The sequence below is a fragment of the Diabrotica virgifera genome, chromosome 10 (genome assembly GCF_917563875.1).
Source record: "Diabrotica virgifera virgifera chromosome 10, PGI_DIABVI_V3a".
NCBI classification, from domain to species: Eukaryota; Metazoa; Arthropoda; class Insecta; order Coleoptera; family Chrysomelidae; genus Diabrotica; species Diabrotica virgifera.
The window spans coordinates 83,440,352-83,512,440 of NC_065452.1; the positions used below are offsets into that span (position 1 = coordinate 83,440,352).

The 72,089-nt window shown below is 35.4% G+C and overlaps 1 protein-coding gene across 1 annotated transcript; it reads left to right on the forward strand.

The window, feature by feature from the left end:
* Positions 1-10,700: 10,700 nt before the first annotated feature.
* Positions 10,701-49,163, forward strand: LOC126893096 (uncharacterized). The gene is made up of 2 exons (XM_050663041.1): positions 10,701-11,506; positions 49,012-49,163. Exons 1-2 carry the CDS (start codon positions 10,765-10,767, stop codon positions 49,161-49,163), a joined length of 894 nt encoding a protein of 297 aa, XP_050518998.1. The 5' UTR covers positions 10,701-10,764.
* Positions 49,164-72,089: the final 22,926 nt, after the last annotated feature.

The following is a 72,089-nucleotide window of genomic DNA, read 5'->3' on the forward strand; positions in this document are numbered from 1 at the left end:
ACAGCAGCACAAATTTTAAGTATGTCCAAAAATTAAACTAAACAATTTGCCAAGCGTATGTGGCATGATAAAAAAATGCATGATGAATGATATGAATTACCTGCTGACATTTTTATCAAACCGTAAAATTACAAAAATTTTAATAGTAATGGAAAGGGATTAGCTTCCTATAGAATATAAAGGAAAATCGCTTGAAGAACTAGATTTTCACCACGATTCAGAAATACGGAAGAAAATAAAAAAAGCAATCTTCAAAATACGAATATTAATTTTCCCAAGTATTTCAGGTATGCAAGAAGTTAAAAAAAGTAAAGCGTTGGTTGCAAAAGATAACGTTCTAGCTCAAACAAGTAAAGAATTTAAAACGAACAGCGACTATAAGTACTATCCAAATAAAAAACTACTCAAAGCATCAAAAAACCAAGCGAGGGAAGATTCCGAATGCGATTCATATATGTGCCTCCACAAAGAAGAAATATTAAAAAACAAACCTTTTAAGAGAACACTTTTCAAATTATATTCAAGATGGCGTATATCCATCTAGATAAAAAGGTGAATTCCAATATTATAAAATCAAAAATTCAACATCTTATAAAAGTGAAATAAAATATGTATGGCATCTGTAAGTTGTTTATATGTTGCTTAAGTGAAAATATAGAAATATTTTTTTTCACAATAAAACACTGAAAAACGTTTGTTTTCTATACTTCCACAAAATTTATTACAACTATGTTATTACTACAGCTGTTTCGGCAAAGTGCCTTTCTCAAGTGATATATTTTACAATGTGTTTGCCTTTTTAAGTCTTTAGCTGAAGAGGTTGAGAAGTGGGGAGCTGTTTGTCTCGAGTTGGTCATTCAGAATTATATCTGTATTTTTCAATTTATTAATTTCCATTGATTCTAAAAGTGATAGTTTAAGGCCTCTTTTTTGAATATGTAGAATTTGAAACTCTTCATTGAAAGAATGATTATGATCTAGAAGGTGAAGTGCGTATGTAGAAGTGTCTGTTTTTCTATTGTTGAAAGCCCTTTTGTGTTCTGCTATCCGTTTGTCAAAAGTTCTGCCAGTTTGACCGATGTAAGTTTTCGGACAGTCACCACAAGTTAGTTTGTACACAACAAAATATTTTTTTTACTTTTTGTTGATATTTTTATAATTTTTTTTTATTCTTAGATATAATAAACATCTAACCAACGCCTCAATTAAAGGGTTTGACGACTTAGATATTAGGTACCCATTTCGCAAACATCCGCTAATCATTTAAACAAAACATAATGAAATTATTTTTGTAGAAGGAAAAAATGAAATAGGTACCTAAAAACCTAGTTTTAGTTTTTCTCAAAATTTTTTTAAATTAGGATCAAAAGAAATTTCAGAAAACCATTTTAGCCCTTAAAACCACCCCACCTTCACCACCTTATGTATTATTTTCGTACACTTTGCTGTAAGAATACGTTTTGTTGTAACATTTTTACGGCTATTTATACTAGTTCACTGGTTTTTAATTAAATTTTTTAAATAAACCGTTGACACTTTTTTCTGTAAGATAGATAAATAATAAATTATGTATAATATCGTTAAGAGCCTTTATAATTTTACTGTATAAATGCAATAATTCACACAAAATAATTTGGCTTAGCTTAATTTATTGCAAAATACTTTGGAATATCTACTAATAAAAACATTTTGCACATATAATCCAAACAAACCATGTTCATATCTTAAGCTTATTTAAAATATCAAAAATATCCATCCTTTATTTTTATTGTAAACAACAATAGAACATGTAAACAAATTCCCACTATTTCTTTACCTACATTCGTATTAAATACCTACCTCTCGCTGTGCACCAAAATTCGACCCACTCAATCCTTTATTCATTTTCCAATATTTGGCAACGCCGTCTGAGGCGACAACGTACCGGCGTTCATTCTTAGTCATATATAGTTACGAGGCGACAGCGCATTGGATTTGACCGTAAATTTATATATAAAAAAAACATTTAAAATCGTTTCCCCTCTTTAGAGATTCTTAATTAGAAAGTTCCCCTCATGATATATATGCATATATTTTTTGAAAAAAAGAATTACAAAAGGGTGAGGCGAGGTCGTCATAGTTTTCACCGCGAGGCGACAACGTACCTTTTATCAATATATATATATATATATATATATATATATATATATATATATATATATATATATATATATATATATATATATATATAAATAAATAAGCAAAATCATTGGCTAATACTCGTAAAGTGAATGTGAATTTAGTTGGAAATATATAAAATGATGAAGGGTCATCATTCCATACATTTCTGTGCAACTATATACACCGGTGTTTCGGCCTATTTGGGCTTCGTCAGTATAGTGTAGCAAGTTAAAAAAGTTGTTTGTTAACTTGTAAAAGGATTACTACAGGAGCAAGGTTACCAATTTTGGTCAGGTTGTTAGAAGACCCGCAGTCGCAAGGCTACAACTAACATTGCCAAGGAGGTAAAGCTACCTGAGGAAATGAAAAGCCATAACATTATTAAATAAAATGATGTTGGATAATCGAGTACAAATATAAAAATAAATAAGCAAAATCATTGGCTAATACTCGTAAAGTGAATGTGAATTTAGTTGGAAATATATAAAATGATGAAGGGTCATCATTCCATACATTTCTGTGTAACTATATACACCGGTGTTTCGGCCTATTTGGGCTTCGTCAGTATAGTGTAGCAAGTTAAAAAAGTTGTTTGTTAACTTGTAAAAGGATTACTACAGGAGCAAGGTTACCAATTTTGGTCAGGTTGTTAGAAGACCCGCAGTCGCAAGGCTACAACTAACATTGCCAAGGAGGTAAAGCTACCTGAGGAAATGAAAAGCCATAACATTATTAAATAAAATGATGTTGGATAATCGAGTACAAATATAAAAATAAATAAGCAAAATCATTGGCTAATACTCGTAAAGTGAATGTGAATTTAGTTGGAAATATATAAAATGATGAAGGGTCATCATTCCATACATTTCTGTGCAACTATATACACCGGTGTTTCGGCCTATTTGGGCTTCGTCAGTATAGTGTAGCAAGTTAAAAAAGTTGTTTGTTAACTTGTAAAAGGATTACTACAGGAGCAAGGTTACCAATTTTGGTCAGGTTGTTAGAAGACCCGCAGTCGCAAGGCTACAACTAACATTGCCAAGGAGGTAAAGCTACCTGAGGAAATGAAAAGCCATAACATTATTAAATAAAATGATGTTGGATAATCGAGTACAAATATAAAAATAAATAAGCAAAATCATTGGCTAATACTCGTAAAGTGAATGTGAATTTAGTTGGAAATATATAAAATGATGAAGGGTCATCATTCCATACATTTCTGTGCAACTATATACACCGGTGTTTCGGCCTATTTGGGCTTCGTCAGTATAGTGTAGCAAGTTAAAAAAAGTTGTTTGTTAACTTGTAAAAGGATTACTACAGGAGCAAGGTTACCAATTTTGGTCAGGTTGTTAGAAGACCCGCAGTCGCAAGGCTACAACTAACATTGCCAAGGAGGTAAAGCTACCTGAGGAAATGAAAAGCCATAACATTATTAAATAAAATGATGTTGGATAATCGAGTACAAATATAAAAATAAATAAGCAAAATCATTGGCTAATACTCGTAAAGTGAATGTGAATTTAGTTGGAAATATATAAAATGATGAAGGGTCATCATTCCATACATTTCTGTGCAACTATATACACCGGTGTTTCGGCCTATTTGGGCTTCGTCAGTATAGTGTAGCAAGTTAAAAAAGTTGTTTGTTAACTTGTAAAAGGATTACTACAGGAGCAAGGTTACCAATTTTGGTCAGGTTGTTAGAAGACCCGCAGTCGCAAGGCTACAACTAACATTGCCAAGGAGGTAAAGCTACCTGAGGAAATGAAAAGCCATAACATTATTAAATAAAATGATGTTGGATAATCGAGTACAAATATAAAAATAAATAAGCAAAATCATTGGCTAATACTCGTAAAGTGAATGTGAATTTAGTTGGAAATATATAAAATGATGAAGGGTCATCATTCCATACATTTCTGTGCAACTATATACACCGGTGTTTCGGCCTATTTGGGCTTCGTCAGTATAGTGTAGCAAATTAAAAAAGTTGTTTGTTAACTTGTAAAAGGATTACTACAGGAGCAAGGTTACCAATTTTGGTCAGGTTGTTAGAAGACCCGCAGTCGCAAGGCTACAACTAACATTGCCAAGGAGGTAAAGCTACCTGAGGAAATGAAAAGCCATAACATTATTAAATAAAATGATGTTGGATAATCGAGTACAAATATAAAAATAAATAAGCAAAATCATTGGCTAATACTCGTAAAGTGAATGTGAATTTAGTTGGAAATATATAAAATGATGAAGGGTCATCATTCCATACATTTCTGTGCAACTATATACACCGGTGTTTCGGCCTATTTGGGCTTCGTCAGTATAGTGTAGCAAGTTAAAAAAGTTGTTTGTTAACTTGTAAAAGGATTACTACAGGAGCAAGGTTACCAATTTTGGTCAGGTTGTTAGAAGACCCGCAGTCGCAAGGCTACAACTAACATTGCCAAGGAGGTAAAGCTACCTGAGGAAATGAAAAGCCATAACATTATTAAATAAAATGATGTTGGATAATCGAGTACAAATATAAAAATAAATAAGCAAAATCATTGGCTAATACTCGTAAAGTGAATGTGAATTTAGTTGGAAATATATAAAATGATGAAGGGTCATCATTCCATACATTTCTGTGCAACTATATACACAGAAATGTATGGAATGATGACCCTTCATCATTTTATATATTTCCAACTAAATTCACATTCACTTTACGAGTATTAGCCAATGATTTTGCTTATTTATTTTTATATTTGTACTCGATTATCCAACATCATTTTATTTAATAATGTTATGGCTTTTCATTTCCTCAGGTAGCTTTACCTCCTTGGCAATGTTAGTTGTAGCCTTGCGACTGCGGGTCTTCTAACAACCTGACCAAAATTGGTAACCTTGCTCCTGTAGTAATCCTTTTACAAGTTAACAAACAACTTTTTTAACTTGCTACACTATACTGACGAAGCCCAAATAGGCCGAAACACCGGTGTATATAGTTGCACAGAAATGTATGGAATGATGACCCTTCATCATTTTATATATTTCCAACTAAATTCACATTCACTTTACGAGTATTAGCCAATGATTTTGCTTATTTATTTTTATATTTGTACTCGATTATCCAACATCATTTTATTTAATAATGTTATGGCTTTTCATTTCCTCAGGTAGCTTTACCTCCTTGGCAATGTTAGTTGTAGCCTTGCGACTGCGGGTCTTCTAACAACCTGACCAAAATTGGTAACCTTGCTCCTGTAGTAATCCTTTTACAAGTTAACAAACAACTTTTTTAACTTGCTACACTATACTGACGAAGCCCAAATAGGCCGAAACACCGGTGTATATAGTTGCACAGAAATGTATGGAATGATGACCCTTCATCATTTTATATATTTCCAACTAAATTCACATTCACTTTACGAGTATTAGCCAATGATTTTGCTTATTTATTTTTATATTTGTACTCGATTATCCAACATCATTTTATTTAATAATGTTATGGCTTTTCATTTCCTCAGGTAGCTTTACCTCCTTGGCAATGTTAGTTGTAGCCTTGCGACTGCGGGTCTTCTAACAACCTGACCAAAATTGGTAACCTTGCTCCTGTAGTAATCCTTTTACAAGTTAACAAACAACTTTTTTTAACTTGCTACACTATACTGACGAAGCCCAAATAGGCCGAAACACCGGTGTATATAGTTGCACAGAAATGTATGGAATGATGACCCTTCATCATTTTATATATTTCCAACTAAATTCACATTCACTTTACGAGTATTAGCCAATGATTTTGCTTATTTATTTTTATATTTGTACTCGATTATCCAACATCATTTTATTTAATAATGTTATGGCTTTTCATTTCCTCAGGTAGCTTTACCTCCTTGGCAATGTTAGTTGTAGCCTTGCGACTGCGGGTCTTCTAACAACCTGACCAAAATTGGTAACCTTGCTCCTGTAGTAATCCTTTTACAAGTTAACAAACAACTTTTTTAACTTGCTACACTATACTGACGAAGCCCAAATAGGCCGAAACACCGGTGTATATAGTTGCACAGAAATGTATGGAATGATGACCCTTCATCATTTTATATATTTCCAACTAAATTCACATTCACTTTACGAGTATTAGCCAATGATTTTGCTTATTTATTTTTATATTTGTACTCGATTATCCAACATCATTTTATTTAATAATGTTATGGCTTTTCATTTCCTCAGGTAGCTTTACCTCCTTGGCAATGTTAGTTGTAGCCTTGCGACTGCGGGTCTTCTAACAACCTGACCAAAATTGGTAACCTTGCTCCTGTAGTAATCCTTTTACAAGTTAACAAACAACTTTTTTAACTTGCTACACTATACTGACGAAGCCCAAATAGGCCGAAACACCGGTGTATATAGTTGCACAGAAATGTATGGAATGATGACCCTTCATCATTTTATATATTTCCAACTAAATTCACATTCACTTTACGAGTATTAGCCAATGATTTTGCTTATTTATTTTTATATTTGTACTCGATTATCCAACATCATTATATATATATATATATATATATATATATATATATATATATATATATATATATATATATACATCCTACTATCAATTTGGCATCGATACATTATGCATTTACCATCGATTTGGCATCGTCTTGCAAAGTGGCATCTGTATATCGATGCCACTTTACACTACCTTAATAACTTTATTCCTGTACTTGCTACCAGAAGTCTAATCAGCTCGGTAGTTAGAGATTTGATTCCTTGATGTTACTTTAATATATCAGCTTTCCTTGTTTACCTCTTACTAAGTTATATAAGTTTATTCCATAAAATATTTGAGCCAAAATGATCGTACAGTGAAAATATTATATACATTTAGTTCAGTGTTTTACCGTTTTGTCGCTGCCGTTATATACATGAAAACGTATATCCCACTTTCATTATCAATCATTTTGGCATCAGAAATTTGGCATCACTGTTGAATACAAAATTATTCACAACGAAAAATAGACAATTTGAGAATGTATATATTATTTTCATAAAGAAATCAGTCTGGCATCATGTTTTATTGTTTTCACCCAATTTTGAAAAAATGTGAAAACTTTGTATTATCCACGTCCGTCTGTCCGTCTGTCTGTAACCACAACTCCTCCGTCAATATACCAGCTAGAATGACAAATGAGGTATCAAATGAAAGCTGATAATCCAAGGATGGTACTAAAGGTGAGATATTTGACCTTGGCGGTCTGTCCGTCCGTCTTTACGACCGCGAATATAACTCCTCCATCATTATACCAGGTAGAATGACAAATGAGGTGTCAAATGAAAGCATATAATCCAAGGATGGTACTAACGGTGAGATATTTGACCTAGGCTGTCTTTCCGTCGGTCCCTCCGACCGCAAATATAACTCCTCCGTCATTATACCAGGTAGAATGACAAATGAGGTGTCAAAAGAAAGCTTATAATACAAGGATGGTACTAAAGGTGAGATATTTGACTTAGGCGGTCTGTGACTCGGTCCCTCCGACCGCGAATATAACTTATCCGTCATTATACCAGGTAGAATGACAAATGAGGTGTCAAATGAAAGCTGATAATCCTAGGATGGTACTAAAGGTGAGATATTTGACCTAGGCTGTCTTTCCGTCGGTCCCTCCGACCGCGAATATAACTCCTCCGTCATTATACCAGGTAGAATAACAAATGAGGTGTCAAAAGAAAGCTTATAATACAAGGATGGTACTAAAGGTGAGATATTTAACTTAGGCGATCTGTGCGCCGGTCCCTCCGACCGCCAATATAACTCCTCCATCATTATACCAGGTAGAATGACAAATGAGGTGTCAAATGAAAGCTTATATTCCAAGGATGGTAATAAAGGTGAGATATTTGACCTAGGCTGTCTTTCCGACGGTCCGTACGACCGGGAATATAACTCCTCCGTCATTATACCATGTAGAATGAGAAATGAGGTGTCAAATGAAGGCAGATATTCCAAGGATGGTACTAAAGGTGAGATATTTGACCTACATGGTCTGTCCGTCGGTCCGTCCGACCGCGAGTATAACTCCTCAATCATTATACCAGGTAGAATGATAAATGAGGTGTCAAATGAAAGCTTATAATCCAAGGATGGTACTAAAGGTGAGATATTTGGCCTAGGCAATCTTTCTGTCGGTCCGTACGACCGCGAATATAACTTCTCCGTCATTATACCAGGTAGAATGACAAATGAGGTGTCAAATGAAAGCTTATATTCCAAGGATGGTACTAAAGGTGAGATATTTGACCCAGGCTGTCTTTCCGTCGGTCCGTACGACCGCGCATATAACCCCTCCGTCGTTATACCAGGTTGAATGACAAATGAGGTGTCAAATGAAAGCTGATAATCCAATGATAGTACTACAGGTGAGCGATTTGACCTAGGCTGTCTTTCCGCCGGTCCGTACGACCGCGACTATAACTTCTGCGTCTTTATACCAAGTAGAATGACAAATGAGCTGTCAAATGAAAGCTGATAATCCAATGATGGTACTACAGGTGAGCGATTTGACCTAAGCTGTCTTTCCGCCGGTCCGTACGACCGCGACTATAACTTCTGCGTCTTTATACCAAGTAGAATGATAAATAAGGTGTCAAATGAAAGCTTATAATCCAAGGATGGTACTAAAAGTGAGATATTTGGCCTAGACAATCTTTCTGTCGGTCCGTACGACCGCGAATATAACTTCTCCGTCATTATACCAGGTAGAACGACAAATAAGGTGTCAAATGTAAGCTGGTAATACAAGGATGGTACTAAAGGTGAGATATTTGACCTAGGCGGTCTGTCGGTGGGTCCGTCCGACCGCGAATGTAACTCCTCTGTCATTATACCAGCTATAATAATAAATGAGGTGTCAAATGAAAGCTTATAATCCAAGGATGGTACTAAAGGTGAGATATTTGAGCTGGGTACTCTTTCTGTCGGTCCGTACGACCGCCAATATAACTCCTCCGCCATTATACCGGGTAGAATGACAAATGAGGTGTCAAATAAAAGCTTGTGGGTGAAAACCTAGGACTTACGAAGTCCAATTTAAAAACAGGGCATATCAGAGATATGCCTTAGACATCATAGAAGACAATGACATTACCTACAAAAGTGGACAACATCAATCCCAAATAGACTACTTCATGATAAGGAAAGAAGACATACGTGAATGCAAGGACTGCAAGGTAATAGTTAGTGAGACAGTAAGCCAACAACATAAGCTGCTTGTTCTGGACATCGAAGTAAAAAGCGAAACTAAACAAAAATATCGGAGAGGACCACAAAAAATCAAGTGGTGGATGCTAAAAGATGAGAAGGAAGGTCTATTCAGGGAAAGAATAGTAGAAAAAATATGTTGGAACATGAAAGGAAGCCCTAACATAATTTGGAGAAAAATGGCCAATATTATTAGAGAGACGGCTATTGAAATACTTGGGAAAACGTCAGGAAAGAAGTTTGAAGATAAAGAGACTTGGTGGTGGTCAAATGAAGTACAAGGAAACATAAAAGAGAAGAGAAAATTATATAAAAAGTGGCAAGAAACCAGATCGGACATAGATCTTCAAAACTATATGGTCGCCAAAAAGGAAGCGAAAGTAGCAGTAGCAAAAGCTAAAGCAGAAGCGTATTCAAACCTATACGATCAACTTGATACCAGGGAAGGCGAAACGAAGATATATAAAATAGCCAAACAGAGAGCAAAGAAAGCAAAAGATTTTAATCAGATTAGATGTATCCGAGATGAAAATAATAAAATACTAGTTCACGAAAGGGATGTCAAAAAGAGATGGAGAAAGTACTTTGACAGCTTATTAAATGAAGAATTTGACAGACAGCCTGTAGAGTCAACGGAGACAGTAGCAGCAATGGTCACCAAAATAACCAACAAGGAAGTGGCTCAAGCGCTTCAAAAAATAAAGAAAGGAAAAGCGGTAGGACCAGATGATATTCCTGGGGAAGTATGGAGAGCATTGGGAGAGACAGGAACAAGGTGGCTAGCAGGTCTATTTAATAGAATTATGGAAGTTGGACAAATGCCAGACGAATGGAGAAGCAGTATACTGGTACCTGTTTACAAAAACAAGGGAGATATACAACAATGTACAAACTACAGGGCTATAAAACTGCTTAGCCACACCATGAAAATATGGGAAAGAGTAATTGATAGACGGATACGTGAAGAAACCGAAATATTCGAGAATCAATTTGGCTTTATGCAGGGTAGATCAACAACAGATGCAATTTTCATTATAAGGCAGTTGATGGAAAAATACAGGAGTAAAGAAACAAACGCTCATATGGTATTCATTGATCTTGAGAAAGCATATGATAGAGTTCCTCGAGAGATTCTGTGGTGGGCACTCAATAAGAAAGGAGTCCCTGGTGAATATGTAAAGATTGTGAGGGATATGTATGAGGGAGTAACGACTAGTGTTAGGACAGGTGTGGGAGAGACTGATAAATTTCATGTGAAAGTAGGATTGCATCAAGGTTCTGTGCTTAGTCCGTATTTATTCTCATTAGTTTTGGACCAGATAACAGCGAAAATACAGGGTAACATTCCATGGTGCTTAATGTATGCTGATGATGTCGTGTTAGTAGGAAATAGTGAAAGAGACTTAGAACAAAAACTGGAACAGTGGAGACAAGCTCTGGAGGAAAAAGGTTTAAAACTTAGTAGGACAAAAACAGAGTATTTGGAATGTTCATTTAAAGATGGAGCTACTACAAATAAAATGGTATCTTTGGATGGTGAAATGATTGTAAAAAGCAATAGTTTTAAGTACCTAGGATCGGTATTACAGAGTAATGGAGAAATAGATGGAGATGCATGCAGTAGAATTAGGGCTGGATGGATGAAGTGGAAAGAAGCGAGTGGTGTGTTGTGTGACAGAAAAATTCCAATGAAGCTGAAGGGAAAATTCTATAAAACAGCCATAAGACCAGCTATGATGTACGGAACTGAATGTTGGGCAGTGAAAAAGAAAGAGGAACAGCGAATGCATGTGGCGGAAATGAGAATGCTTAGATGGATGAGTGGAGTGACAAAGAAGGATAAAATTAGAAATGAGTATATTAGGGGAAGTCTAGGTGTGGCACCAATTGATGCCAAAATGAGAGAGCATAGGTTAAGATGGTTTGGTCATGTTCAACGTCGAGACGTTAACCACCCAATACGAAGAATAGCTGAAGTGCAGATTCCTGGAAGGAGTAGGAGAGGAAGACCAAAGAAGAGCTGGGGGGAGACGATAAGGCAGGACATGTTGGTAAAGGGGATTAACATTGATATGGCCCAAGATAGAATTGTGTGGAGAAATGCAATTAGGGAAGCCGACCCCGCATAGGGATAAGGCAAAGAGAATGATGATGATGATCATAGAAGACAATGACACAGAAAAATCAAACAAGCAATATGTCAAAAGGGCCTTAGTTATGTATCTTCGGTCCTGTTGGTCCAATCGTGATGTATAGCACCTCAAATGATAGGATTTGACAAACAGAATACAATGAGAGAAAAATCAAATACAACCTCATGTCAAAAGGGCCTTAGTCGCGTATCTTCGGTCCTATAAGACCAATCGTGACGTACGGCATCTCAAATAATAGGACTTGACAAATAAAATACAATGACACAGAAAAATCAAATACAGCAACAAGTCAAAAGGGCCCTAGTTATGTATATCTAGTCCTATTGGTCCAATTGTGACGTACAGCAGCTCAAATGGTAGGGTTTAATGAACAGAATACAATGACACAGAAAAATCAAATACAGCAATATGTCAAAAGGGCCTTATTTACGTATCTTCGCTCCTATTGGTCCAATCGTGGCGTACAGCACCTAAAATAACTGGATTTGACTAATATAATACAATGACGTATGAAAATCAATTACAGCATCATGTCAAAAGGGCCTTAGTCTTGTATCTACGGTTCTATTGGTTCAATCGTGACGTACAGCGTCTGAAATGATGGGATTTAACTGGCAGAATAAGATGGTGTAGACAAATGAAAATGACGGCATGTAATAACACTTTAAAATTGTAGAAATAAAATGGATTAACACACATGGTATGACATATTAGGTGAGAGTATTTAACAAATAGAATACGATTACATACGTCCAGTTTTTGACAAGCGACTTCTCTACATATGATAAACGCGAAAGGGCCCCAACGTTCACTGCTCGACATAGGCCTCCCGTTCACTGCATATACCCACTGCTTTCTGACGCTGTGACTTGAGAGGATAGGATTTAACGAATAGAACCACAAAGAAGACTAAACAAGGCAGCTCACGGGAAAAACACAACTGTCCGTTTTATACTCTACAGGGAAGCATCAAATATTCAACGTAAGAATATATTAGAGTATAACGGTATGATAAATCTTTTTCTTCTTTTTTTCATTTAGTGCATTCCGTACGTTTTTTAAACATAATCAGGAGAAGTTGTTGAATTTCTGAAGTCTATAAAAGAATTTCTTAACAAACCTTTTTTTAATTGTGTTATGGATTATTTTTAAGAATGTGTTTAAAAGGCAGTTCGCAGGCTTATTGTTCAATGGTCTTATCACTTTCAAGCGCCTGTCTTTTTTGTAGGACTATTAATTGTTACTTGTGATTTCAACCATTCTAGCGGGGCAATGCCTTTTCTATAACTGAAATGAATATTGTTATCCATTTAATTTTTTTCCTCAATTAATTGAATGCCTCCTACTGGTGTTTGGTCTAAGCTTACCGCTTTTCCCCATTTAAGCTAAACTGCTCGTCAAAAGTTAGGGATATAGAAAATTATGCTCATTTTCATAGCTAATTTTTTCGAGAACAGATTAACGGATTCCACTATTTTTTTTTTAATATTTTAGATTTTTCTTTAGTATTTACACAGTTGTGCAAAGGTTTACACAAACTTCTTTTTTGTACTTATACCGAGTGGTAGGTATAAGTACAGAAAAGAAGTTTGAGTAAACCTCTTGATAAGTATTAGTTACGTATCTTCACTCCCATTGGTCCCAACGTGTCGTACGGCGGCTCAAATCATTGGAATCAGCCAACAGAATACAATGACTAGGGAGCGGATTTATATGCGATCAATTTTGATGAAATATTCGCATATATATGCGGTAAAAAATTACGAAATATGCGCAAGATATGCACAAAAATTCAAAAAATGCGCATTTCGGGAAACCACAAATTTTCTGTCTTATTTAGTAATCTTATTTATTATTTTTCAAATAAAATCATTTTTTATATATGCAATTTATTCACAGTTTTTACAAAAACTGCTACCAATAGTTACCTATTTAAAATAAAACAACAATATCACTATAAATATATCTTCGATTATAATTCACTACAATGTGTTTTTCCAAATTCTTTACGAGGAAACATATTCTTTGATCAGACAAAATATTTTTATAACTTGAAAAACTCCTTTCAACATCGATAATTGGTGCGTATTTAAAATAACTTGTTAATTTCCGTTAGAAAATCGTAAAACTTTGGCTAAAGGTGTAAATTCTCTTAACAATAGAGGATTTAAAAAATCACCAGAATTATAGGTAGGTACCTACCCTAATAGCACAAGGACGTCCAATGGACGTCCTTCACGGACTTTAGGGACGTCCATTGGACGTCCGTTTTCGTCCGAGGAACGTCCTTTATACGTCCTATTTTGGTCCAAATGTCGCGCTACCGAACGTCCATTGGACGTCCATATAATGTCCGAGGGGACATATATTGGATCTTAGTCGGACGTCCTAGGGGACGTAAATTGGACCCTAATCGGACGTAAATTGGACCTTAATCGGACGTAAATTGAACCTTAATCGGACGTAAATTGGACCTTAATCGGACGTAAATTGAACCTTAATCGGACGTAAATTGGACTTTAATCGGACGTAAATTGGACCTTAATCGGACGTAAATGGGACCTTAATTGGACGTAAATTGGACCTTAATCGGAGTAAATTGGATCTTAATCGGACGTCTTAGGGGACGTGAATTGGACCTTAACAGGACGTCCAATTTTGGTCCAAATTCCACGTTGCCAAACGCCCAATGGAGGTCCACCTAACGTCCGAAGGGACGTTCGGTGGACGTCAATTGGGCCTTCATAGGACGTCCCAGTTTGGTCCAATGTATTGCTGCCGATCATCCATCTAACGTCCTGGGAGGACGTTCGGTGGACGTCTAGAGACGATATTTATACCTGTGGAGAATGTATTGTGGGAAATAAAAAATATATTTTTTAAGGAACTTATATTACATCTTATATTAATTTACAATTATTGGATATTAGATTATTTACATTAAATTATAATTACATTTCTCCAAGAAATTAACGCACCACCTTAAAAATGGGCCATTTTTGATGTCTCGAATTTCCTAAAGCCATTGTCCCATCTAAGTGATTTTTTTAATAATATTATAGCCTAGGCTATATGGGCTACCTCCATAAGCTTGTCATGCACGGGGAGCTATACTGTAATAATATTATATCACATCGCTGAGGGAACTCTACATTACATATACTTTTCGAATCAAAACTTTTATTCTCTTAATATTATTACTTAAAAAATATATACTACATTCGTCTCGCTAAACTCGAAAAATAACTTATAAACCATAAAAATCTCCAAAAATATAAATGACATAAATGAGAATTGGCACAATTATTATTATGGTTTTAAGTTGATTTTTCGGATTTAACTACAATATTATGCAAAAAATTATGTTATATCGCAGATTTAAAATGGGTTTATCTCGAAAACAGTTATATTAAGTTTAGCGAGATGATTGTAGTACACTTTTTTTAAGTAAAAATATTAAGAGAATAAAAGTAGACTGGTACGCAGTCTGATTTTTGCATAAGAGTTTAATGAAATGGTAACAAATCAATTGGAAGTTCTGTCCGACAAAATACATGGAACGTTTTCGGTAGTCTGATGTTCCAAGTTTTTAACCTGTTCCACAATTAAAACTTCCCCGGTTCCAGTATTCCCGTACATCAAAGTTTGTCCGACTAGACACCGTGAAGCTATTAACAAATTTTCAGCTTGCTGTTAATCAACTTTTTTTATTACGCGGGATCCAGGTCTATAAATGAATACAATAAATAAGTAGGTAGGTACATATTATACACTTATTTATACGAGTACAATTAATAGTAGAGCTGGTTTTTGGGATGTTACAAGCAGCATTTGCATTTCCACAGAGATACTTATGACAGAAATAATAAAATACCGAGACGGACTATTATTATAATAATTTACAATAAGACCCGACGGCCGACGCTATAGGGACAGGTAAAATTTATGACTGAACAATGCACCGAGCATCGATACAAGCAATATGTACCGGTCGAAGGTTATTTTTTATTGTGCCAAATGGACGTATATAGTACCTACCTTTAAAAATCGAATACACAAATTAAAAGATATTTAACAACCATAAAGATTTGTCAAACTCTATCAGACTTCATGAAAACAAGTATTACTACATTCTTTGATGGTTTTTGCTGTAAATTTTAAAGGATTGACATGAAATTTGGCATACGCATAGCTAACATGCCAAAGAAAAAAAGTGATATTGTGCCAATGTGTGCTATTGCACTGGGGTGAGTTTCACTCTTTCTCTGGGGTGAAAAACGTTCAAAATAAGTCCGGACTTCGATAAACTGATTAATATTAAGCAACCTTTATTCCATACTTACAAAGTATGTGTACTTACAAATTAGTATGTGAATTTGGGGGGTGAGTTTCACCCCGAGGAGGGGTGATATACAAAATATAGATAGATACACAAAAGATATACAAAAATGTTTCAAAACATCGAAAAAATGTGGTAAAATGCAAATATACATATCATATTATGATAAAATTGCGATTTTGGCGATTTGCCTTTTTGGATAGAATGATGATGATGTTGATTAGGATAAAACTGCGAAGAATTTTTTTATCGAAATATAGTAAAAAATATGAAAAATATACCAAAAAGCTTGAAAAAATATGTAAGTATGTAAGGAAAAACATAAATAATTAAATAAACTTTTGACAACACAACACAAAAGTTTGAAACACTCACTATTGGGATTGGTTGTCCTGGCTTGTGATTTTCTTCTTTGCAGATGACGCTCACGGATCGATGTCAATGTCCAACGGACGTCCGAGCACGGACGTCCAATGGACGTCCAAAGGACGTTCATATTTATTCAACACGTAAGTACGTCCAACGTCGGACGTCCGAAGGACGTTCATTTATAGTCCATCCGCATTAGGACTAAAACTGGACCTATTTTGGGCACACGTACGCTCAACTTCAAAAAGATGCTCTCAATATTCATCTGTAGTAAGGATACATTGATAAAAATTATATTTTTGCTTATTAGATTTAACCACCAAACTTCTATCATCTTGGTAACGGGAATAATAAAACATTATAAAGTCCACTTTACATCAACAATAATTGAACAAGAAATTGACGACAAGTTATTCAAGGTCAAATTTGGCTTATACAAAACACAATTCTACTTCCAATTTTGCCGTGAATAAACAGAAAATAAAGAAATTTGACAAAATAAAACATATCCAATTGTTCTATTTCATCAAATTCCTTCATTTTCTTTTACAAATCATACATTTTGTACTCGTCAAATTTGGCCTTGAATAACTTAGTCAATTTCTTGTTCAATTTATTGTTGATGTAGAGTGGACATAACGAATAATTTACCGATCAGATTTTCACACTTTACATAAAAACAAAAACATGTATTAGATATTAAACTACATATACAGTTTTGAATTAAATATGATTTATAATCTTTTCCATTTAAACTATTTTATTAACATAATTAAGTTAATATTTTATTAAATAATTTTGCTGTTTAATCCCCTTATTGGTAGAATATGTCCAATATGGACGATTGGAAAAGGTCCGTATTTCGTCCGAGTACGGACGTCCAAAGGACGTTCATATTTATTCCACCCGAAGGACGTCCAACACCGGACGTCCGAAGGACGTACATATTTAGTCCACCCGAAGGACGTACATATTTAGTCCACCTGAAGGACGTCCAACGCCGGACGTCCAACGCCGGACGTCCAAAGGACGTATATATTTAGTACACCCGAAGTACGTCCAGCGTCGGACGTCCAAAGGACGTCCGTTTATGGTCCATGGACGTTAGGACCAAAAATTGACCTATTTTGGACGTCCAAAGGACGTCGTGTGCTATTAGGGTATTAAATATAACAAAAGTATATAAAATTCGGATTTCCGGGTAAAACATCCTTCGTCATTTTAACATCCTACAATCATTTCATAACGGCGGCGTATTATCCTATAAGTACTTTGTGTAGAGATCGTTTATTTTCTAAGAAAAAATGAAAGGCGGTTAATGAGCTGTCTCTCTTGGTTCTCGAATTAATACAGACCACAGCTTGTGCGTGGAAATATTTTGTCGAATTAAAAAACTTAAATTTTGTTTTAGACTAATGAAATAAAACATTTTAGTAGTTCCAAAATGACACAAAATCTAGGCATCGGATAAAAAAGTTTATTTGAAGAAAGTGTATTTTTTTGTTCTTCTTAATGGCGGTACAGGCTCGTTTTTTTAATATTGTATTTAATTACAGAATAATTTTCAAATATTACCTAATATATTTTTCAAATTGGGCTCTGTACCGCCATTCTTTATTATATTACGGATACGTGTGCCAAATATCTTGAAAAAATATTCAAAATTACAGCCGCAATCTTGGAACGCGTTTTGGCTACCTGTTGATCGCTACTGTATCACCTTAAACAATTTTTTAAACAAATTCACAAAAATAATTTTTTCATTACGAACGATTTTTTAGATAAGTTGGGTTATTCTGAGCAAAAAAGGTATCTTGAGATTTTTCTCTAAAATTGATTTTTGTCGAGTTATATGGCCATTTTCGCATTTTTCAGGTTTTAAATCGCGTATAACTCGACAACAATCAATTTTAGAGAAAATTGACAAGAGACCTTTTTTGTTCAGAATGTCCAAAATTATCTAAAAAAAAATTGTTCAAAGTGAAAAAATTATTTTTGTGGATTTGTTTAAAAAATTGTTTAAACAATTTTTCGACCACGGCACCTTGTGAATATGTTATAAGGACCTCTTTTTGAGTAAGTTTGTGCAAAAAAATCGAATCGGAATAATTTCACTAACAGGGGCGACGATAAATCCGGGACTATAGCGCTAATTATTAATAATTAAAAATAACAGCTTTGTAATAAAATAATGACAAAAATCTCTTAAGGACCTTGAAGCAAGGGTTTGAAACTTGATCTGCTCACTTTTTAATTTCATAATAATAACTTTTAATCGAGTTATTAAGACTTAAAAATGGCCATTTTCGCATTTTTCAAATTTTTAATCGCATATAACTCGACAACAATCAATTTTAAACAAAAATGGCAAGACACCTTTTTTGCCCAGAATGACACAAGTTATCTAAAAAAAATTGTTCGAAATGAAAAAATTGTTTTTGTGAATTTGTTTCAAAAAAATTTTTTAAACAATTTTTCGACCAATGCACCGCCCGGCACCCTTTGGATATGTTATAAGGACCTCTTTTTGAGTAAGTTTGTGCAAAAAAATCGAATCGGAATAATTTCGCTAGCGGGGGCGACGATACTGCCCGGTCTACTTTTGATGCTGATGGTGATAGAATAGATACTTTTTATATAACAAAAATAAAACTTTTTTTAAACTCTTTAAAAAATTTGTGGCGGGTTTTCCCCGAAAAGTGCGTTATTTTTTGGACATTTTACGTTGAACTAGTCGATTTGGAATTTGACGAATAAGAACCAACTTTTGATTAGCTCCAACTTTGTTTTTATTGTGTGTCCAGACTTCATACATACATCATTTTTTTTACTGTTTTATAAGCTTTATATTTGCTAGGAATAGTTTTTCGATCAAATACTTACTTTTTGATTTATTTGCGAAAAACCATCTAAAAACAAAAGTTACAAGGAATTTAATTAGTTTATCCACTTACGGACTTATTTGGACCTATATTTTTTCACACTCGAGAAGGGGGTGGTACTCATCCCCAGAAAAAAAGCACACACTGGCACTCTGATGTTCATTTCGCGAAATATCGCAGGGTTCGTATTTAAAATTTTTAATTTACTCCTCACCCCTTTCCGTGGGGGTTCGTTTTTGGTATCATTCGATAGACTTTTAAAAAATATTGAACACGCATTTTTTAGTTTTTCGATCTGACGTTCATTTCGCGAAATATTCGCTTTTTTGTGAAACTTTGTGACTCGCCCATCATTTCTTCAGATTTGGGAACACTTAATAATCGGAGGGGGCCAAGTCAGGAGAGTAAGCCGCATGAGAAAGTAATTAGAACCCCAACTCGAATTTTTGCTACTGTCACAACGCTCTTGTGAGTCGATGTATTGTCTTAGGTCTTGAGAACACTTTTTTCTTCTGCTTATGGAGTCGTTTTTCATTCATCACATACCGGAACTCACCACATAAATTTTGAAGACCCTGACATCAAAACTGTATTAAATTATATGTGATCTAAGTAAGTTAATGAAAAGTCAGAATAGATAGAGTAGAACACTTATAAAAAAAATTGTAACAAGCAATTGGACATCGTAAGTTCTAATTTTTCACAAAAAGTGACCGGAAGTTGAACCGGCAGTCGATATTTGAACCCTTCGTGTAACTTTTTGTCAGCTGATATGACGGATGAATTTTGTTCACCTACAGATATGGACGAACAGACAGGCATGAAACCGGAAGTATGTATTTGTTCTGGTCTTCCTTAGTCGTGTTGACCAATAGTTTGTACTATTTCGACGAATTTAAAACAGTACTTTCGGTTGCAACTCTGGAACAGGCAGTCCGAGGTCAAACTTCTCACATGTAATATCATATTTTGGTTATAGGCTTTCATTTGACACCTTATTTGTCATCCTTTCTGTCCTACTAATAGACGAGTTGTGTTTATTGACGGACAGACATGGATAATTCTAGGTTTTCACATTTAATGATAAAAACAATAATTATACAATTCAGTTAACCTGACTATATCATTGTGATAATGACTTCTTATCTAAAAGTGACAACGGCAATAATTGCCGTTGAAATAATTATTATTCCATTCACTCACGATAAAATATCGCAAAACCTCCAGATTTTAAAGAACCGCTTGGATTGACATAAAATTTGGCACACACGTAGCTAAAATGCCAAAGAAAAAAGTGAGATTATGCCGATATGTTCTCTTGTCCTGGATGTGACTTTCACCCCTTCTTGGAGGTGAAAAAACATACGTGCAAAATAAGTCCGGAAGTGGATAAACTGACTAATTCTAATTCTAAGCAAATTTTGTTCTATAAAAGTTTTAGGTCAATACTTTTCGAGGTATGTGCGAGTGAATATGTTTATTTTTCATAGAAAAACACGTTTTGGACGGATTTTCGCAAATAACTCAAAAAGTAAGTATGTACATATTTTATCGAAGAAAATATTCCTAGCAATAATATAGCTTATGAAAAAGAGGTGTCAGTATAAGGTCTGTAGACCCAGTAGAAGCAGGGTTGCAGCTAATGAAAAATAGGTTCTTATTCGTCAAATACCAAATCGAATATTTCAACGTAAAATAACCAAAAAAATAAAGCACTTTTCGGGAAACACTCATCATAACTCTTTTAAAGTGTTTAAAAAAAAATTTTTTGGTGTTTTTAAAACAGTTTCTAGCGTGAAAAGTAAGCAAGTTACGCTGAAAATAAAATCGTTCCCTTTTTTTGGCAAAAGAAAGTCATGAAAATTAACTGTTACCGCTTCACACGTTACTTTAGATAAATGTATTGTTTATACAGGGTGTCTCCGAAAATAGTGCGTTCCTTTAAGGTGTGGATATAATACACAATTAAGAACAAAAAGGTGTTGTAACATTTTTTCCTAAAGTTAACCGTTTCAACAAAAATTACGTTGTTCTCCATAAGAGTAAATTTTTATTTTCATAAATTTATATGACCTGGCAACATGGCGTAGAAGAACCTGTGACTGTGAAATTTAATCTAATGGGACCCCTTGTTTATTTACTAATTGAGTATCAATTTGCATATCAAAATGTATTTTCGTTTTTTGGTCAAACGGCTGAATTTAGAATAAAATGTTATAAGACTTTTTTGCTCTACATTGTGCTTTCTATCTATACCTTTAAGGAACGCACTATTTTCGGGGAAACCCTGTATATGATCTGTAAGTTGCATTGGTTCAAAATGCTTATTTTTGAAAGGGGTTTTGTTGAAAGGCCTCGAACGAATCACTAGTCACGAGTATGTATATGCAAATTTTGAACAGCCATATCTTAACCAATTTTTGTCTTCCAGAAAATCAAAAAATTCCAAATATTTAAAAAAGCAACACCTACATTTTTTACTCTTTAAGATATTTGGTATCACTAATAATGTTTAAGTTATTTTGACAAAAGTCTTTTTTTCAAAATTAAAGATTTAAAAAAATTTACTTTAAAACCAAATTTTTCCACAAATAAGCACTTTGAACTGATGAAACTTACAAACACAAACAATACATAAAGTTACTTGTGAAGTGGTAACGATTAATTCCATTTGGGCTGTTAATTAGAGGGAGTTTTTAGAATATTTTTAACCAAAAAAAAAGGAACAACTGTATTTTGAGCGTAACCTGCTTACTCTTGCTGCTGGAAACTTAAAAAAAAAATAAAAATAAACGTTTTCTTAAACACTTTAAGAAAGTTGTAATAAGTTTTCCCAGAAAAGTGTTTCATTTTTTTTATTTCACGTTAAAATATTCGATTTGGAATTTGAGATATAAGAGCTTATTTTTCACTATAGTCTGTTTTTAAACAAGAGGAGTCATTCAAATTTCCCGCGCCGTACACCTTGTTTGTAATTGGTACAACCTCAGGCAATTTTACTCATATCAAATTTTGACACTATTGGCATTTCATAGGTCAGTTTATTTATTTTATCAGCAATTTTTGTATTTTCTGCGTTCTTCCTTTTATTTTTAGATTTTTAGTCAAGATTACCGTCAAAGGCCGATATGATCAACCAAAAAAGAAGATTTATCTGATGATATTTCTAGTGACTTTCTTGGGTGTTAATCTGCCATTTAGTTTACCTACTCCTCTTGGTTTTAAAACAAAGCTTAGCAATAACTCTGCTTCTACTGGGTCTACAGACCTGACACATATACCATTTTTTCACTTTTTTATAAGCTATATTTACTATTTGCTAATTTTTTTTCAATAAAGTACCTACTTTTTGAGTTATTTGCGAAAAACCGTATAAAAACGTTTTTTTTTTTTTTTTGTTGAAAAATGAACATATTCACTCGCAAATATCTCTAAAAGTATTGACTTAGTGAAAAACGCTATAAAATAGAAGTTGCTTAGAATTAGTCAGTTTATCCAATTCCGGACTTATTTGAACGTATTTGTTTTCATACCCTATAACCGACGAAACTCACCTCCAGATCAAAAGCACATATCGGCACAATATCACTTTTTTTCTTTAACATATTAGCTATAGGTACGTGTCCCAAATTTTATGTCAAACCAAGCGTTTCTTCAAAATTCTGACCAAAAACCCTAAGTAAATTAAACGAAAATATAAAATGAATTTTTCAAACAAATATTTTAAGTCGGTATGAGAAATTTTAATTTAACAGATGAAATCAAATAAACACAATTCAACTCGTAAAATATTTAGACCCTTGCTTGGTAATCCAGCTGAACAGGTAAAGAACCTACCTTTTATGTAGTTTATAATCTGAGAGGATGGAATATTTTACCAAAATATTCCATCCTCTAAGTTTACAATAGACCTTTTCTACCTGTCCTCAAAAGATCGGTATTTTTAACTCGTGGCAACGTCGAAAAGCGGCAAAATGATGGGAAATACACATTTTTATGTGGTGGAAGTCAAAATGGTTATGAAGTGTAAAAATTTTTGTATATAATTTAAATTTTTAAAATTAAAATTTTAGAAAACTGAGAACGATACAGGGCGTTAAAAAATGCGCTCAACAAACATACACGAATTAAAATTCGAAAATGATAGTATTTCTTGGTGATGCCAAATGACTGCAACATGAAAAGATGACATAATGATAGTTGACAGTCATTTGGCATCACTAAGAAATACTATCATTTTCGAATTTTAATTCGTGTATGTTTGTTGAGCGCATTTTTTAATGCCCTGTATCGTTCTCAGTTTTCTAAAATTTTGATTTTAAAAATTTAAATTATATACAAAAATTTTTACACTTCGCAGCCATTTGACTTCCACCACATAAAAATGTGTATTTGCGGTCTAATTGCCGTCAATCGAGGTTGCCACGAGTTAAAAATATCGAGCGTTTGAGGCCAGGTAGAAAAGGTATAATATAAAAGGTGGGTTCTTTACCTGTTCGGCTGGTAAGGGTCCAAATATTTTACGAGTTGAATTGTGTTTATTTTATTTCATCTGTTAAATTATAATTTTCTCATAACGACTTAAAATATTTGTTTGAAAAATTAATTTTGTGTCATTCCATTTCAAATTACTCAATTTTGGAGCAAAAAAAATTTGGACCTCCGATTTGTCTGAAAATTGGTATATAGCTTCTGCGGGACGTAAAAATAAGATATTTAAGGTCAAAAAATCTTCTTCTTCTTTTTTTCTCAAAATGTTATTTTATTCGATTTTACAGTGATTTGGTGTTTATTTATACAAATTTCCATTTTCTCTCGTAAAGTATCAATGGAAAACATAATATTTTAATAGAAGGGACTCAAAAATGTCATTATATGGCATTATAACAAGTTACTTTGATTCAAAACAAGCTTTTGATCAAATTTTATAGTGTAGAAAACGTTAAAATACCGTTTTTTTTACATTTTTCTCCATTCCCAAATGCATCATAATCGATTTGGCTAAAAATTTGCCCACAGATAGACAAAACATAGGACTTTAAGTGGTCATAAGGATTTGAATTATATTACAATACCCAAAAAGTTACATGCAATATTATAGTCAAAAATATAGGCGTCTACTGTAAGTAAAATTAACTCGAAAATATCGACCTCACGACAAAAATTGTTAAAAAGAAATTGTAATAATTGTAAATACGATTTATTTGGAACAATTTCAGTTCCTTCCATTTTTGTCGAAAAGTTAAAAATGGCGGAGATATTGAGCAAAACAGGTTCTCCTTTAAAATCAAGATGGCCGCTAACGTAACGGAGGAATTCATTCGCGATTTTAAATTTAGGCTACTATTGACTCCCCTAAAGATCAGAAAAATAAATTTTTGTGCAGCTTGGCATTCAAGGTCAAATGCTATCCCGACTGGACTAATATATACTTTTGAGTATGATATTACTGCATGTAACTTTTTTGGTATTGTAATATAATTCAAATCCTTCTAACCACTTAAAGTCCTATCTTTTAGCTATCTGCGGGCAAATTTTTAGCCAAATCGATGATGATGTATTTTGGGAATGGAGGAAAATGTAAAAAACGGTATTTTAACATTTTTTACACTATAAAATTTGATCAAAATCTTGTTTTGATTCAAAATAACTTATTATAATGCCATATAATGACATTTTTGAGTCATTTCTATTAAAATATTATGTTTTTCATTGATACTTTATGACAGAAAATGCAAATTTGTTTAAATAAACACCAAATCACTGTAAAATCGCATAAAATAACATTTTGAGAAAAAAAGAAGAAGAAGATTTTTTGACCTTAAATATCTTCTTTTTACGTCCCGCAGAAGCTATATACCAATTTTCAGACAAATCGGAGATCCAAATTTTTTTGCCTGAGTGATTTGACATGTAATGTACCTTTTACATTTTCATTTAATTTACTTACGGTTTTTGTTCAGAATTTTGAAGAAACGCTTGGTTTGACATAAAATTTGGGACACGCATAGCTAATATGTTAAAGAAAAAAAGTGATATTGTGCCGATATGTGCTTTTTATCTGGAGGTGAGTTTCGTCCGTTATCGGGGATGAAAACAAATACGTTCAAATAAGTCCGGAATTGAATAAACTGACTAATTCTAAGCAACTTCTATTTTATAAAGTTTTTCACTAAGTCAATACTTTTAGAGATATTTGCGAGTGAATATGTTCATTTTTCAACAAAAAAAAACACGTTTTTAGACGGTTTTTCGCAAATAACTCAAAAAGTAGGTACCTACTTTATTGAAAAAAAAATTAGCAAATAGCAAATATAGCTTATAGAAAAGTGAAAAAATGGTATATGTGTCAGGTCTGTAGACCCAGTAGAAGCAGAGTTATTGCTAAGCTTTGTTTTAAAACCAAGAGGAGTAGGTAAACTAACCCTAATAGCACACGACGTCCTCTGGACGTCCAAAATAGGTCCATTTTTGGTCCTAACGTCCATGGACTATAAATGGACGTCCTTTGGACGTCCGGCGTTGGACGTCCTTCGGTGGACTAAATATGTACGTCCTTCGGACGTCCGACGTTGGACGTCCTTCGGTGGACTAAATATGTACGTCCTTCGGACGTCCGATGTTGGACGTCCTTCGGGTGGAATAAATATGAACGTCCTTTGGACGTCCGTACTGGACGAAATACGGACGTTTGCTGATCGTCCATATTCGACATATTATACGAATTACGGGATAAAATAGCAAAATAATTCAATAAAATATTAACTTAATTATGTTAATAAAATAGTTTACATCGAAAAGATAATTATATTTAATTCAAAATTGCACAGTTTAATATTCTAAACATGTTTTTGTTTTTTTTTTGTAAAGTGTGAAAATCTTATTTGTAAATTATTTGTTACAATGTTTTATTATTCTAGTTACCAAGATGACATAAGTTTGCTAATTAATTCTAGTAAGCAAAAATATAATTTTTATCAATGTATCTGTACTAAAAATGAATCTTAAGAGCATCTTTTTGAAGTTGAATATACGTGGCCGTGCCCAAAATAGGTCCAGTCTTAGTCCTAATGTCTATGGACTATAAATGGATGTCCTGTGGACGTCCGACGTTGGACGTACTTCGGGTGAAATAAATATGAATACGGTGGACTAAATATATACGTCCTTCGGACTTCCGATGGTGGAATAAATACGAACGTCCTTTGGATGTCCGTACTGGACGAAATACGGACTTTTTGTGGACGTCTAAAAATCACCTCCACTACTTGGTTCCTCTGTTCACAAAACTATAACGATAGGCGATAGATTTTCGATTCACCCACCGATATCAGTTCGAAGTTAGAGAGTTGATCTCTCAGTCGTTGTCGTCGTTAGGGCTCCCGCGTAAAGTTTTATTCATTAACCACTGATTTTCATAATGTAAGAAATTATATTATATACGAATTAAAGTATAATATACTTATACATATACTATATATTACGTAAAACTATGAAGACGCTGTTTCACAACACATAACACAGAGTCCGACCGCCTCATCGGGCCATTTAGAGCATCAATGCATAAGCCCATCCAATGGATTATTATGTGCCCCTTTGACATAGGCGCACAACATTTTAATCTACCACCCTGAGGATTCCTGCTCCTGGAGTTTTTCTGAAGTGCCGAAACAGTCTATGTTCCTGATTCCTCGATCAGATGAGGAGTTTTCGGAGCCATCAACCCCAGAGAGCTACTGGAGCTCCACGTTGCAGCCAGTCACTTCTTGGTAAGTGAACGCCAAAGAGGAAGCATTCAGACTCTGCTGCTACCACCGTCTGGACATAGCCTATCGATCCCTGATGGCCTAGAGGACAAACTCACCGAGAATGATGGACAAAACCACCAGCCAGGACAACTGGTATCCAAACATTGGTATTATTTACGTTTTTTATTACATTTACATATTTTTTCATGCTCTTTGATATATATTTCTTATTCTTTCTGGTATATTTTTCATACATTTTTCAATCTTATGGGTGTTTGGTAAAAAATGGGCCATAGCTTAACCTTGGATTACTGAGCTTAAAATAGGTCGATTTAAGCTAACTTACTTTAGTACGAAAGATGATAATAACCGAAATACAGGGTGTTAAATTTAAACTTTTATTTTATTCTTGATTATTTCCTGGGCAATACATCATTTTTGGTGTTGAATTTAGATTTCTTGTCCCAAAAAACCCCGCTTACCAAATTTCGTGATATTATCCCATGCCTGTTAGGAAATGTTCAAGAATAAATAAAATAAAAATTTAAATTTGACATCTTGTATTTCGGTTATTATCAACTTTAGTACTAACGAAAGTTAACTTAAATCGACCTATTTTACCCTCCGAAATCTAAGGTTAATCTATGGCCTATTCTTTACCAAACACACTGTATAAGTACATATTTGTATTCTAGCCAATCTTTTTGATTTTCTATAAAGTATAGATTTCCTTGAATTTTGAATTACAATTGTTAAAGGAAAGTTTCGCTACCGCAGTCGCTTTTTGTTCGTCTTAACTTATTACCTCTACCCATAACGGTTCTTTTTGTCAAACAGATTGGGTTGGTTATTGTACCTAGTAAGCAAAAAGTATTTATCGCAGTATTTTATAATCTATTTATAATATTGAATTATCTAAAGACAGAAAGCGAAGGCGGATGAAAAAAAATTAGACAAAAGTTGAATGATTATTATAATATTATAATATAATATTACACTATATAATAAGTATACATAGATAGAATATCTTCTTTTTAAGAAATTGTCCATTATCTCCAAATGAGCAAGGTGTCGATTTGAAATATATGTATAATATACAGCCCATTACGCACCACCTTAAAAATTGAGCATTTTTGATGTCTCGAATTTCCTAAACCAGTTGTCCCATCTAAGTGATTTTTTTATAATATTATAGCCTAGGCTATAGGTTACCTCCTTAAGCTTGTCATGCACGGGGAGCTATATACTGTAATATATATTATATCACATCGCTCTCTATAGTAATGAGTGAGCCTGCACACACGGAACCATTAGTTCCGTGTCTCCAGGCTCACTCATTACTATAGGGAGTGATATGATATAATATACATAATATATTACAGTATAGCTCCCCGTTCATGACAAGCTTAAGGAGGTAACCTGTAGCCTAGGCTATAATATTATAAAAAAAATCACTGAGATTGGACAACAGGTTTAGGAAATTCGAGACATCAAAAATGCATCATTTTTAAGGTGGTGCGTTAATTTCTTGGAGAAGTGTAATTGTAATTTAATGTAAATAATGTAATATCCAATAATTGTAATTATATAAGATGTAATATAAGTTCCTTAAAAAATGTATTTTTTATTTCCCACAATACATTCTCCACAGGTCTAAATATCGTCGCTAGACGTCCACCGAACGTCCTCTCAGGACGTTAGATGGACGTTCGGCAGCACGACATTGGACCAAACTGGGACGTCCTATGAAGGTCCAACTGACGTCCACCGAACGTCCCCTCGGACTTTAGGTGGACGTCCATTGGACGTTAGATGGACGTCCATTGGACGTTAGATGGACGTCCATTGGACGTTTGGCAACGAGGCATTTGGACCAAACTAGGACGTCCTGTTAAGGTCCAATTTACGTCCGATTAAGGTCCAATTTACGTTCGATTAACGTCCAATTTACGTCCGATTAAGGTCCAATTTAGGTCCCTTCGGACGTTAGGTGGACGTCCATTGGACATTTGGCAATGTGGCTTTGGACCAAACTAGGACGTCCTGTTAAGGTCCAATTTACGTCCCCTAGGACGTCCGATTAAGGTCCAATTTACGTCCGATTAAGGTCCAATTTACGTCCCCTCGGACCTTAGATGGACGTCCAATGGACGTTCGGTAGCGCGACATTTGGACCAAAATAGGACGTATAAAGGACGTTCCTCGGACAAAAACGGACGTCCAAGGGACGTCCTTAAAGTCCGTGAAGGACGTCCTTGTGCTATTAGGGTAAAAAGACACATTCACACCCAAGAAAGTCACTTATCTTCAGATACATCTTCTTTTTTGGTTGATATGAAATGCCAATAGTGTTAAAATTTTATAAATGTAATTATTGTCAAAATTTGATATGAGTAAAATTGCCTGAGGTTGTACAAATTACAAACAAGGTTTACGGCGCGGGAAATTTGAATTACTCCTCTTGGTTTAAAAACAGACTATAGTGAAAAATAAGCTCTTATATGTCAAATTCCAAATCGAATATTTTAACGTGAAATAAAAAAAATGAAACACTTTTCTGGGAAAACTTATTACAACTTTTTTAAAGTGTTTAAGAAAACGTTTATTTTTATTTTTTTTTAAAGTTTCTAGCAGCAAGAGTAAGCAAGTTACGCTCAAAATAGAGTTGTTCCTTATTTTTTGGTTAAAAATATCGTAAAAATCTCCCTCTAATTAACAGCCCAAATGGAATTAATCGTTACCACTTCACAAGTAACTTTATGTATTGTTTGTGTTTAAGTTTCATCAGTTCAAAGTGCTTATTTGTGAAAAAATTTGGTTTTAAAGTAAATTTTAAATCTTTAATTTTGAAAAAAAGACTTTTTTCAAAATAACTTAAAAATTATTAGTGATACCAAATATCTTAAAGAGTAAAAAATGTAGGTTTTGCTTTTTTAAATATTTGGGATTTTTTGATTTTCTGGAAGACAAAAATTGGTTAAGATATGGCTGTTTAAAATTTGCATATACATACTCGTGACTAGTGATTCGTTCGAGCCCTTTCAACAAAACCCTTTTCAAAAATAAGCATTTTTAACCAATGCAACTTACAGATCATATACAGGGTGTCCCCGAAAATAGTGCGTTCCTTAAAGGTATAGATAGAAAGCACAATGTAGAGCAAAAAATTCTTATAACATTTTCAGCCGTTTAAAACTTTTATAGAACAAAATTTGCTTAGAATTAGAATTAGTCAGTTTATCCACTCCCGGACTTATTTTGAACGTATATTTTTTCACCCCCAAGAAGGGGTGAAAATCACATCCAGGACAAGAGAACATATCGGCATAATCTCACTTTTTTCTTTGGCATTTTAGCTACGTGTGTGCCAAATTTCATATCAATCCAAGCGGTTCTTTAAAATCTGGAGCTTTTGCGATATTTTACCGTGAGTGAATGGAATAATTGCCGTTGTCACTTTTAGATAAGAAGTCATTATCACAATGACATAGTCAGGTTAACTGAATTATATAATTATTGTTTTTATCATTAAATGTGAAAACCTAGAATTATCCATGTCTGTCCGTCAATAAACACAACTCCTCTGTTAGTAGGACAGAAAGAATGACAAATAAGGTGTCAAATGAAAGCCTTTAACCAAAATATGATATTACATGTGAGAAGTTTGACCTCGGACTGCCTGTTCCAGAGTTGCAACCGAAAGTACTGTTTTAAATTCGTTGAAATAATACAAACTATTATTCAACGCGACTAAGAAAGACCAGAACAAATACATACTTCCGGTTTCATGCCTGTCTATTCGTCCATGTCTCTCGGTGAACAAAATTCATCCGTCATATCAACTGACAAAAAGTTACATGAAAGAGTTCAAATATCGACTGCCGGTTCAACTTCCGGTCACTTTGGGTGAAAAATTAGAACTTACGATGTCCAATTGCTTGTTACAATTTTTTTATAAGTGTTCTACTCTATCTATTCTGACTTTTTCTATAACTTACTTAGATCACATATAATTTAATACAGTTTTGATGTCAGGGTCTTCAAAATTTATGTGGTGAGTTCCGGTATTTGATGAATGAAAAACGACTCTATAAGCAGAAGAAAAAAGTGTTCTTTAAAGTGTTCTCAAGACCTAAGACTCACAAGAGCGTTGTGACAGTAGCAAAAATTCGAGTTGGTGTTCGAATTACTTTCTCATGCGGCTTACTCTCCTGACTTGGCCCCCTCCGATTATTAAGTGTTCCCAAATCTGAAGAAATGACTCGTAAATAAAAAAATCAGCTGAGATAATTGAAGAAAAAAATAACTATTTTTCAGAGCTTTCAGAATCGTATTATGCGCACGGCATCGACATCCGCGACACGGCATAAATCCGACAAAAGAATTGAGAGGAAACTCTGGACCAAATATCAAAAACCAGTGTAACCTAACACTTCCAGCTTCATATTAATAATAGAAAATCACCGAAAGACAAATATGTAATGTAAAGAATTAATATCTCAATATTCCGGTCTACTAAACAATAACGACTGGCAAAACATTAAAGTCTTTATTCAAGTCGTATATTAAAAAAATAAGACAAGTAGAGTAATAAATGGATAATTAAAAATTGCGAGAAACAGTGCAAGAAAATTATTTAATAGACCCGAAGACAAAACAAAAATGAATGTGCTAAATAAAAGTATTGATTCGTTACTGCAGAACTAGAACTGTTATATGGAGCTATACTAGTCTGGATCGGTGTAAATTAAATGAGAAAGAAAATAATATAATAAACACACTTTAAGAGCAGATAGAGAAAATATATGGATTATCAGAAGGTTCAAACGGCAGAATTATCAACGATAAACAAGAAAAAGTCAACGAGATAATGATTCTGGACCAACTGTTTTATAATAATTAGGGGTACGGAATTTTCGTTTTTACGAAATAGATGCGAATTTCGGCGAAATTTTGAACATAAATGCGATAAATATGAAATATGGAGTTTTTGTTTATTTCCGCGAAATACCTGCAGGTGCCCAACTCGCCCGTAAATAAGTAGGTAGTTACGTAGTAAATAAGGCATGGAAAGATTTTACGGAAAGTTTTCTATTGTACATAATTTTTGAAAGGTTGTTTATTTTTCTAACACGCGTTGAAACAGAAGGAACTTTCATTATTCATCATTAAATAGATAAAGATAAGATAAGGAATTGATATTTTTCAATGGTGATTCTTTGAGAAATATAAATAATCCGACTGTTGTTATCTGCATTTCGGTCTTTTGTATTAGTAAAAATCTAAGTAGGAATAAAAGTCGGCTAATTCTTATTTTCTAAACATATAAATTAGTCAAACAGGACAATCAGTGCTCATTCCGTCAATTTTTATTAAGAACATGGTCTATCAAAAAAGTTTTCATAGTAACATAAAGTTACTTAAAGTATCCCCTAAAATGGGACGCCCTAAAACAATTCTGAGTGATCGAGTCAAAGAATTTGCAACAGATGACCTATATCTGTGTGACACAAGACACAATTGCTACACAGTGCAGTTTTCCGTCATTTGCTAAAGCAGCATTACAGAGCATTTGGAGTCCAACGAACAGCGTAGACGCAGAACGATTCTTCAGCACATATAATATTGTAGTGACAGATCGAAGAACAGCTCTTAAAGAGTCGAATGTCGAAATTACAACGATGTTAGCTTTTAATTAATGTTTTCTGTTGTTTTACTCGTAGTTAAAAATAAATGCGAAATTTTGTAATTATAAAAAAAGTAAATGCGAAATTCATGTTTTTTATTTGCGAAAATTCCGTACCCCTAATTATAATTAGTTATAAAATAGCTTCAATGGGGAAAAGCTGTAAGCTTAGACCAAACACCAGTAGGGGGCATCCAATTAATTGAGGAAAAAATTAAATATATAACAATATTCACTTCATTTACTGAAAAGGCATTGTCCCGCAAGAATGGTTGAAATCACAATTAATAGCCCTACAAAAAGACAAGCGCTTAAAAGTGATAAGACCATTGAACAATAAGCATGTAAGCTACCTTTTAAACACATTCTCAAAAATAATCCATAACACAAGGATTGTTAGGAAATTCTTTTATAGACTTCAGGCAACAAATTCTCCTGATCATGTTTAAAAAACGTACGGAATGTACTAAATAAAAAAATATATTTATCATTTAAAAATATATACCCTTATACTATAACATAGTTTTAACGTTGAATATATAATGCTTTCCTGTGGAGTATACAAAGGATGGTCCTGTTTTTTCCGCACGCTGCCTTGTTTAGTCTTCTTTGTCGTTTAATTCGTTAAATTCTATCCTCTTATGTCACGGCTTCAGGAAGTAGTGGATATATGCAGTGAACGGGAGGCCTATGTCGAACAGTGAACGAAGGGAGCCTTTTCGCGTTTATCATGTAGAGAAGTCACTTGTCAAAAACTGGATGTATGTAATCGTATTCAATTTGTTAAACACTGTCACATAATATGTCATACACCTCTGTGCGTTAATCCATTTTATTTCTACAATTTTAAGGTGCTATTACATGCCGCCATTTTGATTTGTCTACAGTCGCATTCTGCCCGTTACATCCCATCGTTTGAGGCGCTGTACGTCACGATTGGATCAATTGTAGCGAAGCTGCATGACTAAGGCCCTTTTAACATGTTGGTGTATTTGATTTTTCTGTGCCATTTTATATTATTTGTCAAATACTATTATTTGAGGTGCTGTACATCACGATTGGACCAATAGGACCGTAGATACAAGACTAAGGCCCTTTTGACATGCTGCTGTATTTGATTTTTCTATGTCATTGTATTCTATTTGACAAATCCAGTTATTTGAGGTGCTGTACTCCACGATTGGACCAATAGGAGCGAAGAAGAAATAAGGCCCTTTTGGCATGTTGCTGTATTTGATTATTCTGTGTCATTGTATTCTGTTCGTTAAACCCTATCATTTGAGTTGCTGTATGTCACGATTGGACCAATAGGACCGAAGATACATAACAAAGGCCCTTTTGACTTGTTGCTGTATTTGATTTGTTTGTGTCAAATTTGATTCTATTGGTCAAGTCCTATTATTTAAGATGCCGTACGTCACGATGGGACTAATAGGACCGAAGATACGCTACTAAGGCCCTTTTGACATGCTGTTGTATTTGATTTTTCTATGTCATTGTATTCTGTTTGTCAAATCCTATCATTTGAGGTGCTATACATCACGATTGGACTAACAGGACCGAAGATACATAACTAAGGCCTTTTTGACATGCTGCTGTGTTTTGATTTTTCTGTGTCATTGTCTTCTATGATGCATAAGGCATGTCTATGGTATGCCTTATTTTTAAACAAAACAAGTAATTGGACTTCGTAAGTCCTAGGTTTTCACCTAAAGTAATCGAAAGCAGAACTGGAAGACGATATTTGAATTTTACGTGTAACTTTGCGTGGATTGATATACGAATTTACTAATTTTGAGTCATTTTTACTAAACTTTGACATTTGTCACCTCATTTGTAATTCTACCCGGTATAATGGCGGAGGAGTTATATTGGCGGTCGTACGAACCGACAGAAAGATTGCCTAGGTCAAATATCTCACCTTTAGTACCATCCTTGGATTATAAGCTTTCATTTGACACCTCATTTATCCTTCTAGCTGGTATAATGATGGAGGAGTTATATTCGCGGTCGTACGAACCGACGCGACGGAAAGACAGCCTAGGTCAAATATCTCACCTTTAGTACCATCCTTGGATTATAAGCTTTCATTTGACACCTCATTTGTCATTCTACCTGGTATAATGATCGAGTAGTTATATTCGCGGTCGGACAGACCGCCAAGGTCAAATATCTCACCTTTAGTACCATCCTTGGATTATAAGCTTTCATTTGACACCTCATTTGTCATTCTACCTGGTATAATGATCTAGGAGGTATATTCACTGTCGGACAGACCGCCAAGGTCAAATATCTCACCTTTAGTACCATCCTTGGATTATCAGCTTTCATTTGACACCTCATTTGTGATTCTACCTGGTATAATGACAAAGAAGTTGTATTCGCGGTCGTACGGACCGACGGAAAGACAGCCTAGGTCAAATATCTCACCTTTAGTACCATCCTTGGATTATAAGCTTTCATTTGACGCCTCATTTGTCATTCTACCTGGTATAATGATCGAGGAGTTATATTCGCGGTCGGACAGACCGACGGACAGACCGCCAAGGTCAAATATCTCACCTTTAGTACCATCCTTGGATTATCAGCTTTCATTTGACACCTCATTTGTCATTCTACCTGGTATAATGACGGAGAAGTTATATTCGCGGTCGGACGGACAGACAGCGTATGTCAAATTTCTCACCTTTAGTACCATCCTTGGATTATAAGCTTTCATTTGACACCTCAGATGTCATTTTACCTGGTATAATGATCGAGGAGTTATATTCGCGGTCGTATGGACCGACGGACAGACAGCCTAGGTCAAATATCTCACCTTTAGTACCATCCTTGGATTATCAACTTTCATTTGACACCTCATTTGTCATTCTACCTGGTATAATGACGGAGAAGTTATATTCGCGGTCGTACGGACCGACGGAAAGACAGCCTAGGTCAAATATCTAACCTTTAGTACCATCCTTGGATTATAATCTTTTATTTGACACCTCATTTATCATTCAAGCTGGTATAATAATAGAGGAGTTATATTCGCGGTCGGAGGGGCCGACGCACAGACCGCCTAAGTCAAATATGTCACCTTTAGTACCATCCTTGGATTATAAGCTTTCATTTGACACCTCATTTGTCATTCTACCTGGTATAATGATCGAGGAGTTATATTCGCGGTCGGACAGACCGACGGACAGACCGCCAAGGTCAAATATCTCACCTTTAGTACCATCCTTAGATTATCAGCTTTCATTTGACACCTCATTTGTCATCTACCTGGTATAATGACGGAGGAGTTATATTCCCGGTCGTACGGACCGACGGACAGACCGCCTAGGTCAAATATCTCACCTTCAGTACCATCCTTGGATTATCAGCTTTCATTTGACACCTCATTTGTCATTCTACCTGGTATAATGACAAAGAAGTTATATTCCCGGTCGTACGGACCGACGGAAAGACAGCCTAGGTCAAATATCTCACCTTTAGTACCATCCTTGGATCATAAGCTTTCATTTGACACCTCATTTATCATTCAAGCTGGTATAATGATGGAAGAGTTATATTCGCGGTCGTACGAACCGACGGAAAGACAGCCTAGGTCAAATATCTCACCTTTAGTACCATCGTTGGATTATCAGCTTACATTTGACACCTCATTTGTCATTCTACCTGGTATAATGACGGAGGAGTTATATTCCCGGTCATACGGACCGACGGAAGGACAGCCTGGGTCAAATATCTCACCTTTAGTACCATCGTTGGATTATCAGCTTTCATTTGACACCTCATTTGTCATTCTACCTGGTATAATGACGGAGTAGTTATATTCGCGGTCGTACGGACCGACGGAAAGACAGCCTAGGTCAAATATCTCACCTTTAGTACCATCCTTGGATTATAATCTTTTATTTGACACCTCATTTATCAGTCAAGCTGGTATAATAATGGAGGAGTTATATTCGCGGTCGGAGGGGCCGACGCACAGACCGCCTAAGTCAAATATGTCAACTTTAGTACCATCCTTGGATTATAAGCTTTCATTTGACACCTCATTTGTCATTCTACCTGGTATAATGACGGAGGAGTTATATTCGCGGTCGTACGGACCGACGGAAAGACAGCCTAGGTCAAATATCTCACCTTTAGTACCATTCTTGGATTATAAGCTTTCATTTGACACCTCATTTGTCATTCTACCTGGTATAATGACGGAGAAGTTATATTCGCGGTCGTACGGACCGACGGAAAGACAGCCTAGGTCAAATATCTCACCTTTAGTACCATCCTTGGATTATAAGCTTTTATTTGACACCTCATTTATCATTCAAGCTGGTATAATAATGGAGGAGTTATATTCGCGGTCGGAGGGACCGACGCACAGACCGCCTAAGTCAAATATGTCAACTTTAGTACCATCCTTGGATTATAAGCTTTCATTTGACACCTTATTTGTTATTCTACCTGGTATAATGACGAAGGAGTTATATTCGCGGTCGTACGGACCGACGGAAACACAGCCTAGGTCAAATATCTCACCTTTAGTACCATCCTTGGATTATAAGCTTTCATGTGACACCTCATTTGTCATTCTACCTGGTATAATGATGGAGGAGTTATATTCGCGGTCGGACAGACCGACAAACAGACCGCCAAGATCAAATATCTCACCTTCAGTACCATTCTTGGATTATCAGCTTTCAATTGACACCTCATTTGTCATTCTAGCTGGTATGTTGACGGAGGAGTTGTGATTACAGACAGACGGACGGACAGACGGACGTGGATAATACAAAGTTTTCACATTTTTTCAAAATTGGGTGAAAACAACATGATGCCAGAATGATTTCTTGATGAAAATAATATATACATTCTCAAATTGCCTATTATTCGGTGTGGATAATATTATATTCAACAGTGATGCCAAATTTCTGATGCCAAAATGATTGATAATGAAAGTGGGATATACGTTTTCATGTATATAGCGGCAGCGACAAAATGGTAAAACACTGAACTAAATGTATATAATATTTTCACTGTACCATCATTTTGGACTCAAACATTTTATGGAATAAACTTATATAACTTAGTAAGGGATAAACAAGGAAAGCTGATATATTAAAGTAACATCAAGAAATCAAATCTCTAACTACCGAGTTGATTAGACTTCTGGTAACAAGTGCAGAAAAAAAGTTATTAAGGTAATGTAAAGTGGCATCGATATACAGATGCCACTTTGCAAGACGATGCCAAATCGATGGTAAATGCATAATGTATCGATGCCAAATTGATAGTAGGATGTATATATATATATATATATATATATATATATATATATATATATATATATATATATATATATATATATATATATATATATATATATATATATAAACTAGAAATGATCACAGCTGATTAGTAATTATCAATATATATATATATATATATATATATATTGATGTGATCTTGATTATTGATATGAGATAATATTCTTATGTCACTTAATTTAATCAATGTATTAATACTAATCTAATTAATTAACCAGATCACATATCAATATGTTTTCAATCTCAGGGCGAATTATAAATTAATTACTTACTTTCGTGGCTTCAAATATTTCTTAATGGTTCCTAATCGGGATAGAAAAGAAAAGAGTAAAAAAAATACACATATGGGTTACAATTATAATCAAAATATTTTTTATTTTATTTAAAAGGCAATCAATGCTTAATATTTGCTATTTCTTATTATTCTTAAACATAACATTTACAAATGGGAATCTTATTTCCTTTTGGTTTTCAATTGAAAGTTTTTATTAACATTTAACTATTAGGAGTTATTAGGAACAACTCTATTTAAGTTTGATGAAGCTTTTCTGATATTATTGATTATGTTATTCAATTTTTTATGTGGAATTTAATACGAAAAACCCATACATTCATGTCCAAACAAATGAGACTGACCTTTTCCTGGTGAACTGAAAATGTCCTCACACAAAACCCTTTCCTGCTATCCTTGGCTGCGATCAAACCTCGTCCTGGCTTCCAGTGATGTTCTCCTTTGAAAAACTAGCTCGAATAGCTCTCGTTCCTGCTTTTGTCGTGATGCTGTGTTCTACCTTTTTCGAAACTGCTATCAGCTACCGGGACACTCTGGGCTCAAGGAGGTTCTTTTACTCTCGACCTGGCCTACTTCTCGTTCCACGATAGATACTCCACACTCACGGAACTACACCGGCTTTCTCCTCCTCGAACACTACCGTCTACTCCTCGACTTCACTTCTCGACAGCTCAAAACATTCTGCCCTCACTTTGTCATTCATTCCCCTACTTTCTAAATATCCCTTCCAAATTCACAAATCAATCTTCCACCACCAACTCTCATTCGTAATATTCCTCAAAACCAATTTTTAATCTTTCTAAATATGCTTAATGGATTTCAAAAGAAAATATTTAATTCCCATTCTAAAATACTTTCTAACTATTTACAAATTTTAATGACCTATTCTCTCTTTCAAATGAGTCTTATTTAGCATAGGCTAATGATCGAAACCTTCCGCGAAAAACGATAATGAACTATCATCTATTTCACTGAGTTTTATTTAGCATAGGCTAATGATCGACCTTCCGAGAAGAACGATAATGGTACGCGTCATTCACTTTGTTTATCTAAGCACATTGTTCCGAGTTTCGTACGCTTATTCTAATCACTTCTTAAAATTAAATATAACAATTTGTTGTATACAGGTTGTTCTAAATTTATATGCCCGAGGTTGAGAAAATTAAAAATATGTTATATTAAAGTGAATTTTGTTTATAATTATCAAATTTTAATTTTTATATCAAATAGAAATATAACAAATCCCCGCCTTGTATTCGATAAAATTTATCTGCATTTTTAAATAAATTTTCTCGAGGCAAAACCAACTCCCTGTATATTTCCTTACTTTAATCTCCGTCTTATACCCCTTCTTCTTGTATTACTCTAATTAGTCCCACCTGTAGAGTAATTGTTTCCTTATTTTCAGTGTCCTCATCCTGTGTTAGAGTGTCGGCTATTATGTTGTCTTTCCCTTTTTCCCATATTAATCTTCTGTCTTTTTCCTCAGATTTTTCACATACTTTTATCGTGTATTCTGCATCCTCGTTTTCATATGCCTCCTCTTCAAATGCCACTGTTTCGATCATATCTTTTTCGCTTTCATTTTTTTGCTTTATTTCTTCTTCTCCTGAGCTCGTCTCTTCTTTTGAGGAATCCCAGGTTTCCTTTGTTTCTGATACTCTCAAATTTTCTTCTTCTGGGCTCAACTCTTCTTTTGAGGAGCCACAGGTTTCATTTTCTTTTGTCTTTTTCTGACTTTTTCTCCCTTTTCTTCTTTGTCCTTGCTTCGTTGCCAACTTCATTTCCACTGTTTGTTCTTTACCTGATTCGTCCGTATTTTGTTTCTCCTGTTCCTTGTCCTGTTCTTCTTCTTTTTCTTCTGTTAGATTCATCGTATTATTTTTAAAATCTATCACTACATGTTTTTCTGCCAATTCGTCAACTCCTACTATCATGTCATGTGACATGTTTGGCATTATTACACATTGTAGTGCATACATCTTCTTACCCAGTCGTACCATTACTCGTATGCCTTCATTTATAGTTGCCAATGTCCGTTTGTTTGCGCCCACTAAATTTACCCTAGGTATTTTGTAAATTAAATTTGTTAAGTTAACTTCTTCTATTAGTTTTCTGTTGACCAATGTTATTTCAGATCCAGTGTCTATCATAATTTTAATTGGTTTCTCGTTGATAAATCCATCCACAAATTTTAAATTAACTCCATTTTTCTTTTCGTTGTTTCTTGCCAATTTAATAAACTCCTTGGGGTTACAAAAGATTCCTGTTTGATTTTTGGTTTTTAGTGAGCGCCGTCGTGAAAAAACGCCGGTTGCTCATCGTTGTTTATATTTTCGTCATAATGTCTCTCTCCGTCATATCCATCTGTCTGGGTATTATTTACTTCTCTTCTATTTTCTCTTGGTCTGTCGGATCTGTTTCGGTTTTCTTGATATCCCTGTTCATTTTGTCTACCATTATTTCTGTTTTCTTGATTTGAACGTGTGGTGTTTCTATTCTGGTATTCTCGATTTCTGTCCTCATTCCATTTCCTATTTCTTTGTTCATAATTTCCTCTTCCGTTGTCTCTATTTTCGTTTTCCCTTCTGGGATTAAAATCTCGTCTTGTATAGTCCCTCCTATTTTGATTTCTATCTCTGTAATCCTGTGTTTCTCGGGGCCTGTAATCTTCTCGCGACCTTCTTGATTTTGTTTCTCTTACACGTAATTCTCTTATTTGTAGGAATTGGCATAAACTATCTATGTCTTTGTAGTTTTGCAATGTGATATGGTCTTCCAGCGTTTCTTCGAAATGTCTTGCAATCAGTTCGACTAATTGTTCCGATGAGTAATTATATTGTAAATGTTTTGCGTTATAGTAAATTTGTAATGCATATGTCCTTTCTGATATACCCATCCTATCATTGTATTTCCCATTTTGCAATTCCTTGTTAATTTCCAATTGTTGGACTTTTCCCCAGAAATAATTCAAAAATTTTTGTTCAAATTGTTGCCAACTGTCAAATTCTTCTTCTTTGCAATCGAACCATAGGCTTGCTTCATATTTTAGATGGTTTCTGATAGTTTCTTTTGCTGTTTCGAAATTTCCGATGTGCTGTATTTTCTTTTTCAGGCTATTTATGAACGGCACTGGGTGTAATCTTCTTACATCCCCGCCAAACCTTATCTTCACGTCATCTGTGCTATGTATAACCATTTCTCTTCTTTCTCCTACATTTTGTTGAATATTGATTTCCACAATCTTTCTTTCCATTTCTTCTCTGATTGCTTGAATAGCGGTTTCAAACTTGTTTTCCAAATTTTCTATTTCCTTTTTCTGGCCATTCGTTAACTCCTTCATTTTATTTTGAATTTTCATTTCTTGTTCTTTCATGTGGTCCTTCATTCTCATTTCTTGTTTTTGCATGTGATCTTTAATTTTCATTTCATACTTTTCTATGCGTTCCTCTATTTTCTTATTGTTCTCTTCTATCGCTTGTTTTGTTTCCTGTTGATTGTCATACATTTTTTTCTCCACTTTATCCATTTTCTGTTCCATTTTTTGTTGTGATTCATCCATTTTTTTTGATGTTTCTTCCTGATTTTCTTGCATTTTATCCATTTTTTGTGACTGGAGTTGCATTAGTTGTAATAATTTATCTATTCCTGATAATTCTTGCTGTTCTGATGCCATGATTGTCGTGTCTAAAATATCTTCTTGGTCTGAATGTTCTTTTTGTTTTTTGTTGTCTTTGCTTTGGCTTCTTGTCACAGACATTTGTTTTCAAGAAATACTGTCCCCGCCAAATATGAAATTTTACTAGTATGTTACCAAGACGACTTTTTCTCACCCAAATATTATAAATTGTCAATAAATATATCAAATGTAAATATCGTAAAAATAAAATATTAAATCAGTTATGTAAATTTGTACCTAAAGAGATCTAAAATTTTATGTTATCAAATGTAAGTATCTCACTTTTTACCACAGGCATATAAATTTTCAAATACCGGCTTTACTCTTTCTATCCTTCAAATTTGCCACTAGAAATACTTTTCCATGCTTTCCACGTTGGACGACAGTTGATGTGATCTTGATTATTGATATGAGATAATATTCTTATATGTCACTTAATTTAATCAATGTATTAATACTAATCTAATTAATTAACCAGATCACATATCAATATGTTTTCAATCTCAGGGCGAATTATAAATTAATTACTTACTTTCGTGGCTTCAAATATTTCTTAATGGTTCCTAATCGGGATAGAAAAGAAAAGAGTAAAAAAAATACACATATGGGTTACAATTATAATCAAAATATTTTTTATTTTATTTAAAAGGCAATCAATGCTTAATATTTGCTATTTCTTATTATTCTTAAACATAACATTTACAAATGGGAATCTTATTTCCTTTTGGTTTTCAATTGAAAGTTTTTATTAACATTTAACTATTAGGAGTTATTAGGAACAACTCTATTTAAGTTTGATGAAGCTTTTCTGATATTATTGATTATGTTATTCAATTTTTTATGTGGAATTTAATACGAAAAACCCATACATTCATGTCCAAACAAATGAGACTGACCTTTTCCTGGTGAACTGAAAATGTCCTCACACAAAACCCTTTCCTGCTATCCTTGGCTGCGATCAAACCTCGTCCTGGCTTCCAGTGATGTTCTCCTTTGAAAAACTAGCTCGAATAGCTCTCGTTCCTGCTTTTGTCGTGATGCTGTGTTCTACCTTTTTCGAAACTGCTATCAGCTACCGGGACACTCTGGGCTCAAGGAGGTTCTTTTACTCTCGACCTGGCCTACTTCTCGTTCCACGATAGATACTCCACACTCACGGAACTACACCGGCTTTCTCCTCCTCGAACACTACCGTCTACTCCTCGACTTCACTTCTCGACAGCTCAAAACATTCTGCCCTCACTTTGTCATTCATTCCCCTACTTTCTAAATATCCCTTCCAAATTCACAAATCAATCTTCCACCACCAACTCTCATTCGTAATATTCCTCAAAACCAATTTTTAATCTTTCTAAATATGCTTAATGGATTTCAAAAGAAAATATTTAATTCCCATTCTAAAATACTTTCTAACTATCTACAAATTTTAATGACCTATTCTCTCTTTCAAATGAGTCTTATTTAGCATAGGCTAATGATCGAAACCTTCCGCGAAAAACGATAATGAACTATCATCTATTTCACTGAGTTTTATTTAGCATAGGCTAATGATCGACCTTCCGAGAAGAACGATAATGGTACGCGTCATTCACTTTGTTTATCTAAGCACATTGTTCCGAGTTTCGTACGCTTATTCTAATCACTTCTTAAAATTAAATATAACAATTTGTTGTATACAGGTTGTTCTAAATTTATATGCCCGAGGTTGAGAAAATTAAAAATATTTTATATTAAAGTGAATTTTGTTTATAATTATCAAATTTTAATTTTTATATCAAATAGAAATATAACAATATATATATATATATATATATATATATATATATATATATATATATATATATATATATATATATATAATAATTATCCATTAAAAATGAAAATAAAATTTTACATTAATTGATATTGTGGCCAAATAAGTCGTATATCCGCCATTGGCATCAATTATTGCTTGACGTCTATGTGGCGTACTATCTACAAGATATTCTTAAGGAACTTCTCGCCATTACCGTGGTAACAGTTCTCGAAGTTGCTAAAGGGTTTGTGGAGGGGGGAGGTGACCTATAGCCTTGTTTGTAATATGTTTCAAGCATGTTCAATGGAATTGAGGTCTTAACAGCGCGGGGTTAATGCCAAATGAGGAATTCCATGCAAATCTCTACTTTCTTCTAATGACATCTGCAGATCTATGTGGTCGAGCATTATCGTCGAGAAGCAAAAAACTGGCCCCCAATGGCTGAATTGAAATTAAATAATATGCTCAAAAATGTCTTCTGTACATCTTACCATCCATAGTGTTCTGGCAAAAGTAGAGATCTTCTATTCCACCGAAACAGATTCTAGCCCAAAATCTTAACACCACCATCTCCAAATGAATGAACCATGTGATACGGTCTTTGATTTTTTGATACCCTTGGCCTCGACGGCTATCTGAAAATCTACAAAATGTGGAATCGTCTGTGAATAATACTGAATGTCATTCATCCCTCTAATTAAAATGTGGTCTTCTTCTTCTTCTTCTTTAAGTTCCATCTTCTATCGAAGGTTGGAAATCATCATGGCAATACAAACCCTGTTGGCTGCCGCTGAAATAGGTCTGCACTGTTGCATTCAAACCATTCCCTTAAGTTCTTAAGCCAAGATGCTTCTCGTCGTTCCACATTTCCCTTTCCTTGGATTTTGCCTTGCATAATAAGTTGTAATAATGAGTATTTTTTTCCTCTTATCACGTGTCCCAAGTACTTAAGTTTTCGTCTTTTGATAGGTAATATTATTTCCGGTTGATTTCCTATCCTTCTAGTTACTTCCACGTTTGACATTCTTTGCATCCATGATATTCGTAGGATTCTTCTGTAACACCAAAATTCAAAGGCGGCCAACTTATTCAGATTGACTTGTTTTAATGTCCAAGCTTCCAAACCATAAAGAAGAGTAGAGAACACGTTACACCAAAGCATCTTTAGGCGTATGTTATGCAAACCGGCTAGCCTTTCGAAAAAGTCGCCGCAAAGTTATTTATGACATGTCAACAACCTTTTTTGTTTACCTAAGAATTTTAATTATGTTGTTTGATTTATGGGTTTTTGTCGAAAATACTAGTAATTTCTTTTAACGTTGTTTTGTAAATATTTTTATTCTGGTTAATTCGATCTACCTGTATTATGTAAATAATTTTTAAGGCTGTTTGTTTCATGAATAATCGAGAACATTGTATTTGATATTTAAGGCAAGGATTGTGAATTCTATTTTCAGTGTGTTTACGATTCTTGTACGCAATCAGATAAATTGTTAAAAATAAATTACGTGTGAGTCCTTAGTTATTTGTTTTATTAGTATTGTAGTTAAATGTTAAGTGGTTGTAAAATAAAGGATTTATACAATAAGTCTTTATTTATTTAATAATAAATTCAGTGTTTCTCATTTGTTTAGATATAAGTTATTAAAAATAAATAAAGTCAATTAAGATTAAACATTACTGCCTAAAAATCAAATTAGAAAAGTCAAGTCTTGTAACACGTAGTTCTAACCTTATATCCCGACAACAAAGAAACTTTTAAGTTTAATGAATGATGCACGTGCTATTTCAATACGTGTCTTAATTTCTTTGGTTTGGTCTACATTTGATGTTATCCATGTGCCTAAGTATTTGCAGTTATCCACACTCTTAGTTTTCTTTAAATTCATTTCAGTCCGTACTCATGGCAGCGTTCATCAAGGCGTTGTATTACGTTCTGTAAATCATTGTTGGCATCCGTTATTATTACTGTATAGTCTGCAAAACGTAAGTTGTTCATCTCATTGTTTGATTTGCGTGTATAGAATAATTGCTATGTGGAAATGCTATCAATGAGTGTCCCCGTTTAGGATTTTGTCCTCTTCAGGGTTTGTAGTGAATGTATCGAGTTGAACAACGGAAAAGTGGCCGCAAAAGCGAACAGTCCGAAAAACACACTGGGGTATGTGTCGTGTCCTGGTGTTTCTGGTGTTCCTGGGTTATGCCGGACGGTGGTGTCCAGAAGGCTAAAAAGACAACAGAGAAGAAAGTTTGATGGAGTTGTTGTTGGTTCCATAGACATTTACGTGTACTGTCCGTGCTTTACCTTCGGCCACCCCTCTAGAAACCATTGTACGCCAACTGGTAGAACCAGCAGCCCTCGTCGGCGGTCAAGAGGTGGTTTTGAGCGCAGCGTGGACAGTGAGCGTTCGAGTGGAGAAAATAGTTGCGGCTATTTTCTTGGGAAGAACAGGTATAATTGTGCAATGAAGTTGGGAAACCGCAAAAAACCAACTTCTCCCTGTTCGGGGTAGGGAAGAGGATGAGTTATAGGTGGGTGCGGTAGGCTAACGGGGTAGCCTCGAGGATGTTTTCGTATTCTACCGGGAGTTCGTCAATGCATGTTTGCATTAGAGCAGACGGTGGATGAATCTTTTTGCGCTTGGGCTTTGCGCGGTAGAATACGTGGCCAGAAGATGAACAGAAACATTTGAGAGATTCTTGTGTGTCGGAGGGGGGCCGTTGATTACTTTGGTTGTGAAGTTCCTGTTCAGAGAGTTTATTCTCTCACTGATTTTGGGGATGTTTGAGATGTTATGGATTTCGTTTGAGGGATATCTCCAGTGCTCGTAGTTGCATCTACGCAAGATTCTTCGTTCCATTCGCAACAACCTCTCTTTTTGTGCTCTAGCGCAAAGAGAGTAGAGTCATGATTTGTACTCAATGACGGGTCGAATATAGGTCTTGTAAGTGTGTAAGAGAGTCTTCTTGTGTGTCTTGCCAATTCGTCCAGAGAGAGGGTTGAGAAGTCTGGCCTTGTTCCTTACCCTATCTAAAGTTGCCTTTAGATCTGCGTCCCAGTTAAGAGTCCTGGTGAACAGTACTCCCAGGTAGGTCGCAGTCGGGCTAAGAACAAGCCTTTCTCCCAACAATCTCAGTGGATATTGGTCGTCTTCATTTCTTATGATTCTTTGTGACACAGAAGGGGCGCGAAACACAATTGTTGTTGTTTTGTTCGCGTTCAGCGTGACTCTCCACTTACAACACCAATCCCCGACCCCGTCCAACAGAGCCTGGGCTCTTCTGTGGATGAGTAATGGGTTGTATCGAGAGGTTGTCGTGAGTAGAGCCGTGTCGTCTGCATAGAGAAACAGCCGAGTGCCTGGGATATTTTGGTTTGTGATATCGCTGTTGTAGATGATGTACAACAGTGGTGCTAGGACTGAACCCTGGGGAACTCCAGCTTGTGGAGTGAAGGGGGTAGACTTTTGATCGCTTATTTTCACTCTGACAGTTCGGTTGTGGAGGTATGAGTGTACAATTTTGGTAAATTTTAATGGTAGCCCGATGTCCAGAAGTTTCCGAACAAGTCCGTCGTGCCAGACCTGATCGAAAGCCTTCTGCACATCCAGGAATGTGGCTATGGCGAATGAACCATCGTTGATGGTTTGAGTAACTTTAGTTGTGAAATTTATTAATGCGTGTTTAGTAGATTTACCAGACTGGAATCCGTATTGGAATTTTGGGATGATGTTGTGGTTTTCGAGAAAGTTATTGAGCCTTTCTTTTAGGATTAGCTCAAGAACTTTACCCAGAGTGTTTATTAAAGAGATTGGTCTGTAGGATTCCACGTCGGTTGGGGGTTTGCCTTTTTTCAAAAGCATGATGGTATTGGCCACTTTCCAAGGAGTAGGGAAGTGGCTGTTTTTGAGACATGCATTGAATATTTTAGTTAGAAGAGGGATGATACTCTCTGGAAGTTTTTTGAGGCACCTTCGGTTGATGCCATCAGGTCCGGGAGCGCTGTTTTTACCATTTGGCAAAAGCTCTCCGTTTCCCTGTTTGTGAGGGGGTCCATTATAGGATCATAGACTGGAACGTGGTAGTTGAGAGTAACATTTACTATGTATTCTGTGTGGAGTTTAAATAAGCGATCAAAGTTCGGGTTGTCTGGAGTTTGGAAGTTGTTTTGAAGCGAATTTCTGAATGCTTCAGCTTTCCCGTCTGGGGAATTAACTATGTGATTGTTGACCAACAGATGAGATGGTTGAGATAGTTTTTGTTTTGTTAGGACTTTGAATTTGTGCCAGAATTTACTTCCGTCTCTGTAGTCCAGTTTTGAGGTAGCATCTTCCCACCGGCGAGCCGTTAGGTCAGATATCTCTCTCTTTATCCTGGCGCAGATTCGGTTGTGTTGGCCTTGTATTGACGTAGAAGACGTCTTTTTTGTTGGATTTTGGCTATGATGTATTGTGGAAGTGCCGGAGATGTATGGGTTATTTGTTTAAGTGGGATTGCGTGCGTGATCGCCTCGGTGATGAGGTTCTCAATTTCTGTTGCACTGGTGTCGATACTATCGTTAGTATCGAGTTCGCCTAACATAGGGAGATTTTGCGTGATGAAATTTTAGAATTCAGTCCAGTTAGCGTGACGATAGTCTCTTATAGTTCTTGGAGGGTTGGGTTGTTTTGGAATTAGTATGTCGGTATTGACAAGAATTGGTACGTGGTCTGACGTTATTGAGTCGCCTATGTGGCATCTATCCTCGAACCGATCCAGAATGTTACTGGTAACTAGGATGTGGTCGACAATAGAGACCCCAGTGGCGTTCAGAAACGTGTATTCAGTGTTGGTGATTCGTGAGATAGGAAGGTCTAGTAGAAAATCCGTGAGGCGGATGCCTTCTGGGTTTTGTCGGTGATCACCAAACTGTGTATTACAATTCAGATCGCCCATCAACACGGCCTTGCCGAGCGTTGAAAAATACTCTAGCAAATGCCTGTTGAGTGGTTGATCCGGGTGTTTGTAGTAAGAGACTATCGTGAGGGTTTCGTTGTTGGGGATGTGCACGTCAACTGCCAGGAAGTCCACATCAGGTGGACGAAAATTTGGTGGGTATGTATGTGCGCTGTGTGGTATTCCGTGTTTCACGAGAATACCATTACAACGTGAAAGCTGACAGCGGTTTCGATGAATGATCGAATATCCTGCGAAATGTGGATCGCTTTTCGACAGAGTATCTGTGAGTGCAAGGATTTGAATGTTATGTTTTGACAGGATATTCTTGATGAGGGGTCTCTTTTTGGAGAGACCCTGACAGTTAACAGCACCTAGGGTGAAATCCATAAGGGGGTGCGCTTAGTGGTTGGAGTGGAATGCCAGTCTGACATTGCTTCCATGTCCATGTACCACTGTGGAGTGGTCATAGACTTGGCTAATCAGGTTAGCCGTGATGGTAGCGATGTGCTCACGGAGTTCCGGCAGCAGATTCAGCAACAAAGCGGTCTGGATTGACAGGATGTTCTTAGTTTCTGTGGGTAGATCGAAGGGAGGGAATGATCTTTCGATCGAAAGTGGCTATACCTCCTGTGGTACGGTAGGAATAGTGTGTCTCTGTGGGCACTTGTTGGAGTAGGCAGGGTGTTCACCGCTGCAATTTGGGCATCTTGGCTCTTGTTGTTTGGTACAGGCACTTGATTTATGATTGCCGCCGCAGTGAGGGCAGACGAATGCTTTTTGAGGGCATTCGTCGATGGAGTGACCATTTGTGCAGCATTTGCTGCAATATTTGGGGGTGGGTATTGTCGGATCTGAATTGTGTGGCATTTCGACGTTTTAGATCTCGCCATCGAGGGTGATGCCTCGGCTCAAAGCAGTGGTGAACTTCTCGAGTGACTTCGTCACCACCTTGACTACCTTGGAATCCCGGCCGAGTCTGAAAGATTTTACTCTCCAGAGTTTTTCGACAGGGAATTCCTGTTCGGCAAGCAAGGTGGTGATTTCGTCCTCGGTATAGTCCACATCAATGCCAGTGATGCAGAAGAGATATGTAGGTTCTTTGTTGTTTGAATTTGAGTTTTTGTTACGGGTGTGGACCGTAACCATTGTTTGGCCTGTGGCTTTGTGGATACTTTTTTCGATCTCTTCTGCTTTAATGGAATTAAAAAGTCGCAAATGAGCGATACCGTGTGAACGGACTTTGCATGAGTGAAGTTTGTTTGAAAGGAGTGCTGTGGCATTTAATTGCCGAAAGAAGGTTCTCTTGTTGCAAAGATCTTTTGGCAGATCTTTTACTAGATATTCGGATAGAGTAGGATCGTTGATAGCATTGACGACGTTTGGGTTTTTTGGGCGGGAACTCGCTGCGGCGTGAGCATATGAGCGGGGCTGTCTTCATTGGAAGACGAATTCTGAGGATTGTTGATTAGTGTTGCTGACGTTTGCGGTTTGTTGTGAAGCTGGATTTTGAGATTGAGAAGAAGATTGATTGATTGGTTGAGAGATTGTTTGTATAGATGGAATTGGTTTAGAAGTGGTTCGTGAAACTGCTCCCTGTCTCACCTGAGGGTTTTGTTGCTGAGAACTAGTTTTAGTTTTAAGTGGCGGAAAGTCGTGAGCGTAACGCTTGAGAAGGGGGTTGTTGGAGTCCTCTTGCTCCATACGGAGGTAGACCTGTTTGTACTTGTCGCGGACAATTTTCATTTCAGCATTTAAGCTGGCCAGGTCTAGCTCCGTCTGGAGGCGATTGTACTCGTTGGTTGGAGGTGATTCGCCTTCCTGATTTAGGTTGGCGAATTGGTTGGTTGATTGGGAAGATGCGACATTTGTCTGGGCCGTCGTCCGTGAACGGAGAGACCGGGTAGAGGAGACGGACCTTACAGAAGAAGGCATTGTCGAGTGGATTTGATTGCAGTCTGGCCATCGGAGGGCACCTCAGCCTCAAGGTGTTCTGGGGGGTAGACCCCAGGGATAAGGGTGGCTTGTCCTACCCCTCCGTGCTTTTCCGCTTTTTGACAGTGGCTATATTTACCTATTTGGTGCGATTTACCTCGCTGCTAAGTGGTCCCTCGTTGGAAGCCTTATAGAGTAAGATATATCCCCGTACTGGCACTTGTTCTTGCAGCCGTACGTAACTCGTTAGATAGAGTACGGGGTCGAGTGTATTGCAGTCGGCCCAGGGCCAGAGTATTCCTCTGAAACCCCTTAATCCGTCTACCTTTCTAGAGTTGCACGGCCAAGCGTCGTTGGTTTTTCGGTGGGATATACCGTTCTCCTCCGGCTAACTGTGTGCACCGTCTTCAACGATAAACGCTCTCAAACTCCTCGCTAGTCGTCAGTATGAGTAAGGTGTGCAGGCAGTGACCTTACTACTCGACGTCTGAATCGAGAATGTCGATGACGTAAGTTGTTAAAGACCATTGTTAGATATACCTTCGATTGAATCTGAGAGCGCTTCTTGAAATACCGCTTCACTGTAGACATTGAAGAGTAGTGGGGACAGCACGCAACCCTGACGGACTCGTCTCTGTATTTTGATGTCTTGGATGTACTGGTTATCAACTCTTATCTTGGCAGTTTGATTCCTATATGTATTAGATATAATTTTCATATCGCGATTGTTAATATTTTTGCTTTTTAATATATGTACAAGCTTTTTATGTTGAACTTTATCAAATGCCTTTTCAAAGTCTACAAAACACAAGTACATATCCTGATTCATGTCTATGCATCTCTGGGCCAGCACATTCAAGCCGAACAAAGCATCTCTTGTGCTCATACCATTTCTAAAGCCAAATTGTGTGTCCTTACTTTCATATTCAAGAGTTTTAACAATTCTGCTGTGTATTATTTTCAAAAATGTTTTAAGATTGTACTCATTAAAGATATTGTTCTGTGATCTGAGCAGGTTGTTGCACTTGACTTTTTGGGAATTGCTACAAAGGTCGATTGTAGCCATTGTCTGGGGATTGTGGCAGTCTGATATATTAGATTAAAGAGTTCAACCAATACATCAATAACACAAATAATGTGGTCTAGGCAGATCTAATCATTGATGCCGATATCGTAAGGTCAATAATGGTATACCTCTCAAAGAATTCCTAGATACCAAACCCAATGTTTTAAAACGTCTTCGAATAGTTTGAGTGGAAACAAGGGTATCAGTGGCATCTTAAAGGATCTGTGACAGTGTTCGTGCAGTAAAAAAGGCTCCTTTGGTAACATATTGGTCATCTCGAGCTGTGGTAATTCTGTTCTTTGTCGTTCAGCAACATTTCTGGTGTTCCGAAAGCTAGACACAATTTTGGAAATAACACTTTGAGAAACATTGAAAATATTGACAACTTCAACTTGTATAGTGACCTATTGGCATTTTGAAGCATCATCATAGCTCTGTTAGCTTCATCTTGATTTATGACGAAGCATATTATTACTCTAAACTAAATCACTTGGAGCTGGAGCTTTGCTTATGGCATTACAATAAAATTAAAACATTTACTAAATAATTCGTTAATGTTTTATTTTACATAATTATTTATTTCTTTGAATAACAAAAAAATAGTGTTAATTGTTGACATGGTTTATAAAATGGAGTACAATAATTGTAGTAAAATTATTTTACTGTATTATTCTTTATTTAATTTTAAGCTAAACAAAGGCTATACGGCTGTACCTACCTATCTCTAACTTATGTCTCGCCATAGGCGTAACCAGGATAATCCTAAGGGGGGTTACACCTACTGGAAAGGGGGGGGTTACAACTACTGGAAGGTCTCCGAGGGGTATGGTGTTAAGCGTATAGAGCTCAAAGTACATCCCAGTGGGGGGGGGGGGGCTATAACCCCCAAACCCTCCCTGGTTACGCCTATGTGCCTCGCAGTTTACATTAGGTACATATTTTATGTAGTAGTATACTACATACTATATTTATACTACATACTATATATATACTACATACTATATTTTAAACAAAAGGAAAGTTGGTTTCGTATTTAAATAAATCAAATAAAGACACTCCATTAAGAGACATTTATAATACATTGTATAAGGGACATTAAATAACTAATAAATTATTTAAAAATGAATACATTATTATACAGTAGGGATGGCGGTTTTTGACAAAACACCGGTTTTCGGTTATACCGGTTTTTTTGCTTACGGTTTAACCTGGCGGTTATAACCGGCCAAAAAACCGGTTTTTGGAGAAACCGGTTTTTGGTTTTTTTAATCCAATAGGTTACAAAGTTAATCTTGTTCTCATGATCATTTTTCAGTGCGTCACAGTTTTTCGATTTCTCTCTAATGCATTAAGTTAGATGAGACGGAAAAAGCGGTAGCTCCGTGATTAAACACAAAAATAATGCAGCATTACAATGGTTATATACATAAGATGTCTATTCCTAACCTACCTTTGATTCGTTGATATTTAGAATGCTCGTTTTTTCTAGCCAATCAAATACACGTATTACGAACATTTGACAAAAACTTTGGCCATTTTGGCCATTTTTTAAAAGTGTCAAAGAGTCAAGTGACGGTTATTATTCAGGTCAGTATTTTGTGTACCTGTCATTTTGAAATTTCGAATTCGACTTCACTTGTGTTTCACAACGTCTTTGTGCATTATTTTGTGTTTTGGTTTAGAATTTAGTTCGTTAAAAGTTAGTCATTGGCGTGAGGAGACTAGAGACATTCGATTTGTACCGAAGAGTGCTAAATATCTCATGAGTAGATAGAACAGCCAACGTGGAGGTAATGAGACTTACGCATACGGAACGAGAACTGACAAATAAGAAGAAAACTGAGATATATGGGACATGTGATGAGAGATGTATATCTAATACTCCAGGTCATTATGCAAGAAAAAGATCCATAGTAAGGAGACGTAACTCATGGCTGAAGAACCTTAGGAACTGGTTTGGATGTAATAACAATGAATTATTTAGAGCCGCTGTTTCAGAAATAAAGATCTCTCTGATGATTGCTAACTTTTGAAGCGGAGACAGCACCTAGAGAAGAAGATAAAAACACAGTTTATGGACAGTTTTGTGTCATTTTTTAATGTTTCCATATTTATAAATTTAATTAACAATATTGTTTACTTTTTAATTTTATTCCCCTTTATAAAAAATACCTACATGTTAACATATTGTGTAAAAATCAAATCTACTAAATTACTAATTAGTTTAATTCCACAAGCTTTTCACCTATGCCTAAGTACGATTGTGGCATCTGTCAGATTCGTCAATAATTACATGAAATAAGTCTCGACACACCCAATACAGTATATGACGTCATAATTAATGACGCACTGAAAAATGATCATGAGAACAAGAATACATTTACAATACACTTTAGTTTGCGATACTCCATTAGACTCGATATCAATATGATCAAAATTAGTACTATCGAAAGTCGAAAGAACATGTATTACTTTTAACACGTTTGTATATTTGTAGAATAGGTACATTTTAACTCATTTAATACTTCCTATATGAGTGTATCGTTTTGAAAACGATATGTTTCAATGTCACTTTCAATGTCAAGAGTTAAGTGTGAAAAATAGATGATGTTTGTGTCTAATTCAACCAGATCACTTCTTATGTAAATATTATGATTACAAATACCTTTTCAAGGAAATATTATAATAAAACTTAATAATTGTTTCTGGCTGATGTGAGATTGCACTTTCAGTTTGCTGCTGTATTTTATAAAATAAAATAAAATTTGAATTATGGTTTTGTTTGGAATAATTACTTGAGAATAATAATTTTGATTGGGATCCAAAATAATACCTAACCTAATCCTAATCAACGTAAAAACCTAATAACCGGTATTTACTTTAAAAAGAAAAAACCGGTTATAACCGGGAGAAAAAATAACCGGTAAAACCGGTTATTGCGAAGTAAAAAAACCGGTTTTAAGTTTAAACCGGTAGGTTTTTCCCATCCCTATTATACAGAACGATCTTATGGATAATATATTTGACAGTTTTCCACCTCTGAACAAGAGATGGCGCTACAAGACTCGCCGTAGAGTGCACCACGATGCCAGCTCTACCGATTCGGCAGTGTATCTACCGAAAAGACCTAATTTTCTTCCAATTTTCATTATTTAGTACATTTTACCTCAAACGTAACTAACTTAGTACATTAATTTCTCCTATCAAGTGACAAAGGTCCGGCTGCAGTTTTGTTGGGTGGATCGAGTAGGTCGGCAGAACTGTTGCCGGTCCCAGTCTGGATAAAGGAGGTGGAGGTCTACAGCTAGCGTAGTACCCTACTTATAGACTTTAAACCCCTACAGATCATAGAAATAGGATTATGCCTCGGAACAGGAATGATTTTATTACAATGACCAACGCGAGAAACAGGACAACGGATTTATGGAAAGCGAGATATATACTTAATATGCTGGACTTAATATGTGCATTTATAAAAGATTCTTGAAAATATCTTGAGGTCGTGCACGAAATAAGGAGGTTCCTTAAAAGCTCAAGCAAGAGAAAAGGTTGATTTTTAACAAAAAAAAAAAGAGAAAAACTTCATTTGATATTGAAGAAACCGTAAAACAAATTCTTTGAACTTAATTATCGAAGAATTAACTCTACCTTTGAAGTGGTGGACAAATTCACATACTTAGGCTCCCTGATCACCAAGGAGAATGTCATAACGGAAGAAATCAAGCGAAGAATAATCCTAGCAAACAAATGCTATTTGGACTGAGTAGACATATGAGAAGCAGAAACTTAAGCCAAAAAACAAAAATAACCAAATACAAAATCCTTATACAACCAGTGATAACATATGGATCGGAGACATGAACCATCTCCAAAGCAGATGAAAACCTTCTGTCTGATGCTTATATTTGAACGAAGGATCCTGAGACGAATATTCGGTGGCATCTGTGAAAATGGTTTACCACAGATATAAACATATATTTGGTGGTAAAGACGTAGTATCTCTTATAAAAATAGGAAGACTAAGATGGGCAGGACATCTAGCAAGATCAAAGCAGAACAACCCTCCTAGAGGAATCTGTATGTCACAACCTGTTCTGTTGGGAAGTAGAAATAGGGGTAGCCCAAAACTCAGATGGAAGGATCGTGTAGATGAGGAAGGTAGAAAAATAGGCGCAGCAAACTGAAAACAGTTGGCAATGGATGGAACTGACTAGCATAATTGACTTGAGAAGGTCGAGGCTCTTTTATGGGGCTGTAGCACCATTGATGATGATGAATTGTCGAAGGAAAAAAATAGAATTCAATATAGAACTGGGAGGACACATACATTCGTGTTTGAAACATATAATATATTGGACTGGTTTGGACTCACATTCGCTCTTTCGAGCTGCACGTGATTCTTAAAAGCCAGCTTCCAGTGAATTGTCCCTCAATATCCACAACACAATACATGAGTGGTTATCCATAAATCTGGATTTCCAATATTTTATCAGAAATTAATAATTATTGGTAACTGAACAATTCAAATGCTGATTATTTGACATTCCTAATAGATCCTATTCCGATTCCTAACTTTATTATATAATTATAAGGATTTATTCCAGTCTAAAATTTGGTAGAAGGATCATCTAAGTTTTCTTCGGAGAAATTAGGGCAATTAAAAGGTCAGAATTTACTTTTTTAAAGCTTATGCTGTTATTTTAAGAAGATTTTTTTAAAGATAAGCAAATTGGTCGATTCCTTCCTGATTTTTCTAGTGGACACGCTCACGAATTATTAAGTCTCTTCGTTGGCTTAAGCCGCGAAGTTTGCTACATTTACACCCACTCAGGGTGTTTTCCCAAAGTCTGTTACATAGCATTTAGTCTTCTTCTTCTTATACTTGTTGTAGATCTGTCGATCTGTTAATTCCGACGTTGAAGTATTTCTTGAGAGGTAGACTGCCAGCTATCTCTTCATCTTTTTGGTGGTCTCCCCGGTGGACGCTTGCCAGCAAGTTTTCCTTCTAGCGAAATTCTTGGTAGTTTGTGCTCCTCCATTCTTTTACATGACTGAACCATTGTCTTCGTCTTTGCCTAACCCATCTCACTACGTCTTCCACGCCACATTGTTTCCTGATGATGCGGTTTCGTATTATATCCCTTCTTGTCTTCCCTGCTCTTAGAGTCTTCATTTCGGCTGTTCTTAGCATGCTTTTGGTTTTATTGGTGTCTCCTCTTGATACAATGCCATAGGTCATAACAGGTCTGATGCAAGTTTTATAAATTCTAACTTTGCTGTCCATTCTCGTAAATGGATTATTCCAGACCACATCTCTCAAACATCCGGACATGACTGCGGCCTTGTTTATTTGTCCTCTTAGGTCTCTGGCTGGGTCATGATAACTTGATAAGTCTACACCTAGATATTTGAACTGGTATATCTGTTCTGTGGGTTTCCCCTCTACCACGAGCTTGCATCTAATTCGATATTTCGCAATGGTAATGCATTTTGTTTTCTGCGTGGACCTGTTCATGTTGAGTCGTCGACATGCTTGATAGAATCTATAAAGTTGTCTTTGTAGGTTATCCTCATCCTATGCAATCAGGGCTGCATCATCCGCACACACTATACTGATTCCACTGTGACCGAGTCTCTATCCTAGTTGTAGCGATTTCACATTTTCTATTATTTCATCCATTAGCATGTTGAATAGAAATGGGCTAAGGCTGTCTCCCTGCCTGATTTTCCCTGGTGTTGGTATGTTTACCGTAGTGGTATCGTTTGTTTTAATTTGTGTCGTGTTGTTATTTTTCATTTGTTTTATGACTTCAACAATGTTTGCTGGTATCCTTTTTTGTTTCATTTTCTGTAATATATCGCTAACTCTGACACTCTCAAATGCTCTCGTTAGGTCTGGTCTACGAAGCAAATATATGCTTTCTCTTTAGCAAGAAACAATTACGGTATCCCAATAAACCTAGAGAAAGCACTTGGTGCAGATTGTTCTTTCACCAATATGTTAAATTACTTTTTTTTTTATTTATTTTAATGGCCTTGGCATAGCCAATTGACCAGACTATTTTTGAATTTGTATTCACAGATCTACAATCAGAGTTCGAGTTAGTAGTAAATGTAAATTAAAAAGTTTGACTTGTTTTGACTGTTACTGTTTTTTTTTTTCATTTTTTTTTCAGTTTCATTTTTTATTTTTAGTCGCTTTTTTTTTCATTTTTTATTTTTTATTTTTTTTTATTTTTTTTTTAATTTCATTATATTACTTTTTTTGATATTGTATAAGATAATGTGTATATAAATTTTAAATTTTTATTTTGTTTTTTTCTTTTTTATGTTAATTTTTTTTTATTTATTTTTTTGTTTCTTTTTTTTTGTTTCTTTTTTTTTCGTATTATAAGATTTATTGGTGTATTTGCAGATTGCTTAAAAGTTTCATCTTAATTCTATAGTTAGTACATTATATTGTTTAACCTTTAACTACCCGCGCATCAAGTTATAACATAACTACACGCGTGGCGTACTTTATACGCCACAAGAGAATACACTTAAAACCAGTGGATTTGTTTTTTTTTAAATACACTTAGTTGCTTGTTATAAACCTTATTCGGCATAAGTGAATACTTGGAGTTCCTTCTCAGTAAGCCAATTGGGGTTTATAACTGGAATCATGGAATAACTGGATTCCATGATAAATAAAATTACTAACAAAAAATTTTTTGAAATGTGATTTTTTACAGGAGAAACAGTATTGTCTATAAAGAAAAATATATTTTGTGCCATAATGACTAAAAAACAATTGAAATATTTACTTATATTACGACTTATATTAATATAATCGTGACGTATATTGTCCACCACCGGAAACAACAAATAATAAACTGTAAATTACGATCTTCTCAGAACGCCGATTATAACGAAACTAAAACCAAATTGCAAAGCACATTCCAGTGATAGGTTAGAGAGATAAACAAGGCCAAAAATTAAATTTTTAAATATATTTGCGGTAGAATTCTTATACCTGGCGTACAAAATATGCCAGCGCGTGCAGTTAAAGGTTAAAGTTTATATTTACATTTTTTTATTAACCGATAAATACAATTAAATATTTCTACGTTTCCAGAGAAAATTAGTTCATTTAAGTGAAATGGGAAACAGACATTTAGTTTTCGTAAGTCTTCATAAAAATATGCAATATTACCCTGTTGGTTTTCACATTCTAATAAGATATGTGTTAAATCTCCATATTTACCACAAGTACAGCTTGGAGTGTCTGATAGATTCATTTTGTGCATTCTTGCAGGTGTTAGAACATGATTTGACCTTAGCCTATTAATAGTTTTAATAAAATTTCGGTTGGACTCTGAAGAAAACCACCTTTTTTGAAGAAGTGTGGGTTGCCAATGTTTAAAGCATGACTCCCTTTCTGATTCCGTATAATTGGCTTGCCATTTTAGTTTGAGCCAATGTTTACTAGATACATCTATCTCAGATACCGGTAGAATGTTGATGTCTATGTTTTCTCCACTTGATAATGCTTCTTTTACCAAGGCATCTGTTCTTATATTTCCATTTATCCCTGAATGGCCTTTGATCCAAGCGATAATAACTTCCCCTCCGAGTTTTGAAACCTCGTAGTACAATTTTAAAATCTCTATATCAAGATGAGTTAATTGCTTGGATTTATTAGTTAAACATAATCTTTCTACTGCACTTTTACTGTCTGTAAATATTACACAGTTCTTCAATTTATTTGTCAAAACGTGAGAAAGAGCAAACTTTTTTTTCGGCTGTGTAGATGGTAGCTTCATCAGGTATCATATATTTATACTGTTGTCCAGAATACTGTTGGTATACTGCGCATGCTGTGTTATTTCCTTTTTTTGAACCGTCGGTAAACAAATAATAATAATTAGGCCATCTCTTCTGAATTTCTACGTTAAACATGGGACCTTGGACATCACTAAGAAATTCTGTCTTGATTTTTATTGAGAACAATACCTGAGGCTTTCAGTCTAAACTGGTGGAATATGACCCTTATAAAGCACCTTTTTGAATTTAGAAAGATTTCTGTAGCTTTCCGCCACAAGTGGAGATTTTTTCTTAAACCAATAACTTTTAGTCAGATCTAAAACAGCCAGATTATGTATATCTTTGAGAAATACTTGGTCTCTGCTAATGGTACGAGCTATATATTTGTCGGTAAGATACTGCCGCCGCAAATTCAATGGAGGTTCAACAGCTTCAATTTCCATTACATTTATTGGTGTAGGTTTAAGATACCCAAGGCACAGGCGTAGGCACTTATTTTTCTGTACTTCAATTTTTGTTAAATGTGTGTTCGAAGCGTTTCCATACAAGTGACAGCTATAATCGAAAAGTGGTCATATCATAGATCGATAAAACATTAAACTAATGTTGGGATCTGCACCCCAGTTGGTTTTACAGAAAGCCCTTAGGATATTCATAGCTTTTTCGGCTTTTTTGATGATATGTTGTATATGATCTTTCCACAAAAGTTTTCTGTCTAAATAAGTTCCCAGATATCTGACACAGTTTTTAATTGGAAATTTGAATTGACCACAATTCACAATATCCTTCTGGAATTCTATGTTTTCTAGAAAAGAAGCAGATTTCTGTCTTGGATTCTGATAACGTTAATCCATTTGATTCATAATATGCATGTACTGATGAGATGGCTGTTGTTAAATTATTTTTTGAAAGATCAATTAGTTTGTCTGATGAAAAAAGTACAACATCATCTGCAAATTGTAGTATTTTGGTGTGAATTGGAACAATATCTTCTAAATCTATGTTATATAAAATATATAAAAGTGGGCTTAATATGCTTCCTTGCGGCAGGCCTATATTGGACAGTCGAGGAGGAAAAATTTTTTCAGTGATATTTAAGTTAATCAATCTCTCTGAGTACAAAGTTTTCAAAAAAGATCTTATAACTATAGGTCTCCCGACTGACAATAACTTTTGTTCAAGGATATCCAAATTTATGTTGTCAAAAGCAGATGATACATCCAGAAATGCAGCTGCAGTGGATGCGTTTTCCGTGAGGTTGACTTGAACTGTTGTTACGAGAGCAGTTATAGCATCTTGAGTAGATTTAAATTTGCGAAATCCAAATTGGGAGTGTGGAAGAATGTCATTAAATTCTAACCAGTGTTCTAATCTATTTTTAATAAGTCTTCCAGGGTTTTAAGGAGACAAGATGCTAGAGATATAAGATGATATGAATTGTGATCGTCATCACGTTTGCCAGGTTTCCTTATAGGTATTATAATATACTCTTTCCAGCTTTCAGGAATTGGTGCTCGTTTCTGCCAAATATTATTTAGAATATTAAGTAGATGGAGTTTATGTTCGTTTGTCAGGTTGGAGATTATAGAATATGAGATGTTGTCTTTACCAGGAGCAGTATTATTATTTTGTTTGAGGACCCTTCTTAGTTTCCATAGATAGATCGGACGATCTAAGTTATGGTTATCTCTAGAAACAGTAGCTGTGTCGTTGGTAAAATCATTCGAAACCCAATCTGGTGAAATTTTTTGGTAAAACTCTGTTATCCATGGTTCGTTCGGATCTAGAGGTAAATTATTGGATTGTTTACGATTTTTGAAGCAGTTTACTTTCCTCCATACCTCCTTAACGGGAGCATTTTGATTTAAACTTTCACAATACTCCCTCCAGTTTTTCTTTTTTTCTCCTTAAAGGTTTTATTCGCTAATGCATCCGACTATTTATACTCTATTAAGTTACTTATTGTAGGATTCTGCTTATATTTAACATAAGTTAATTTTCTGCGTCGGGCTGATTCCTGGCACGTTTTGTCCCACCAAGGTTTTGGAATGTGGTGTTTGTTGGTAGTATTCGTGTACTGTGGTATTGCTCCATTGGCTGAGAAATAGAAGTTTTCAATTAGAACATCATACGTCCTGGGTGGGTTTAGAGATGTAAAGAGCAATGAGTACAAATTCCAATCTGCTTTGTTGAAATTCCAGATTTTATGTGTTCTCTTGGTTTCTTCTTCCCTTGGGTGCTGAATTGAGAAGACAATTGGTAGATGGTTCGAACCATGAGGATCTTGTAGAACATTCCAATTCAACAGCGCCACAACATCTTGAGTACATATTGTGAAGTCTATTGCAGATGCTCGTGAATGGATGGTTGATAGAACAAGAGTGGGTGAACCGTCATTTAAAAATACTAAGTTACACTGCTCAATAGCATCCAACAATGATTTACCAGATGTGTCATCAACTTCACAGCCCCATGCGACATTGTGCGCGTTAAGGTCACCTCCCAAAATCACCTCCCAAAGGGTTTTGGTATAATTTAAAAAAAAGATAGCCATTGCTGTGTTGAAGTTTTGTTTTTCGGTTCATTATAGTGGGATACAAGATGAATAGATTTATTTGTTGAGGGTAGTTTAAAGGAAATACATGTGTATGTAATAGGAATATTTATATTAAATCTAATTTCTTGACATTTAATATTTGTTTTCAATAAAATAGCTGAGCCACCATATCCATCTATACGATCTGTTCTAAAGCAATTAAAGTTTTTAAAGTTATAATACAATCCAGGCCTTAACCATGTCTCTGATAATAACGCAATGTGAATTTGATTTTAATGGAGTAAGAATTCTAAATTTACTTTATTTGAGACTGCCGAACGACAGTTTCATTGCAAAACGTTTAATTTTGTGTTTAGGTCTGCGAATTTGATAACACATCTGGATTTATATGTTTACTAATTAGTTGGATGATTTCTGATATAGAAACATTTAAATTATTTGTTTCTTGTAGAGAATTAACAATTTTCATAACCAATTCTAAAATTATATTAATTTTACTAGGATCTAGGTCCTCTAACTGTCGATTTGTGATATTTGTTTTTCTATAATAAGGGCTACTTAATATTCCTCCCGAAGTACTGGGGACATTAACCTGAGAAATAATCTCTTTCCTGATCTGTTCAGATGGATCAGGAGTATTTGGCCTTTGCCTTTTATTAGGTTTACCTTTTATTTCATTTGAGGTATTGTTATGTAGCAAATTGGAAGCAAATTTTTGTCTAGAGGAGTTGACTTTTGAAATATTCTGGACAGCAGCAGAGAAAGAAGTAGGTTGTAAATAGGTAGAAGAAGTAGGTTGAACAAGTGAGTCCATTGGATGGCTCGTATTTCTTTTATTTAAAATGTCTGCATAGGAAGTTTTGGGAACCTGCTTATTGGCATCAAAAAAACTTATGTTGGAAAAACTCATAACTTCCTTAATTAATTTTTGTCTCTTGAACTCTAGGTATACTGATAAATTGGTTGTATAGTGATTTCCTTGGCAACTGAAACATTTTGGGATAAAGTCAATTTTTTGGCATTCTTTTGTATTATGTGACTCTTGACATTTCCCGCATCTTGGACGACCCTTACACTGGCCACCCAAATGCCCAAATCTGAGACAATTAAAACATAATAAAACTTTTTGTGTGTAGTGTTAAACCTCTTTAGTGACTTTATTTATTGATATATAACGCGGCAATACCTGAGATTTAAAAGAAACAATACACGATTTTGTGGGAACATAAATTATTATTTTTTGAATCATTTTCAACTATTTCCTCTTTGCGTTAAATTCGCCGAACGTTTACAATATCAAAGTTACAATGACTATCATATTGTCTAATTTTTGATTTTACATATTCTTCGGAAAACTCTATATCAATATCCCTGATTACTCCTGTCTAAACAAAATGAACTTAGGAATATACAATTCTAAATTATTTTTGACACACATTGTAGAATTTTTTTTATTTATTAAATAATTAGCATTTTTATAATCAGTTAATTTAATTTTAATTCTGTTGCGTCCTATAGAGTCAATATTAGTAATTTTTGAATCCAATTCGGGAAACGCAGAAAGAATAATGTCACCTACTTTTAAGGCATTTAACTTACCGTTGAAAGATTGCGAGCAATTTTCTATATAGACATGATACGGCCCTGTATCTTTATTTGTATATAAATATATATATATATATATATATATATATATATATATATATATATATATATAAATATATATATATATATATATATATATATATATATATATATATATATATATATATATATATATATATATATATATATATATATATATAGTTCAGCTCAACAGGCCTTAGGGGCCCAAGGCTTCAATTGTTTTCTTCCATTTCTTTCTGTCTTGTGCTAGGTTTTTCCAATCTTGTACCCTCAGCGACTTCAGATCTTCTTTTGCAGACTCCAACCATCTTCTTCGGGGGCGTCCTCTTTTTCTTTTTGTACCAGCCTCCGTGTTTATTAGTTGATTGGGAACTCTTCCTTCTTCCATTCTTGCTATATGCCCAAGCCATCTTAATCTTTGAATTTTGGCGAGTGTTGTTATTTTTGGTTGTCCATATATTTGCATTATTTGTTCATTCGTTCTTCTTCGCCAGATATTCCCCTCTTTTAAACCTCCATATATCCTTCTGAGGATCTTTCGTTCCCATCTATCTAATTTTACTTCCATATCTTTATTTAATGTCCAGGTCTCGCTAGCATAGAGTACCGTAGGTCGGATAACTGTTGTATATATTCGTTTTTTTGCTTTTCTGGATATTATCTTCGACCTCAGTATCTTATTTAGACTTCCAGCACTCTTACTACCTTTCGCCATTCTTTTTGCTATTTCTTGGTTCTCTTCGTTCCTATTTGTTAGTGTTACTCCCAAGTAATCGAATTGGCCGACAATTTCTAAGTTATATTCTTTACTTGGGCTTTGTATCTTAAAGGACTGTCCCAGATGATTTTCATTTCCCTTCATCACCATATATTTCGTTTTCTCTTCGTTTATTTCTAAACCATATTCCTTGGCTGTTCTTTCTAGTCTATTGAAGATTTCTCGTAATTCTGCAGGTCTCCTTGTTATTAAGGTAATATCATCTGCGTATGCTACACATTGATGCCTGTGATGATAAACTGTGCCTTTAGTATAGATATTGCATTCTCGTATAATCTTCTCTAAAATTAAATTGAAGAAATCTGTTGATAACGGGTCACCTTGTCGCAGGCCTCTATTGGTGATAAAGCTATCCGAAACCCGTCCTTCTATCATAACTTTACTTTTAGTGTCACTAAGTATGCATTTAGTCAATCTTACTATTTTTGGTGGAAATTCAAAATATTCTAGTGTTTCATATACTTTACTTCTTTTTATGGTATCGTATGCCTGTTTAAAATCAATAAATAACATATTTAATGCTAGGTTGAATTCATATGAGCTAGATAAAATTTGTTTCATTGCAAAAATTTGGTCTATTACCGATCTTTGTGCTCTAAAACCCGCTTGATATTCACCTAGACAATTTTCCACTTTTGTTTTAATTTTATTTCTAATTAATATGGCCAGAATCTTATATACTGTATCTTGTAGAGCTATTCCCCTGTAATTTCTACAATCTGTAACGTCTCCTTTTTTATGTACAGGACATAGGATAGCTTCTTTCCACTGATTGGGTATATTTTCTTTGATTCACACTTCGCATATTAACTCGGTGATTTCTTCTTGAAGCCTTTCGCCACCATCTTTTAAAAACTCTGCAATGATACCGTTTTCTCCCGGTGCTTTGTTGTTTTTTAAGTTTTCTATGATATCTGTAATTTCTTCCTTGGTAGGTACTTCTTCATTCACATTTGGGTCTCTTTCTTCTTCATGTGGTAGTTGCATTTGCTCTATTTCGTCTTGATCGTCTGTGCATAATATATTCTGGAAATAATTGGCCCATCTTCTTAATTTTTCATCTATTCCACCTATCAGATTTCCCTCTTCATCTTTATAATATCTTGATGCGGTTTTGTACTGGGTTCGGTCGCGTTTTATTTCTTGGTAGAAATTCCTGTCTTGTTTATTTAAAAAATCTTCTTCAATTCGGTCTAATTTCTGCTCTAGATTTAACCGTTTCTTTCTTCTACAGATCTTCTTTGCTTCCCGTCTTTTTTCAGCATAGGCTTGTTTACTTTCTTCATTATTTCTCATTATGCTGTTTATTCTGGCTTTATTTCGCTCCCTAATTGCTTTCTTACAATCTTCATCATACCAGTCTGTTTGTTTATTTTGTCTTTTTCTTAGTAATACTAAGTCGGCTGCCTCTTGAATGTTTCCCCTTAGCTGTACCCATCTGCTTTCTATATCATCTACTGTTGTCTGGCTTTCTATTTTCTGTTCAATTTTCTGCTTGAATTTTTTCTTAACCTCTTCATTCTGAAGTAGTGCACCGTTATATCTTTTCATTTTTGTGCAACTAGTCTTAGGGATTGTGGGAATTATTTGCTCCATTTTGACTCTGACCAAAAAGTGATCAGAATTTGCATCTGCACCTCTATAACTTCGGCTATCTTGTATGGCTCTTGCATGTTTGGCTTCTATTAGCAAATGATCTATTTGATTTACTGTTTGTCCATCTGGTGATACCCAGGTACCTTTATGGATTTCTTTGTGGTCGAAATAAGTGCTCATAATTCGCATATTGTGTTCGAAAGCAAATTCTATTACTCTTTTTCCATTCAGGTTACTCTCCCTGTGTTTACTTTTCCCCCCTGTTATTTGTTTGTATACGTCCTCTCTGCCAATCTTGGCATTGAAATCTCCTACAATTATTTTTGTGTCGTATGATGGTATTTGGTAGAACAGATGCTCTAACTGTTCATAAAAGCTATCTTTAACATCTTCTTCTGTATTTTCCGTTGGTGCATGTACATTTATAAATATACTTGTCTAATTACCTTCTAATTATTGTTAGAAACATTTCCGTTTTTTTTAAGGGAATTAGAAATTAAACTAGTACTTACATCCTGGTTTTCTTGTTTTTGTGAAATTATATCCATATTTGTACATCCCATCATATTACCAACCTGATTTTCATCTTTATTAGAAGGAAAATGGTCAGCATCAGGGTCAATGTCCCATGGGGCTCTTTTCCCCTGAAATTAATTCACTCATCTTATAAAAACGTTTATAAAAAAACACCTCTAGTTTAACCAAAAGTGTTTGTTTATCGCAAAACAACAAAATAAGTAGGAAAAAGTTTATATGCCATTAACACCGATAATTTACACGTCCGATCGATTTGAATTCTACCAAACAACTGTTAAATTACTTAAAGACTATTAATTTCGTAAATACCTAATATTTAACATTATAAATTTGCTTCTCGCAACCTTAATCAACCTTCGGGCTAATACAAATTTGTAAATAAAGAAAAAGATGAACCATGTTTTAAAATTATTCTTGCGAGTGATCCATGAACGTGTCTATAAAAACTAGACGATATTATAACAGGAAACCAACTGGGATTTAGAAAAGGCTTTGGTACTATAAGGCTTTTAGAAAGGCATTATTTACTATACAATCAATCATAGAACGGTGTCGAGATGTCAACTGTGACGTATTCATATGCAGGTTTGTTATATTCTATAGGCTTCTCTATCACTTGTTTCATGACCAATATTGCGTCTGTCGTCGACCTGTCTTTTCTGAATCCTTGCTGTTCTTCCCTATTCTTTATCTGTGACTCCAATTCATCCTTGAGTATGCCTGTGAATAACTTCATTGTCGTATTTAAGAGAGTTATTCCTCTGTAGTTGTCCGGACATGATTTTCGCCCTTTCTTAAAAATCGGATACTGGTGTGCCAATATTGTGGTATCTCTGCTCTGTCTCAGATGTCTCAGTTCAGCGGCAGAATTCTTAAAGAACGGACGTATTTGGTACTCCGAGATATTTACCCAGGATATACGGGCTGTTTCGAGTATTTAATACGGGAACTTTTTACCGAAGAGCGGAATAGTTGGCGTAAAGTGATTACGGAATTGTGGCAATCGCCTAATTGTTTTAGAACAAAAAGAAATTGCGAAGTTCATATTATTTAGTTTTAGTGTTTACAATCATTAACAATATTCGAAAACCCATTAAAAGGTGATAAGAACGTGCAAAAACTAATACGGTAGGAACTGCTTTTAATACGGCGGATAGGGGAACGAGTTCCGCGCGGAGGAAGGGACGAGCTCTTTTTACGCTATCGTGTTAAAAGTTTTGTGTACCGAGGGCGTGTGAAAAGTTACTGAAATGTCGTCGGATGAACTAACGGATGAAGGCAAAAGAAGGAGAGAGGAAGGAGAGGACGATGAAAGTGACCCATTTAAAAGAAGCCGCAGAGTAGAGCGGTCACCAGAAAAGACGGGAGCTGACAGAAAAATAGACAGGGTGATGAAATTGTTGGAGGATTTGGCATCCGATGTGAAGGATATTAAAAGGGAACAAGGGATTTATGCAGAAGAAATTAGAGCGTTGAGGGAAGAAAATAAAAAAATTATGAAAGAAAACGAAGAAATTAAAAAAGAGAATGAGCAAGCAAGAAGAGATGTACGAAATTTAACCAGTAGAGTTGAATATTTAGAGAAAGAAAGCAAAAAAGACAACGTGGTTATAACCGGTGTTAAGATAGATACACAGGACTCAGACATTTTAAAAGAGGTGATGGAAAACATGATTGAGAAGACCATGAATATAAAAGTGGATATTAAAACAGCTGTAAAATTAGGAGAGGAAAAATGTTTACTGCACTTGGAAACCGCGGACAAGAGGAAGGTAATGCAAAATAAGAAAAAACTAAGAGATTTTGAGGAAGAACGGATTTATATAAATGATGATCTAACAGTAGCAGAGATGGAAATGAAGAGCGAATTACGGAAAAAAGCTCAAGAAGCTAGGAGCGAGGGCAAGGCAGTGAAGCTGGGGTTCAGGAAGCTCATAATAGAAGGAAAAACTTGGAGATGGAACAGAAAAGACGGAAAGTTGGACCAACCAAGAAACTAGAGGAGGCCGCGTGGAGGGGACAAGATGACAAAAAAATCGCTATGAACAAGGATCTGAGAGAACACACGAATGACAAAGAAAGAGAAAAAAATAGAGAAACAACGAGCCCATTCTTAGAATAGGAACTTGTAACATGAGGAGTACATATGAAGCTGGTGCTTTGAAGCAGATAGTGACAGTAATGAAGCAGTATAAGTTGGATGTGTTAGCAATGCAAGAAACGAAGCAGAATGGTGACAGTGTGATAACAGTGGACGGTTACAGTTTTTTCAATAGTGGAGGTGCCGATAGAATGCTGGGTACAGGTTTTGTGGTGAGTGAGAGGCTACAGAAGGCAGTGGTAGCCTTTGAAGCTTTATCAGAAAGGAGCTGTATGCTGAGAATCGGAGGTAAGACTAGAAAGCTAAGTTTATTTAATTTGCATGCCCCTTCAGAAACCAAAGATCAAGAAGCAAAAGATGAATTCTATGATATGATAGAACGGGTTTACAATAGAATTCCAAAGTATGATATTAAAATAATTATAGAGGACCTTAATGCTAAAGTGGGTAATGAGAACAGGTACAGAAAGATCACAGGTGGAAGGAGTAAGCACCAGGAAAGTAACGACAACGGCAAGATGTTGATAGGCTTTGCACAGGAGAATAATATGAGAATAATGAGTACATACTTTGATCATAAGGCAATACATAAAGAGACATGGATTTCGCCAGATGGCCAAACAAGGAATCAAATTGACCATATTTTGATTGAATCTAAACATGCGAAACAAATAACAGATGTACGAAGTTATCGAGGAGCTGATATGGATTCCGATCATATATTGTTGATAGCAAAAATAAGAGAAAGAATGCCAAAACCGAGAGGTCAATTGGAAAGTCGAAAAAAATACGATGTTGCCAAATTGAACAACGAGAACATTGCAAAGAGCTTTGAAGCGGAAATTACGGAGAAGCTTAGAGGTAGGCAGTACCATGACAATATAGAAACGGAGTGGACAGAAATTGAGGAATCTTTGAAGGAATCAGCAAGTAAGCACCTGGGACAAGTCAGTAGAAAACAGGAAAAAGAATGGTTCGATGATGACTGTAGAAAAAGGTTAGAGAAAAGGAATCAGGCACGACAAAGAATGATAGATGAGCCTAGTGAAAAAAAATAGAAAGAAATATGAAGAAGAGAGAAGAAACACAAAAAGACTGTGTATATATAAAAAGCGGGAACACATGAGTAAAAAGCTTGAAGATATTGAACAACACTATATCAATAAGAACATTAGAAATTTCTACCAAGAAGCAAAAATAAGTAAAGAACAGTATTCAAGAGGACAAAACTTTTACAGGAGCAAAGAGGGGCACCTAATAGGCGACAGGGAAGGAAAACTGGATAGATGGAGAGAGCATTTCGAGGAACTGCTAAATGAGAGGCAGGAAGGTAATGACGAGGTTCAGATGGAAGTGATACAAGAAAACTACAACCAAGAGGATGTAGTGGGGCCGCCAACAGACGAGGAAATAAAGGAAGTTTTAAGAAGCATAAAGAACAACAAGAGTGCGGGTATCAGCGACATTCCAGGAGAAATGATTAAACATGGAGGTAAAATATTAGAAAAGAGAATATGCAGCCTACTAAAGATGATATGGGATCAGGAAGAAATGCCAAGACAATGGAGTCAGGCTGTAATATGCCCGATATTCAAAAAGGGAGATAAATCTCAATGTGAAAGTTACAGAGGTATCGCTTTGCTTGATGTAATTTATAAAGTCCTTGCCAAGGTTATAAGAGAAAAATTAGACAGATATATTAGTGTGCAGGTAGGAGAATATCAAGGTGGTTTTAAGAAGGCAAGATCTACCATCGATCAGATTTTCGTACTAAAGATGTTACAGTGCGGTACCTACGAACAACAGCTAAATATGAAGCTCCTGTTTATAGACTTCAAGCAGGCATATGATACAGTCGTAAGGAAACGCCTTTATCCTGCACTTCGGTTAATTGGGATAGCGGAGAAGTTGCTCAAACTGGTGAAAATGACACTCGAGAGAACAGAAAATCGAGTAGCACTGGAGGGTAGCCTCTCAGAAAAGTTTAAAGTACGAAGGGGTTTGAAGCAGGGAGACCCTCTATCAACTGTCCTTTTCAATTGTGTATTAGAGGCAATATTCAGGGAGAGCGGGATCAGAACGCAAGGTACGATCCATGATAGAAGAACTCAGGTACTTGCATATGCAGACGACATAGTATTGATAACAAGAACAAAAAGAGAACTGCTAAGAGTATTTAACCTTTTTGAAAGAAAAGCTAAGCAGTACGGTCTGAAAATTAACGAACACAAAACAAAATTTATGGAAATGGGAGATACACTAAATGAAGAACAGGTTTTGAAAATTAGAATAGATAACGATGGAAAACAATATTGTTTCGAGAAAGTAAAAGAATTTGAATACCTAGGGGTCACTGTAACAGAGAAAGGAGATGAAGTGCCACAAATTGAAAAAAGAATTGCGAAGGGAAGACGAGCAGTTGGAGCATTGAGCATACTTTTAAAAAGTAGTCTTATCTCAAGAGCAGCAAAATTGCGGTTATATAGTACGGTGATACAACCTACAGTACTGTATAGTAGTGAATGTTGGGTTCTGAATAAGAGAGAAGAAAATGTATTGGAAAGATGGGAACGGAGTGTGCTGAGAAAGATTTTCGGTGGTGTGAAAGTGGGAGAGAACGAATGGAGAAGACGGACGAATGCGGAAGTTCAAGAACTGTTTGGGAAGCCAGTAATCAGCCATATGGTAAAAACTAGAAGACTTCGCTGGCTAGGACATGTGGAAAGGATGTCAGGGGACCGATGGGCGAAGAGTATATTGTTAAGGGGTGAGGGAAGAAGAAGGAGGGGTCGACCGCGGAAAAAGTGGCTGGAAGCAGCCAAAGAGGATCTACAAAGAGCAGGCATTGTAAACTGGAAGACAGCTGCCCTGGACAGAGTAAAGTGGAGAAAGACAGTTGAAAAATTTCAAGCCATGGGCCCCTGAGGTCTGCAGCGCTATTATATATATATATATATATATATATATATATATATATATATATATATATATATATATATATATATATATATATATATATATATATTGATACATGTATCCATGTGACTTCCAAAGTAGATTCTCGTAATACGTTGTTACTTCATATATACCGTTATGACTTCCGATTTCGGAAGTCACAACGTTTTGCCTATATTTTTACGAATTTGGCTACTAGATGGTATCAGAAGGCTTATATTAAAAATTTCGCTGGAAGTCATATCGTATCTAACATACTCATAAGATCAGATTTTAGTTCGACGGTATATCACCAGCGCTAGTGTCGCTCCCGTGCTACTATACAGGCTATGTACACAACGCGTAGCGTCTTCCGTATACCACACCGCTCGGTGTGACTTCCGTTTTTTGGCAACCCTGTGTAACGGTTTGCAGACATTTATCTGTTGTAGATTCGCGGTCCTAATCGTACTTAGTGTTTTGTGTGCCTTTTATTTTTAAACATGAATAATAGCAGATCTGCTTTACTTTTAAAATTAGCCTTAAAT

Excerpts from the sequence above, each read along its gene's own strand:
- LOC126893096 (XM_050663041.1), top strand. The coding sequence starts at position 10,765 with ATGTATGCTGATGATGTCGTGTTAGTAGGAAATAGTGAAAGAGACTTA. Across the intron at positions 11,507-49,011 it reads AGATAGAATTGTGTGGAGAA|TGGTTGGAGTGGAATGCCAG; the intron begins ATGCAATTAGGG and ends GGGTGCGCTTAG.